Here is a 53,046-nt window from a genome sequence, read left to right as displayed (position 1 = left end):
GGGGTTAAAAATTACAGTTCCTCACAACAGCAACTCCAACCACCAAACACTGAAAAAAAAAAAAAAAAAAAAAAATAACCAATACAAGCATAGTTTGGTTCAATGTTTTATTATTTATTAACCTTAACACAGTTTTATACTTTGCATCTAATGCACTTTAAAGCAGAACACTGGAAAAAAAAAAATGGGGGAAAAAAAATTCAGTCACTCATCCAGATCCTTGAAAGTAGAAGCTTTTTTGAAATATATATATGTACAGGTGTGTTCAACTTAAAAGGTATCCTCCGAGTATTGATGTGCTTTGTCCTGGGCACAATCACTTCCATTTTTTAGTAATTTACCTGGATCTTATTAGTGAGTTTATGAACTGTATTAAAAAGAAAAAAAACTTTAAACCAACCAGTTATTAGTCCAACATGTAATATAGGAAAACCAAAATGGCAGAATCAGCTTTGTTGTCAAACTCAAAAAACGTTTCCAGAAAGATACATACGTCAACCACAGAAAGCAAAGCACTTTATTCTCAAAACCTCTGTATGGTGTGCAGAAACCTCACACTCCAGGTATAGCAAAAATATTTTTATTTATAATTTACAGCCATGTGGAAACTTTTTTTTATACAACAGCTTTTATTGTACAAAGTCATTCTGCTTGGTGCACATCCCTCAAAAATTACACATTAAACTGTGTGTCGGCATATGGAAATACAAATACAAAAATGTATTCAGTAACAAAAGAACCAGAGGCCCCGCCCCCAGTTCACATTTAGTAGAAATTTCTAAACTACAACAGAAAAAAAGTCTTATGGCAGCAGCTTCTTCTCTGGATCGGTGGGTTCCACTTTGATCTCCGTCAACAGAGGTATGATTTCACCCTTACTACAGGGTCTGTCCTCTGTAGGCTCTTCCTTCACTTTAAGTGCAATGTCAGTAGTGTCGGGCTCTTCCTCCTTAACCAAACTTAGCATAGCACTCAGTGGATTTTCCAGGAGTGCTTTACTCGGGGATGGTGTGGAGTCCAAAAAGGAAGAAGTCTGCGAGAAAAAAAACAAAATACAAAACAGAAAATGAATGTCATACAGCTGCAGTATTTAAAGCACATGTAAAAACACACAATACAAGCGCATTGGTTTACTATAATCACATGGAATTTTAACAAACCTCTTGTACCTTTGCTGTTTTGTATGGCAGTCATGTGATTGCAGAGCAGTTTTGTATAGACAGAGTGTGCATTTCATGGAATCATACACAGAGGGGAATATTTCCACATTAGTGTACTGCCTTTGAACAGCTTCAGTATAAAGCTGCCCATAGAGGACACTTCAATCAGCCAGTGGGCTGGTTGAAAAGAAAAGCAAACAGATTCCTCAACCCACACAAGTGAGGCGGATGGAGGAATGCTCCCGGCTGGAACAAAGCCAAAGTCGTATCCAAATCGCACCCATCCAAAGTTGCACTACAAAAAGCGGCACAACTTTGCAGTGGTAAAAGTGTTTGAATTAGGGCTGGGAAATAAATAGATTTAAATCTTGAATCGAGTTGAGAGGTCAAATCGATTCAAAATTTAAGAAAATCGATGTTTTTAGATTTTTTTTTTTCACCGCGCCGGTCCCGAGGCGCTGCGGACATGATTTTTTAGGCGAGGCCACGGCTTCGGCCTAGTCAGCAGCTACGGCCGGACACCGCGGACTAGGCCGAAGCCGCGCACGGCCTCGCCTAAAAACTCATGCCCGCAGTGCCTCCGGACCGGGCCGGGCCTGAAGAGCTGCAGGCAAGGCGTTTTTAGGTGAGGCCGCGGCTTCGGCCTAGTCCGCGAGACCCGGACGCCGCGGACTAGGCCGAAGCCGCAGCCTCGCCCAAAAGCTCATGCCCGCAGCGCCTCAGGACCGGCGTGGTTTCCAAAGAAAGGAAAAAAAAAGGAGGAAAAAAAAAAAAAAAAAAAAACACCTCGATTTGAATCGTGAATCGAAGATTTTTTTTTTTTTTAAGAAAATCTCCCAGCCCTAGTTTTTAATGGAACCTTAAGCCAGTCCATACACTGTTCAAATCTTGGCCTGTTCAGCTGGAACCAGCCAAGATTCGAACCATTAATGGGCAGGCTGAATGTACCAAGTCGATTGATCAACTTGGGTATAACCAGCCTGCCAGATTCGCTTCTGGTCACAGCGGCTGCTATAGCAGACCCCAGAGTGATACAAAACACAATATGCTTCAACACATCTCTAAACAGATGTAAAAATTGTCAATGCCATCACAGATCTGCTTCTGTGCTTGGTGTGGTGACTGAATAAGAAAGAAGAGAGAATGGCAGAATCACCAATATTTCTGGTGGAAGTAGGAAATTGAATGAGAGACTACAAAATTATAAATCGCCCAAATGCACAAACGCACAACTCCATTTTGGGGTAATTACACCTGGGGGGGGTTACTCGCCTAGGTGGATGCCCCGCTTTACACCTGTGCCCTGCCTGCTCTGCATGGAGAACTAAGCAATCAAAGAGCACTGATCAGTCAGTTTTGCCCTCAGATCTGAGCAGGGATAGATGGCTGTCAGTCACTGGCTCTCTACTTTACCCCTCCAGTGCTCACTGGGTTGCTGGGCAGTGCAAGGAGCAGGAGGCTGCCGGTCCATGTACAGTGGAACCTCGGTTTGCGAGTAACGCAGTTAACAAGCGTTTCGCAAACCGAGCACTGTATTTCTAAAATTAGTATCTGTTTGCGAGTGTCTCACAAAACGAGCAGGATTCAGGCCAAAAGCGGTGTGCAGTACCACTTTTGGCCTGAGGTGGGTGGCGCCGGAGCCAAGCCGAAAGTCGCCGATCGGTGCCGTTCGGAAATGCGCGGAAAGGCCCGAGGACAGTTCAGCTGACCTCAGAAAGGCTCGTGAAGGGAGTATTTCCGAGGTTTGAGTGTCCCTTGGGCCTTTTCGGCCGTTGCCGAGGCTCTCCGGCGCCCCCCGCCTCTGGCCGCATGCGGTATTGCATCCAACTGAAGTCAATGCGGAACAAAATTATTTTCATTTCCATTGACTTCAATGGGAAAACTCGCTTTGATATGAGAGTACATTAGATTACGAGCATACTCATGGAACGGATTATGCTCGTAATCCGAGGTTCCACTGTAGGTGGATTCCAACTGTGAAGTCGGGATCTTTCCAGAGCCTGAACTGGCTGAGTGACAACAGCCGACGGCGGGGAGAGGAAAATCAGAACTTTTAGGTGAAGTTCTGCATTAAAGCCTCCGGTTTTATAGCTCACAAAAATTACTTTTCTTACTCTGTTAACGCTAAAACCAACTGTATGCCTATATGTTACAGCACGAATGTAGACTATTTAATATACAGTTCGTATCTTATCTCCTCAGGTGCACACGAACATACACCCTCATCACTGTGACCGTGTTGCCACCAACGGCTCCTGGTCACACAGTGATAGGGAGCGCATCTAAGGGCTCCTATCATGTGATCACTGAACACACAGGGAGCCCATGTATTGCCTTCTGCATTTTTTTTTAGAGGGTCAACAGAAAAGAGTTCTACTCAGCACTAACTGGAATGCAAATATAATAGGACATACAGAGCAACAACAATCTGCGTAGCACTTTAAAATATAAAAAAGGGAGACACTACAGTTAAACAATTGAAGAAAAGTGGGTTAGGTGTGCCTTGCTTCTGATCTTGCTTACAATCTAAGGATTTCAGACATCACTGAATACTTACATTTTTATAATCTTCATAACAGGAAGGGTGATAAATCTGCAAAACAGAAACAGAGTCAGAACCACTACATAATGAAAATATGCTGCTCCTACACAAAAGCTGCACTGTCTGCCTCCTTTCTTCCCCCTTCTACATTGACATAATATAAAACATTCTGATTGGACAGGATGAGAGCCAGCTGCTGTTGCAAATCCCCCATTGAAGAGTTAAGCAAAAGCTATACTCATGGCACTCAATGAGAGTGTAAATAGTAAAAGGCAGCAATCCAGGAGGTGGCATATACCTCCTGAGATTTGGCACCCTATTTTTTCCTGAAAGTAAACTAAAGAATAAACTGAAGATGCACTTTGTAATGGGTACTAGCATTCATCTTAAATGAACTGTCAGGAGAACTCTGTCGACACGCCTTAGCAAAGGGGAGAGCGCTGTATTTAACACAAACACACAAACATTGGCTGATGTGGCAAGTTCTATATTTGCCCTTGCCATATTTACTTGCATATTGTGAAGTTCTTGGTGATTTTTTTATCTTTATTAGCACAAACAACATGCAGCCTATTGCACAAAAAAACCCAGAAATTTCCTCCCTCCTACATGCAAAAGACCGCAAGGTAACTCAAGAGTAAAGTCAATACCACCTGATGTGCAAATTCACGTGTCTCAGCAATCTGTGTTCCAGCAGATTACTAACGCAAGGAGATATGGGTCTCGTGTCGATGGGTGTACTTGTTAAAGCGGTTTCCATTCGAGTGCAGCTCTGGTTTAACCACTTGAAGACCAGGCTTTTTCTGGCACTTTGTTTACAACTTTCAATCAGTATTTTGCTAGAAAATAACTCCTAACCCCCAAACATAATTGCAATTTTTTTTGTGTTATTTGCGCAGCAGTTTTACAAAATAAAAATTTGGGGGAATACATTTTCATGAAAAAAAAAAAAAAATTATATATATATATATATATATATATATATATATATATATATATATATATATATATATATATATATATATATATATATATATATATATATATATATATATAGATCTATATATATATCTATATATAGATCTATCTATATATAGATCTATATATAGATATATATCTATATATAGATATAGATATATATAGATATATATATAGATATAAACATTTATCTTCTTCATTATACACACACACTTATGTATATTATATACTCACCAATTTTTTTGTAAAATGTAAAAGATGTTACACCGAGTAAATAGATACCAAACATGTCACACTTTACAATTGTATGGAATGACGACAAACTACAGTACTTAAAGATCTTCATAGAAGACGCTTTAAAAGCCTTTACAGGTTAATTCTTTCGAGTTAAAGAGGTCTAGCGCTAAAAGTATTGCTCCAACGTTCTCAGTGATACCTCATGTGTGGTGTGAATACAGTTTACATGTGTGTATGACTTACGTATGCGTTTGCTTCTGCACGCATAAACGGAGGGATGGGGTGCTTCAAATATTTTTGCTTTCCTATTTTACTTTTTATTTTTACACTGCTCCTTTTGTGTCAAAAATTAGAGACCCCCAAATCTCTTTACCTTCAAGCTGGGTTCACACTGGAACCGGCTGCGGATCGCACAGGAGCGCTGTCCAGCCCTGTTCCCAGTTTCAGGGAAACATCAGGGCCAAATCTATGCCTGAATTCGGCCCTGAAACGGAGCCAAAGACGCTCAGTGTTTGTGCAGTGCACTCCGCAGCCGCAACGGAGATATGTGAACCGGCTCCATAGGGAGGCAATCACATTCTCCTGCTATGCGAACCCGGCCTTAAAAGCAAAAGATAACATAATTACCTCTATATATAGAGAGATTAAATAAAAAAAAAAAAAAAAATAGAGATCTCTCTCTCTCTCCATCTCCTGGAAGTGGTTAATTCATGCTCCCAAATTGAGAAAGCTACATTTGCCAAAAAGATTTTGGCCTTCTTCAGTTCAAACCCACCTCAGTAGGACATGTTATGTCCTGCAAAAAGGCCAAATGCAGCCTTTGAACACTCAGCCCTGGTTCACACAGGGGCGGCACGACTTGCAGGTCGCCTCACAGAGGCGACCTGCACACGACTTCCAAAATGACTTCTGTATAGAAGTCTATGCAAGTCGCCTCAAGTCGCCCCCAAAGTAGTACAGGAACCTTTTTCTAAGTCGGAGCGACTTGCGTCGCTCCTATTAGAGTGGTTCCATTGTACAGAACGGGAGGAGACTTGTCAGGCGGCTAGGTCGCCTGACAGGTCGCCCCTGTGTGAACCGGCAGTCATATACACTACTTCTTTGAGGCTATTGGGAATTTGCTGATCTGCGTTTCCCCGTCATAACACAATAGTTTACCAGGGGAGATCGCAGTACCAACATCGGATTGTTAGTACAGGATCTCCTCCTGAGCTCTTCAGCTTTTTTTTTGCTCAGCTCGCTGGGTTGAACAAGTAAAAAAAAAAAAATAATAATGATAGCGTGTATCAGGCTTTAAAGGCAGCTTGTATTGTTTAGAATAGCTTGCAGTAAAGGGACAGGAATTTTATTTTAAATCACATTAACATACACGCCAACCAAGCTCTCAACCCTTTAGCCACTGTTTTAAAAGCTATACAATGGATAAGAGCTGCCAACACAGTACAGACATGGTCAATCATGGCAAACAACCCCCAGCCACCTCCTCAGAGGAAAAATTTTTTTTATAGGATTTTATTTTTTTGCAAGTGAAAAAAGGTTAGCAGCATTTTTAAAATCTAATTTAAAAGAGGTATGCAATAAGAATGGGTAACATGTAACAAAGTAGTGTTTTCTTAATTTAGCTGCAAAGTGAAAATGCACTTTAACCACTTCAGCCCCGGAAGGTCCACATCCCCCCACCAGGCCATTTATTTGCGATACGGCACTGCGTTACTTTAGCTGACAATTGCGGTCGTGCGACGCAGTACCCAAATAAAATTGATGTCCCGTAGAAGTGTAGATTAATCTAACCATGGTCTTTAAAGCGTAGGTAAAGCACCAGTGAAAATGCCAAATTTGGGCTCAATATGCACCTGTACATGTATACCCAGCTTTACCTTAACCCTTCATCATTCTGATGTAGTTAGAAAATGCAGCACTAGCCACAATGAGATTCGATTTTGAGTTCATTACAAACCAAAAGTCCAGGACGCCAACGGTGGCTTTTAAGTCTGGCATACCTTGTCATTAACACGCATAGCATTTTTCAGATGCCACTCCTCCTCTTCCTCATCCCAATACTGTTCAAACTGCTCCTGGCATATTTCACAAATCTGAAGGACGAAGAACAAAACAGTTAGGGTTGCGTTAACAGAACTTACATACCCCAATACCTGAACACACTACCGAGACAGCCTCTGTTATCCCTAGTAGCAGAGGGCTGTAAAAAGAATTTGGGGTGGTAGACCCTAAAGAACACATCAGAGAAACAAAATACAGTTCCCCAGTTAGAACATTAAGGCTGCTTTTACACTGGGGCGGTGGGGGCATCAGCGGTAAAACAGCGCTATTTTTAGCGTCGCTTTACCGTCGTTATTGCAGCGGTATTCGGCCGCTAGCGGTGCGGTTTTAACCCCCGCTGGCGGCCGAAAAAGGGTTAAAACCGCTCGTATAGCGCGGCTATAGCCGCGGTATTGCTGCGCTGTCCCATTGATTTCAATGGGCAGGAGCGGTTTAGGTGCGGTGAATGCACCGCTCCAAAGATGCGGCTTGCAGGAGATTTTTTCTTCTCCTGCCAGCGCACCGCTTCAGTGTGAAAGCCCTCGGGCAAAACAGCAGTGGCTGTTTTGGGTCGGTTTGCAGGCGGTATTTTTAGCAAAATAACGCCTGCAAACTGCCCCAGTGTGAAAGGGCTCTATGACCATCTATATAAAACAAAAAAACAAACATCTACTACCACAGCCCAGCAAGCTTACCTCGTCAGCTCCTGCAGGACCAGCCGGCACGCTCTGAAATTCTTTCTCCTTAGCAGCTTCCTGAGTTTTCAATATGACCTCCTCATGGACTTTTTCAAAAAACTGGCTTTTAGCCCTTTCCTCCAAATCTGCAATTTCCTCAAACTCTATCCAATCCTAGAAATGAACATAAAATGAGAAAGTCACACCTTGATCAAGTCCATATTAGCTCAAGTCAATATTAATCCTGTTCTTACTGGCTTAACCACTTTAACCTCCAGGCCAATGTTGGCGCTTCTTACATACATGTAAAAAAATGTGCTTTTTTTTTCTAGAAAATTACTTTGAACCCCCAAACATTTTATATTTTTTGAAAGCAGAGATCCTGAAGAATAAAATGGTGGCTATGGCAATGCTGTACGATATTTGCACAACTATTTTTGAAACGCAAATACTCAATTGAATTTTAGCCCACACAAAATATAAGACAAGTAAATATATACCCAACGCTTTAAACTATGCTCCAGGAACAGCAACAAACTAAGGAACCTAAAAATCTCCATAGGATGACTGACAGATCCCAGATCTCTCCTTTGCCATGAAAGCATTTGATCAAATCGAGATTGATGCTTTACAAATCGGTGAAATGGATTGTAACTATCAAACTGAAAGTGGTGAAATTTACATTGCTTTCAGTTTCTTAAATCACAGAGGAGAGGTGGGTACAGATGTACCTTCTTCTCCTATAAGGGCAGAAAGACACTGAGTGGTGGGGGTACCAGGCTTCCCTAGAAGTGCCGAAGAAAGGCAGCAGTGGCAGGAGGGGGGCCCCTTCCACACACAGTAAAAGTGAACAAGCGTCTGGATAGCTCAAGTTACTTCTACATGAAAGCCCATCACCAGCTGAAATTTTTGATACAGGGATGATGCCTGCATCCCGGTCATAACCACTTCAATCAGAGGATGTACGGGGTACATCTTAAGGGATTGAAGTGGTTATCGCAGAACTAAACCCACAAATTTAACATTTTCCTAAATGAATGCTCCATTTAGAACAAAGGTTCAATAAAAAGGTCATTAAATCGCTAAAAACGTGCCAATATTTTCTGCAGCATTTTATAATTTACATTCAGCCTACTAGTGCATGCTACATTCAAGGCAAGTCTCTGGTAATAGGTTATCAGGGTGCTTATGTCAGCTCTTTCAAGCCCTCCAAACGCTTCATATGTGCAACAGCGGAGCTAAATAGAGGCTAAGATGGCACCATCCTCAGCAAATAGGAGGGTTTAGTTTTGCTTTAAATCACTTTTTTTTCTAAATCCTAGCCAAACTCTAGATAAAATCACTTGAGGCCTAAAAAAAGATTTAAATAAAACAATTCACTACTACAAACGCTACCAAGGTCAGATTATATTCAGAATATGGCTTACCGTTAAGCTGTAGTACCATCTCCTGTGTGTTATTTTCCTGCTCACATCTTTTTCTGTCCTGTTTTGCCGGTAATGCCAATCTAAATGGTCTGCATATACGTCGGTTTGTGACTTTGTAAACCTCATCCCACATGAATAGCACTGGATGCCAGTGTACAGGCGGGTTATAACACAATCAAAGCGTCTGAAAAAAAAATCATCATTAAATACAAAAATGATTCAACACGCACATACATTCACAGAGAGACTATGTTTTAGACACCTGCACAGTCTCCCTTTTCAAAAAACAGATCCCATACTGAAAACCAAACTCCAGGTTATATATCTGACTCTGGAAAGATTTACCTTCATTTCCAGCCCCTGTGATGCCCCTACAAGACCTGGGGAACTGTGCAGCATTAGGACAAAAAGCAGACAAGACAAAAAAAAAAAAAAAAATTCTTAAAAGCGCACTCCCACTGCATAGAAGTAGCCCCATTGATCAGCCAACCACAACGCCTACATATTCGTTTTCTATACACGTCTATATTTTAAGGACTCAGCTGCAAAGTACATTTAAGTAAAACATCAGCCAATTTTTGGGATGTTGGGAAAAATTAAAACCGATTTCAAGTTTTAACTCTGACCTCTTTTGGGAGCTTTTCCTTAACTTCCTGTTATGTCACCAGAACCCTACTGTACAAAACAGATTCTTTACACAGCCAACTGTGGGACTGTCATGCTCGCTTCTCTAATCAACAATTAAGCAGCCAGCAAAGTTTACATTTCCCACCTGCATACCTAAGATCAGGGACTCTCCAAGTGATGAAAGCACCACAGCTTGCACCTTTAAGAATTAAGTCTGCAATTTTAGTTTACCTTTAAATATAATCAATACTTTCACATTCATGATCAATACATCAAATTTAAAGTTAGACGTACTGTTTAGTCTAATTGCAGAGCTATATCTGTTATTCAGTAATTTTTGTTTTGATTTTTTTGGGCTGCCAGTTTCCTACACTGCCTTTTTGATGCAACTTGAATATTCAATAAAAATCAAATTATATAAAGTTAGACGTACTGTTTCATATCTTCCAAGACAAAGCTGGTAAGATCAGGAATCTCGTGTTCTTCAACAGGTTCCTCTTCCTCCTCCTCAGTTGCAGGCTGACTGGGTGTTTCAGTTTCTAATGACAGAAAATCAAGGATAAAGACAAAAAGACATTGACCCTAGCACAATCTAAATATACCTTAAATCTCTAACATTAAAGCAGAACTAAACACAAGAGGGAAATTTATAACTTCTGACTCCTGGTAACGGTTTCCTATGTAAAACTATATAGCGCATGTACAGCCCAACACCATTATTGGCATGTGAAGAATAGAGCTGGGTGTCAGACAACTAATTGCCTGTGACTATGCTGGCCAAAAGCCCAAGCTGATCGCATCGAGACCCAGAAAAGTCAGAAACAAAGATGGCAGGGGATGCAGCAGAGAGAAGGATCCATCGATGAAGGACAGCATATTTGCATATTACTGCAAAATCTCTCCCCTATCGAGTTTACTTCCATTTTGACTATATTAAACACCAGTTAGCACATTTACCCAACCAAGTAAAACAGCTAACAGCAGTAGTAAACTGCTGCAGAATTAAAAAAAAAAAAAAAAAAAAAAAAAAACACTTTAAGACAATGGCATAATGTGCTAGTATGCATTGCATGCTAGCAAATTATGAAATGCTTACCTTAGAACAGTGGTTCTCAACTCCAGTCCTCGGGACCCACCAACAGGCCAGATTTTAAGTATTACCTTGGGGAGATGTAGACTAGAATACCGCAATCACTGAGCAGCAAGTGATATCACCTGTGATGTATTTCAGTTATCTTGCAAACCTGGCCTGTTGGTGGGTCCTGAGGACTGGAGTTGAGAACCACTGCCTTAGAACAAAGCCCTTCCAGTGCCGGGCAGTCCCCATCTTGCAGGCTCCGGCGCTGTGAGTGGCAAGAGCTGAAGTCACCCCCATGCAAGAAGCTCTGAATGTCTGGTACTGTATGATGGACCTGCAGAGCGCATGCGCCGCTGATGTCAACAGGTGCATGTAGGGCGATTATCTCCTAAACGGTGCACGTTTAGGAGATATTCATTTTACCTACAGGTAAGCCTTCTCTCGTTTACGGCAACTTTAATTTACTGGTAAAATTAAAACCATTTTACAAAAACAGCAAACCTATATGAAAAGAATACCATGACTGTTTGGGGCGTCAATAAAATTTTATATATATATATATATATATATATATATATATATATATATATATATATACATACATACACACACACACACATATATATATATATATATACACGATTTTTTTAAATCTTCATGCAAACATTAAAAGGCAAATCACCACCTTTATCTGTAGCCATTGTTTGGCTGAAGATTTGTTAGCCCAACCAGATATTTTGAAAAATGAAATAAAGTTCCACGAAGTGTACTTTTTCCACATGATAGTATATATAGTTACTGTTGTGCCTTAGAAACTCTGCTCATCTGGCACAAAAGAAATCACTACTCAGATGATCAGGCACACAATCCTATACTAGTCTAGCCCCAGTTTTAATTTAAATCAGCCAACTTAGATTTGAAATTTCTTGCATCTATGAAAGTGAGGGAAGGAAAAGCAACTTATCGAGAGTCATGCAACTCGTTTTGTAAACTTACGGGAGGAAGATGGCTCAGACTTTGCCTCTTTAATGATTCCAGTTGAAAGCAGCTTTGAAAATAATTCATTAACATCCAACTGACCCAAGTGATTTTCAGGGTTAGGAAAAGAGGGAGCTAAGAAAAAAAAAGAAAAAAATAATTAAACATACATAACACTATACATCGCGTCATATGCATAACTAGCCAGGCCACAAGGACAGTAATGTCAAACTCAGGTAAACCAATTAAATGCAATACATAACTGCCAAGAAAAAACAAACAAAAAAAAAACAAAAACAGTTTACATATTTTTACAGAAAAACTGTCCGGGCTTTTGGCTCGGTTCACATCGGTGCTATGCAGGAACCCTGCAACTCCACTGCGGGTTCCCTCGTCGCACCTGAAATCGCAGGCAGTTCACACTGCCTTATGTGAACCACTGGGAATGTCAATACAAAGTTAATGATGACGCTATAAAAGTACCTGAAAATAAATAATGACAACCCTAGATTGCTTCACATATTGCAGTGCAAACTGTCAATTCGGACAGGAATCGGTTCGCATGAATGTTAACACCCATGCAATCCAATTCTGGTGCGGACCAAAAAAAAAAAAAAAAAAAAAAAAAAAAAAAAAAAGTCCTTCACAACTTTGGTCAGAATGCGGCGATGCAAATTCAGCCATACAATGGGTGAATTTGCATCGCAGACGTCACATGTGATTTGCACAGCAGTGCAAATCACATGCGATGTCACACCAATGTCAACCCAGCCTTGTTGGGCAGCAATGCCCAAAGCAGTCCCAACAAAGTCAGACTTGCTTTCTAGAAGGCCTTGTTCACATCACCACACTTCATTGTGTGTGTTGCAATCATTCATTTATCACAGCACCACATGTCTGGGCATGTGACACTGCTGTGATAAAGGAATGCCTGCATCAAATTATCGCAACACACCCAACGAAGGCCCGGGGCGGCAATATATATATATATATATAATTTTTTTTTTTTTTTTTTTTTTTTACACACATAGTAAGCCACTTACCTGGTTGGGGTGGTATAAATGATACAGGATTCGGGGCTTGTGCTGTGCCCATCATTGGCTCTGGATTAAAAGGTGTAGGTTGTGTTTGAGCCATAGCACCCATAGCTGGAAACTTAAGAAAAAAAAAAGCGATTAGAAAAACTGTACTGATAAAATATATAAATATGTATAAATAAAAACTTGCTAAAATTTTACAGGCTGTCAAGCAAAACCATATATTGCAACCTAGTTTGTTACAAAAGCAACTTAAAAAGCTGATGTCCATCTTTCATGTCACTTTAAAAATAGTTTGGACCATGATGGTGGAAATGAACCAATTTCCTTCACCAAGTGCTCCAGAGTATCTAAGCTCTGTATGTTCTGCATTTAAACTTCAGCTACATACAGTACTGGCTAATGACACTTCCCCACTTTAAGCAAAACAGCTTCTGGCTTAGCAGTGCTCAGCCATTCATAGGCAATTTTATATTCTGTGAAGGAATACAAAGCTTCCCCCCCCCCCCCCCCCCGATTGGCCAAGTCCAAGAGCGTGACATCAGCCGCTCCCTCACTCAACCAGAGGAAGCTTTATATTCATTCACAGAATACAAAACTGCCTATGAATGAATGCCTGAGCGCCGCTTGGCCAGATTTGGTTTTGTTGCAGGTGTGAGACGAAAGGGTCTCAGAGCCGACACCCAGCACTGTGTACTGTATATAGCTGAAGTTACATGTAGTACATACAGCATTTAAGACACTGCAGCACTTAATAAAGCAAAGAGTATGTTTGGACCAGCTTTAAAGTGATCCTAAACTGGTCCAAAAAAAAAATAAAAATAAAATTATGACTAGGGACTATGGTATTTCTAATATGCATAGAGTAGTGCACAAGTAACGTGCACCACTTGTTCCAAACAAATGGAAGGGGAAGGGGGGGATAGAAAAGTACAGGAGTTCAGACGACGTTACAGGGCAGCACGAAAACAATTTGCGAGAGAACAAAAAAGTTAAAAAAAAAAAAAAAAAAAAAAAAAAAAAAAAAAGAACTGCACCACATGCCAAGAGTGTGAGCAACAATTCTAGCCTCAATTACGGTCAACTCTAAACTGATGGGCTGTAAAAGCAATTACAGAGTTACCCATTTTAGGCATTGCACTGCAGGAGCATGCAGTTTTGAGCCTTGATATATTCTACTTAGCATCCAGTTATGCAACACAAATTTTTGTTTTTTGGGGGGGGGATGCCTGGTCCCCTGCCGTGCTTTGTTCTGTCGGGTCCCAAGTCACTAGGGTTGCTTATGATGTAGGGACAGGAGAACCACAGTGCATTGGGGGAGCACACTCAAACATTCCCAGTTATGATTTTTAATACAGCAAGGATCGGCAGAGCAAGCAATGAAAGGGGTAGGAATAAACTATTTTCTTTGCAAGGTATTTTTTTTAGCGACAGTTACTTTGATTTAGTTAGAGACAAACGTTACACAAAGTACTTACTGGAGGGGTTTGCTGCATACTTGCAACAGGTAGGTTGAAGTTCCCAAAAGGAGGTGCCTGTGGATTTTTGTCATCAAAATAAGGTCCTGATGGTCTGGGGAGCTGGTTAGGAAACATCTGCATTCCAGGGGCCGGGGGCCCAGTAAATCTCGGTCCTTGAGGCAGTTCATATCTTTGATCTGGCCTTTGAAATGGCATACCTTGCGACTGTCCATGAAACACATTTTGGGGATCAACAAAAGGAGCAGTCTGGGCAAAGGGTGGAGGAGGAGTCTGTCCAATGGGTGGTGGATTCTGTCCAATAGGAGGATTTATATTTTCAAATCGTGGTACTTGGGGACCAAGAGGCATATCAAATCTAGGCTGTATATTGGGGCCATCAAATCTTTGTGGCATAGGTGCATCAAACCGAGGCTGCATATGTACTGGGCCATCAAATCTAGGAGGCGTTTGGTGTCCAGGAGGGCCATCAAACCTTGTGCACGGTTGTCCAGGAACACCGTCATACCTTGGCAAATGGGGAGGGTGATTGTCAAATCTGTTTACAGGAACATTGTCAAATCTGGGCCCAGCCTGTCCCATAGGGCCATCAAATCTCATTAAACCTTGTGGGCCAGGACCATGATCAAACCTGGGACCTTGACTTGCAGCAAATCGTGGACCTTGGGGAGGACCTTCAAACATTGTACCTGGTGGCCCTTCAAACCTAGGACCTAGGGGACCATCAAACCTAGGACCATGTGGTCTGTCAAACCTAGGACCTGGAGGACCATCAAACCGTGGACCATGAGGAACTTCAAACCTCACATTGCCCATTGGTTGCCCAGCACTGTCAAACATAACCGGCTGAGGCATTGGTTGCTCAAATCTCATGGGAGGACCCTGTGGACCATCAAACCTCTGCTGGAGTAGTTGCGGCCTGGGTGGTCCTTCAAATCTATGAGGTCCATCAAACCTTTGAGGCCCTGAATTACCATCAAACCTTTGGGGCCCATCAAATCTTTTTGGGCCTACTCCATCGAATCTCTGAGGTCCGTCAAATCTCTGTGCACCATCAAATCTTTGAGGTCCATCAAAATTTTGTGGTACAGGCCCGCCATCAAATCTCTGTGGGTCATCAAACCTTTGTGGTCCTGGTCCTAAACCACCTTCAAACCTCTGCGGTCCCACTGGCTGCACTCCATCAAATCGTGGTGGGCCTATGGGTTGTCCAGGAATTCCATCAAACATCTGAGATCCCAACTGCTGTCCTTGTGATCCATCAAATCTTGTAGGAACAAGAGGGGGACCTGGAGAAGCCTCTATTCTTTGACTACACATCGGTGAATTAATAACCATTTGATTTTGCACACCTTCAAATCTTTGCAATGTCTGGCTTTGTGCGTTATTTGGCTGTCCAGAAATATTGTCAAACCTTGGAGCGTCTACTAAATTGCTTCCCATAGGATCAAAATCCATCGGTTGTACTTTCAAGTTTTCGAAAGGCTGACCTCCAGCTTGATTGACTAAAGGACCATCAAATCTCTTGACTGGTGAGCTCTCTCTACTGTCCATAATGTCCATGTCTTCAAAACCCTGACTGCCAGCATCTTCACCTCTATTAGGCAACAGTGACGGCAGGTCATGCAGTGGTGGCAGGTCATGCAGTGGTGGTCTTCTCTCCTCAAGTAAACCAACATGTTTTGAGTCCTCTTCGCTGACCGGGTCTATACTGTCTACAAAAGCCATCTGCTCTTTTTCATCAAATCTGAGTCGTTCGAGAGTATATTCTTCACTGTATAAAGTCCGCGATTCATCTCTCAAACCTAGAGGGGAAGAAAAGTGGAAATTCTAAAATTTACCAAAACCGAAAAAAAAAAAAAAAAAGAAAATTCAAGATGACATTTTTAAAAGTAAATTCAAGCCAATCCAATACCTTTGGGCAGTTCTCGATCAACAAGTCTATGATCTTCATGAGGGAGATCTTCCTCAGGGAGTAGCGTTCCAGGCATAGGAGAAGGACGACGCACTCTTTCTGGGAACTGCTCATTTCTTTCAGACAAGCTACTGGGTATTCTGTCATTGTGCTCACCTTCTCCATCAATAGAGGCCATTTCATCCATGGGCAAATCCATAAAGTCTTGATCCATAAAATTATGCTGTACCTGAGTTCTCTTTAACTTAGCTTTATGCTGGTAGTACGTCAATTCTGCATTAGAAAGAAGTGGCTTCTTTCGCACTCCACTGCTGCTGGATTCTTCTGTGGGACTGCTATACACACATCTCTGCTTATCCTCTTGGTACTGAAAAAGCTGCCTGATTTGATGCGCAACGACAAGGAATTCATCTTGTGTAATTTCACCAGATGATAAGCGTTCATTAGCCTTAAAAAAAAAAAAAAAAAAAAAGTAAAAAATAAACACCCCCTCAGAAGAACATATGAAATCCAGACAACAAAATAAGGGTCTGACCTTTATTAGATTAGTAGGTAATAAGTTAAAAAAAAAAAAAACAAACACATACAGTACTTGGCATCTGCAAAAGAGCAACCTATATTTTCTCTTGAGAAAAAGAAATGGCTGCACATCCAAAACAAAATGCCCTTTATTGAAAACGACCAGGATACACCAGGTATTAGTCATGTAGACGCGTTTCACACATTTGACCTGTGCCTAATCATTACTGCTGATTAAGCACAGGTCAGATGTGTGAAACGTGTCTACGTGACTAATACCTGGTGTATCCTGGTCGTTTTCAATAAAAGGAATTTTGTTTTGGAACCTTTTGGATGTGCAGCCATTTCTTTCAAGTTTTCACAGAGGCGGGCCGGGGCTAGCACTCCTACTTGGTTCCAATTGAGGTATTGCACACACCTGGAGCAGCAGCGGATCCCCTTTCTCTTGATCCTATATTTTCTTTTAGTATGTTTTAACCTTTCCTGACCAAAAGATTTACATTTTTTATATAGGCTGACAAAAAAGGTTTTATTTTATATTACACTGCAACTGAATATGACAATTACAGTAACAGATGAACACTGTTGACTTCTGGCTGCAGTGGGATCAGCAGACAGAAGGCATACTTTGTCAATGAAACTTCCAGATTCCATGTGATCAATGTTTTAGGTGACATAGTCCAGGGACTTGGCAGGTGACATTCAGGGGAAGGAAATTTAATGTTTTCCAGCACAATGCTCTGTGCTGGGAATTTTATACTGTATACAGAATGTCAGCAAGGAAAGGGGTTGACCATGTTAACTAAAGTGATCAGCAAAGGGATGCATCATGCATCTAATGATTGGGAAACATGCTTGCATTTATAGGCATAGAGGTTGATTTACTAAATCTGGAGTGTGCAAAATCTGAGTATGGTAACCTATCAGCTTCTACCTACACACACACAATTGGAAGTCGATTTGTTTCTATGCAGAGCCGCAACAGATTTTGCACTCTCCAGTAAATCAACCCCTATGCCTATAAATGCAAGCATGTTGTTTTCCCAAACATTAGATGCATGAGACATCCCATTAGATCAGTTTTCCAAGAGGTATCCAAAACAAAAAAGGACCTTTGATAATGGTGTAAAGTATAGTAAAAGATAAACCAAGAACAAGGTTTCATAGCATGACAACTATAACATGTTGATTTGACACTTACCTTCTGAAGCAGTTCTCCTTTGCTGGCACTTGTTAATTCTTTTGGGATTTTTAGGTTAGGATCCACACTTAGCCACGGTTGTTGCTTGGGAGTGCGGGGGGAAATTATTCCTTTACTATTAGGCCAGCTGTCCCGATGTCTTGGATAAGGAGTTCTATTACCATGGTGGTGATCATCATTTTGAGAACTATAATACAAAAAAGACAAACCAGTCAAGAAAAAAAAAAAAAACCCTACATGTGTACTGCCTACAAATTAAGGCAGTTTTACAGCAAACCTCGAGTATATATTGGGGGGGGGCGGTCTCCTAAAAATACAAGTTACATGGCCATCGCTGGCATCAATACTCTGAGGGTCATTTCACACTATACAAGGTGGCAAAATCAGAGCAGCCGGATTACATTGCTGACTGTACTAGAGGGCAGCGTGATGCGCAATTCAGCGCACTGCTTTTTTTGTACAAGCTTTATTTGAAGTGTATGAAGTGTACAAGACGAACACTCAACTTACTGCAAAGTCAGAAAGCACGCTGCCTAACATTGTAGTGCGCTGCAATAAAATGCAAGTCTGCATTTTAGCGCAGCGCTAGGCTGTATTGCAGTGTGAATGGGACACTTAAGAAAACAATTGTTTTCCTGAGTGTCTCTGCGGTGACAGACGTTTTACCATGCGGTAAAACGTCTGTCACCGAACATAGTGTGAATTGGCCCTCAGCCAATTACCTGCAACAAGTGTACAGATTAGAAAGTCAGAATTTCTGCACACTGGCTCAAAAGGCCTAGATCATGACTGCAAGGCAACAAGCGTTTTTAAAAGAAATAGGCAGCAAAATATTCTAAGTACAGGTTCCCATTAAACAAAATAAAACGTATAAAGAGGGAATTCACACTCACGTCTTGTTTTCCTCCCATCCAGGTCGCCATCTTTTCCCGGTCTTAGATCCTTGCCAGTTCTCCACATTTTCTTTTGGGTCTGAACCAGTTTTACTAAACACTGGTGTTGCTGCATCTTGCTGCCTTTCCTCTGAGGGTCTCTTCTGCCTTTCCTCCGAAGGTCTCTTCTGCCTTTCCTCTGAAGGCCTTTTCTGCCTCCTGCTATCTCTAGGATCTAATTTGGGAATCCTTTTCATTCTGTCATCTCTTGCACTTGATGAAAAGTCACTCGTATGAGGTGGTTTACTTCCAGGTTGACGCAGCTTGCTGTTTTTGGGGACAGGAGGGATAATAGGAGAGCGGCTCCTTTGAGGAACTGGAGATTGGCTTCTTTGTCTTCTCTTTAACGGAGAGCGTCTGTCTCTCCTGGACTTAGGAGAACGTGATCGGGACCTTTTTCGGTTACTACTTCTCCCAGGTTTTTGGATTAGTTTGTCTGGGTCATTTACACCCAAATCGTTTTTCGGCAAAATGCCATTTACAGTCTTAGTCCTATTTCCAGATGGTCGATGCTCGGATGATTTGTGGTCCTCTTTTTTCTCTGTGCTTTTTCGTTTTTCCTTAATTTCTTCTGGTTTATCAGACGATTTGTCCCTCGCGTGCTTCCGTAACCTTGGATCCCTTCTATTTACATCAGAGTCTCTTGTACCAGAATCTCTGGTGCCATCGGCAACTGAGGGCTTGCCATCCTTTGCATGGGGTAACTTGGGTATCAACGGTAAAGGTGATTTAGACTTACATTTAAGGTCCAAGGGTATAGGTTCCTTCTTGGGTAACTTTTCTGCTGGCTTATTTTTTTCGGGCTTAGACAAGCTAGGTTTGTCTGATGGAACAGGTTTTAAGGGTTTAGAGTCTGGTAGTGCAGGTGTATTGGTCTTAATTTCCTTTTTATGGGGTTGTTCTTTTGTATGTGATGAATGCTGGTTTCCCCTGTTAAGTCTAGGGTCTCTGGTTGATGCTGGAGCCTTGTCAGATTGAGAGGGTACAGGAATTTTGTTCTTCTCAGAATGTGTAGTAGAGGTCGGGTGCACAGCCTTAGCAGGCATGTGTGGAATTTCTGGGACAACATTAGGTTTTGCGGGTACTGAACTAGCCTACAAGTAAAGATGCACATTAATGAAGAAATAAAATTTCACACAATCGAAATCCCAAACATTCAGACAAACTGCAAAAAAAAAAAAAAGACACAACACCCCAGAACGAGTACAGGAGTATTTGCAAAACTCAAAAGGTCATTTAAAAAGAGCAAACCCACCCACAGAAGGGGAAGTTTTGCTCTCCTCCCCTCAATCTGGGACAATTTTTTTTGAAGGGGAGCCAGGTACCTGGTTTTGACAGGTAAGCGCCCCCCCCCCCCCCCCCCCCACACACACACACACACCTTCAGGGACATGTCACTAATGCCAGAATGCTGCAAGTCTCACAGTGAGCAGTCATAGCTGGCTGACAACGGATAGTATGCTTGCACCAGTACCCGAAGCCTGGTAAAGAAATTGGCTGGGATAGGGCAGCGCTGGATCCTGGGATAGGCTAGTGTGTTTAACCACTTTCCCTCCTAAAGATTTACCCTCTTCATGACCAGGCAATTTTTTGAGATACAGCACTGCATTACTTTGACAATTGCTGGTGCGGTACCCAAATAAAATTGTTTTTTACCCCCAAGTTGCCCATAGCACAATTTCTCAGATCCAACAAATATTTAGTCAACTACCACAATCTCTTTATTCAAACTGATTTTCCAACACTATGAAAAATTATTCTTGGCAGACCCAATATCCAAAGCTAAAACGTGACTTTTAGCCCGGGTTCACACCTATGCGAATTAGATGCGGCTTACACCGCATCTAATTCGCAGGACATTTTAAAATACATTCATATGAATGTATCTGGTTCACATATGTGCGTTGCATTCGCACTGCGCATTGCACAAAAAACGTGTGCGTTTTTTGGGCATTGCGGTGCGAACTACAAGCCTATTATCTCCTATGGGAACGCATCTGATTCGCAGATGCATTGCGTTCTGAACAAGGATTTTCTCTTTCTCCTCACTACACCTCCCCCTCTCCCCCCCCCTCCCTCCCCCTCTCCCTGCTCTCTAATCCTGAGCAAAAACGCAATGAATCCGTTGAACAGGAGATTGTTATCTCCCCAGTGAAACCTGAGCTTCAATTCGCACCGCACATGTGTGAAACCAGGCTTAAAGTGTGCAAAAGCAGAAGGAATGCTGTGGTAGACAAGTGATGAATGACAGATTACCAATGTGGATAATCACACAGAGGGTAGAGAGTAAAGTTCCAACTGTTCAAACAATTTCACTAAAGTGATTGCATATTTGAGCATCAAGATTTTTATTTTTGATGGTCAGATTTTCATTGGATAAGAGAAATTGTTACGCTGTTCCTTCCATAACCAGACTTAAAGTGATACTAAACAACAGTGTTTAATTTACATTGTCTCTTCCATTTCTGTATATGGATAAGGGCACCATATATTTTTTTTTAAAGCCTTTGGGATACAGAGTAAAAACAATATCAATAAACGGTTTAAAATAGAGATGCACTGAAATTTCAGCAGCCAAGACATAAAATGGTGTCAAGTGCCGATAACACGATTTTACTGTGCTTTTGGGGTTTTTCCATAGGTCAGGTGAATCAAAGACCGCAAAACGGGTGCACCATTGATGCGCTTTCAATGCTTTTCAAACAGGGAGATGCTGACCAAAAATGCAGCAAGCACAATTTTAAACACAAATGGAAGCCCAGCGGACCAGTGGGAAGACCTACATAGAATTTAAAAAGGGGATACATTTTACTTGAGCTTTTCTTGCGCAAGATTTAAAATTATGATATTAAAAAGATACCTATATATATTTTAATCTGTAATTTTTGGTTTTCTGCACCAAACTTTCCACTTTTAATTTGAAATCAAATCTTTATTTTGGCAATAACATGGGGTGGGCAGATTTCTGCCAGTCACTGCTCGTGTCACACCCCTCCAGCCCGTTGTCTTAGAATTAAGGTGAAGCCTCCATCAATCTACATGCAATATCCTGCTCCCATTGTGTTTCGCTGGTTAGTGGGCATGGAGGGAGTGGGCTGTCATTTACCACCGTGTATACACCCCCATGTGTGACTAGTCACATGGGCTGCTCAGATGTGATATGGAAGCAATGCTCAACATAGTCAGTTGCTGAAAACTGAGCATGTGCAGAGTTGCCAACACTGCTCTGCAAAACCCCTAGCTGCATTGGGGACATGGACAGAAGGGGGAGACAGTAGCAGGATCAAGCAGGTTTTTTTTTTTTTTGCAGAATACAGAAAAACAAACCTCAGTGACCAAGTATGAACAGCATTTAGTACACCATTTAGCAAGTGGTTTTTATGATGTGGGTTTAGTGACAAAAAAAAAAAAAAAAAAAATATGACATGAATTCAACCATTTTACTCAGGGAGCATCATTTAAATGAACTTGCAAAACATTACTTACCAGTTGCGCTTTAGTCTGCTCTAATTCTAACTCCAACTTCTTTTGCTGAAGTTCTAACAATTGTTTTTGCTTCATAAGTAACTGCTGCCTTATAAGCTGCTCTTGTGAAAGATGAGACTTTGGTACCTCAGGTTTCATAGTGCGAGACGGGACAGGTTTTGGCACCGGTATAACAGGTGTGGTAGGCTCCTCTGGCTATTGAAGAGAGAAAAAAAAAAGGGGGGGGCTTTTAAAATTAAAAAAAAAGTTGCTAAAATGCAACAGCCATCGAAAAAAGAAAATGGTTTCTGTTCAAGATAAACACAAGAGTTATGCAAAGCTTCTTGCAGCAAGTACCAATTCACAGAAAACTTGAAAATTACCAAAAGGGTATCCTCTGAGGAATTAAGACAGATAAACAGAAATATAATCATCTGTGTTAGCTAGGGAGGTGCTGGCAAAATATTACACTTTGTATTTGGGACAAAAAAAATGCACATCTATTAATACTTACTTTGTTCAGGAATTTAGGATTCACATGGATACTAGCTGTGTTCACATTAGGGGGTAAAGGCTTGATGGGCCATGCTGGGTCTACCTGGTTGACCCTCACATCAAGTGCATAGAGTTTCTTTGAAGTAAAAATGTCTTCCCATGTGGAACGTAACTTATACAAACTTTTTCTAGTGTTTTCATCCACCTGGAAAACGACAGAACAAGTTTGCATCTTGACAGTTCACCCAGCTACATCTCGAACAGACATTTAAAAATCTAATTTACATATAAAAAAAATAAGATCGGATGCAGAAGCAGCCAAAGAGTACATTTTAAATGTGACAACAGGTCTGACTTTACTAGAAGAGAATACATTTGGTATGACATGTGGCACAATCGTGGTTTTCTGGAAAAAAAAAAAAAAAAAAAAAAAAAAAAAAAAAAACCACACACAACAGGTGTTCTGAAAAGGATTTTAATGGCAATTTACCTGTTTTTGTCATTCGCTAAAAAAAAGAAAAAAAAAAAAAAAAAAAAAAAAAAAAAAAACAAATGCATGCATTTTATCACACGGCAACACGAATGAACCCCTGAACTGGTTTTATATCATCAAGGTAGATTACATTTTAAAGTTGTTTAGGGAATGCAAAGAAAAAAAAAAAAAAAAAAAAGTAGTGACTACTGGCCAACTAAGCTATGTAATTATCTTAAAGCAGAACTAAACCTATCAATTTAACAGTTGCATAAACCATAAATTCACAGCATGCTGTCACATTTGGTTGTGCTTTCAGACTATCAAATGGCTGGTGTCATAACTGATCACATGTGCAGCCTGTCAGTTGTAGATCAAAAACAGGCCAAGATGGCAACTTCCTAGACTGAGAAGAATAGGAGGGTTTAGCTCAGTTTTAGGCCTCATTCACACCATGGTGCAGAGACGTTGTCAGGTTTTCTGCAAAGGCACAAAAAAAAAAAATAATAATAATAGAAAACAAAAACAAAACAAACAATTGTTCTCTATGTGCCCTGTTCACACCACAACGCTGGCATCACATGCAGGTTTTTTTTCTGCACGGGGAAAAATAAATAAAAAAAATTTGACATGACCTTAACATTGGTTTGAATAGGCTACACAACTGACATGAATGAAAAAGGTGAAACTGATGTCTGTTTTCCCATCACTTTTCGTGCACATATGGTGCGAACGAGCCCGTGGAAGTCCACACAAAATCCCTGCATCTATAGACACCAGGGATCTAACTAACCTCGCTAACCCTGTAAAGAAAAGATTATAAATACCTTTTTGGAAGCCGATCTGGCTCTCTCCGACCCGATCTCCAGCCCTGGAAGCTCTGCAGAACACACAGGCTGTGAAATGACAGGGAAGTGACATCCCCCATAGACTTACTATGGGGCTACCGTTGTCCTCCGTCTCCTCTGCACCCGCCTCAACAGTGAAGCTGCGGTTGACAGCTCAGTGTGTGATCCGATCAGAGCGGGTCAGATCAGTTTCCAAAAATGTATGTATACTCGTTTCTTTACAGGGATAGAGAGGTTGGTGTTAGATCCCCGGTGTCTTCAGATGCACAGATTTTAGATTTTGCATTGACTTCCACTTTAAGGATAACAAAAGCTTTATTGTCAACCACAGGTGTTTGGTTGAGGTGTGCTAAAACCAGAACCTTACATTAACCTGCCAGGAAAAAACAATTTATGCAATGCTTCTGAATTAGAGCCCAATGTCAAGAAACTGCTCATTTATTCTAGTAAAAGCACTTACCCGAACCCTCAGCTTCCCCAGCAGAGGGCACTTCCCTATGTTCCAACGGTGGACTGTTCCTCAGCGTCATTATGCCCAATGCAGTAGTGTTGTAGACCCTGCATTGGTCTTGACAACATCAGGACCTTCGACCGCTAAAGCATGGGGGGAGAAGATGCTGCGGGCAGTACTGAAGACCAAGTAAATCATTTCTATGCACGCTAGACCCCTTTCAGTGTAGGAGCATCCACATTGCAAAAATCGAGAATTTAATGGGATGTTTACCTTTTGTAACAAGTTACACGCTGAAATTTAACATATTACAGATTTGCCCCCCACCTGATGTGAGAGCAATGGTTTAAAAGTAGGGATCTCCAAACTACGGCCCTCCAGCTTTTGTAGAACTACACGTCCCATGGAGGCATTGTTAAGAAAAAAAAAAAACTCTTGACATACAGACATTGGGCATGAGGAGAATTGTAGTTCCGGAATACCTGGAGGGCCATAGTTTGGAGACCCCTGCTTTAAAGCATGGGTGATCAACCTGTGGACCTCCAAATGTTGTAAAACTACAAGTTCCATTACGCCTTTGGGAGTCATGCTTGTACCAGTTAGCCTTGCAATGCCTCATGGGACTTGTAGTTCCGCAACAGCTGGAGGGCCACGCGCTGAGCGCCTATTCTTTAAAAAGGGTCCTAAAAAAAGATAAACAAAAAAACTAAAAATAAACACGCTTTTTTTTACCTGCTAAATTATACAATATATTTTTGGCAAAAAGTTAAATTATCCTTTAAATTAGTTCCCCCAGAGTTGGACTTTAAATTCCCTGCCATAATTCTAAAACCATAATCTGTTCAGAGATTTTAGTTCTTAGACAATATTCAGTACCTGCCAGAACACACAAATGCAAAAACAAGTTATACTCACTTTGGGTACTCCGTTCAAAAATTAAAAAATAAATAAATAAGGGTCAGTTTTTCATGGAAGTTTCATATTAATAAAATCCTTGAAAGGAGATTAAATCCTACCTTTTATATTTTTGTATAGCAGTAAGAACATGAACAGCTCATTGGTTGCTACCAAGATCAAACGAATCCTTCCTTTCACACTGAGGCGCTTGTAAACTGCCAGTAAAACACGGAGCACTTTTGAAGAGCTTTTCAGGTGCTTTTGAAGCGCTTTCCATTCATTTCAATGGAGAGGGGCGTTATGTCACCACCCTGCCAGCGCACTGCCCCAGTGTGAACACATTCATTGATTTTAAATGGAAAATAAAATAGTCGTAAGCTTTTCAGGCGCTTTTTTTTAGCGTGAAAGCGCCTCAGTGTGAAAGGGGTCTCAGGCCTCGTTCACATGAGTCTCCTGCATTTGCAAGAGAAATTAATCTGGATGCATAAGCATTCTACTTCCCAGATCACCTTCTCCTGCGTATTCAATGTGTACACACATCTGGGTATCTGACCTGCCCCTTCTAGAATGCACCAGAATGTAGGTAAACGGAGTATAAATGATACCATTTAAAATCAGTACATGCATTTAGAATTGTCCTACAAATCCATATGACTTTAAAGCCCCATGTGAATGAGGTCTAATAACGTGGCACATAGTTAAGCTGGATTAAAACACACTACATACAATTCAAGCTATTGCAATACAGAAGAAGTTTCAAGAATTTTGAATCTATACCTTGTCAAACACAATAACAAACGTGGAAACTATGTTTTTAGCAAACGCAGCAACGTAGTCTCTTCCAACATTTTTAACAATGGAATCCATAAGATACATGACTGGAAGCTTCTCTGAGCTAGGTGCCTAAATAAAAAAAAACTGATAAGTTTAATACGACAAGACCGTCAGCCCAGTTTACTGATCCCATTTCTATACAAACCAAAAAAAGAGCAGAACATGGCTTTAAGATTAACTGATTCCCACGTGCAATGAAGAGAAAATGTTTTCTTTTTTATAAAAAAAAAATATTCTTGACATCTCCACAAGTAAATAGCAAAATATTAGGGTTCCCATTTTAATTTAGCCACTTGATTTAAGATTTATCCGTTTTGGTTTTAAAACTGAACGCTTTTAAAATTTTTTCAACAATTAGGAGTTGCATTCGCTTAAGGATCTCCAGGCCCGATGACCAGAGGAAACATTTCTCCATGCTCGAAGGTGTTATATACATTCCACTCCATCTGGCAACTGCCGAAGATTTTTTTTGTCCGATTTTTTTATTTTTTTTTTTTGAACAGCCAAGTATGCTGCATCTTCCACATAATTTCCCAGATGTGTTCAGCATGAAGGACTCAGAGGTAAGCAAGCAGTTAACCTGTGAATGTTTCCACCTGTTTAAATATCTGCTCAGGAAAAGTGAGATTAACCCGCAGGTGTCACCTGTTCAGTTTCTGCCACATTAGTCACCTTTTAAAGTAGCATGTTTGTCCAGTCGTTCCCCCCCACAGGGTACAGAACCAATAGTATTCAGATACTGTTCAGACAAGTACATAAATATATACACTTTAGGTTTCGGCCTCCTTCAGACAGGCAATTAGGCTGCTGCAGATGTATGATAAATGCCCCATCTGACTGCAGCAGCACTCTGTCCTATGGCTGCATAGAGACTGGACAATTATTATGTTTCTAGAGAATGTCAGGCCTGCGTCCTGAGGCGGTACATGTGAATAGTGGCAGCGCTAGCCATTTATTTATATAGGGTACAAACTTGGCCACTACAGCTTGTGAATGGGTTCAAAGTTTCTCTGCCAGCAGGAAATGCAGATTCTTACTGGCAGAGAAGCTAATCAGCTGTCTGAATGAGGCCTTAAACTCCTGGTGTGTGTGTGTGTGTGAGAGAGAGAGAGAGAATGTGTGTGTGTATATATGAGGCCTTAAACTCCTGGTGGGTGTGTGTGTGTGTGTGTGTAACCTGAACATTTAAATGCCAAAAGTAAGAATGTTGATGTAAATATTGTATACGGTATGTGAAAAGGGAGCTGTGTGTCTGCAGGCGGCACTAGAAGTTACCTTATGCAACATGTAAAGACTATTGTGCAACTTTCCCCAACAACCCAAAGAACTAGTTGCAACATCCCACAGAGTAGCTTAGTTATCGAATGAAACTATTGCTATGTGACCGACTTTACATGCACCCAGAAACCTACATATAGCCACATCATGACTGCATTTACAAACTATGTTGGCCTTTAAAACGTATGCATGTTTATAGCTTTAAAATGATACCACGCTTTAAAAATGTGTCTATGTGTTACTGCAATTATTAAATACCACTGAAATACATTTCATAACCACCTCCCACCACAATGTGTCAAACCCCTTTTTTAATGCAGTTCAACCTTTCAATAAAACAGATGCAATAAACAGCAGTAAATAAAAAAAGACAAATAACAAATTTCATTACATTTTATTTACATATTATATAGCATACCAATCACACATTTCAAAGCCATTTATTCAAATAGAGAATGTGCACTAAAACTCAAAAGACAATGGTGGAAATAACATGGTTAAAGTACGTCAGAGGGAAACTGGCAAAGGCTGCTTAGCTGATATGGAGGCTCATGGGAGGTGAAAATTACAGCAAGACGACTGTCCACTAATCCCGCTCTAATCTGAATTTTCACATCTACATATTCTGCCAAGGGATACCAAAACATATGCAGGGGATGGAACCTACTCTACAAAGCATAGCACTCCAATTACCTACTAGATTTACATGAACTGAAAAATAAAAAATTTAGGGGGATACATTGTAAAACTCCCTAAAGCTATTTTTTTTTTTTTTGGTAGAGAAAAAAAGTAAAATAAATAGGGACCATCAATATACTGCTAAATGCAAAAGATTTAAATTGCCTGTGTAATTTTCTGCAAAACCCAGCTGGCACTTTAAAACAACATTTTCCCCCCATGGACAGACAGCCTTTTAATTCCTATGTTCTGTCTCTAACAAATGGTCAAATAATCAAAGATGCAGACAGCAAAATAAAAAAAAACCAAGGGTTTTAAAGATTCCCTACTCTGTCCAAAAAACAAAACTGTACTCCAGAAAAATAGTGTGGACATTTGCCATGTAAAAATAAAATACTTTGATGGGTGTCCAATGTGTGGATGGTGCTGCTTTAGGTAAAAATAACTGGGATTCATTCATCCTATACCAGTGATGGCGAACCTTGGCACCCCAGATGTTTTGGAACTACATTTCCCATGATGCTCAACTACACTGCAGAGTGCATGAGCATCATGGGAAATGTAGTTCCAAAACATCTGGGGTGCCAAGGTTGGCCATCACTGTCCTAGATAATACTGTAAGCACCCAAACTCTTACGCGAAGGATCAAATACTGTCCTGTAATTGGATGAGAGGAGAATGGTGGGTAAACACCACAATTTCCCCTTATCAATTCATATAATGGAGTGTATTATGTGAAAATGCTAGAAGAGGTTATATAACTATAGAGGAGAGGAAGGTGGAGGCCGAGCAAACACACAAGTATGAGTTCACACTGCCCAATGCGAACCACTGTGGGTGTCAATACAAAAGGTAATGACACCCCCAGATCGGTTCGCATATCACAGTGCGAACTGTGAATTCAGGAACACCCATGCGATCTGATTCTGGTGCGGAAAAATAAATAAAAAGGTCCTGCACAATTTTGGTCCAAATGTGATGAAAATTCAGCCATACAGAATTTGCATTGCACAGATATCGCATGTGATCTGCACAGCAGTGCAATGGGACTCACATGCGATGTCTGACATCACGCTGGTGTGCAGCGGCACTGAAGAAAAGCAATATCCGTACCTAATGCAGCACAATCCATACATGGCACACATAACTAGAGGTACCTTCACATAGCAAGTGTAAGGCCAGCCATACAGTTCAAATCTCTGTCCAAAATTCGAACCGTGTATGGGCAGGCTGAACGTACTACGTTTAAAAATCGCTCAACTTGGGAACAACCAGCCTGCCGTATTTTACGTGTGATTATTGCCAGCGGCTGCTATAGCTGCTAGCAATAATCACTGTCTTCTGCAGGTTTGGGGGGGGGGTAGGGATTCCCCTGTCAGCACTGTCCGTTTTAAAGGGGAAATCGTGCAAGTTTCTTTCCAGCAACCACTGGTTGCAGGAAAGAAATTCGCACCATCTAAGGCCTGCCTAAGTTTTTACCTCCAGCGTTCACTTTAAAGTATATATCTAATGTCAAAACCTTTGAGTGGAACAAGCACTTCCATTGAATAAAAAAGCTGCAATGTGTGGCCAACTACATGTTTTTTTTCCCCCCCTCACATGCCTAAACAACCATAGCCAATAGCTAAACTAAATAGGGTGTATGTAGACTAAAAATTGGCTCCTCTTATCTGCTCCCTTATGGTCTGTTATATACAACTTTGTAAGCATTTTGTTCTGATAAAGAAAAAAAAAAAAAAAAGTGTTGATCTTGTCAGAAATGTAGAGCCCTCCTGTGTCCTCTGCATACATCCCATTATCTGTTTATTCTTCCTTGCTCTTCTCTTGGAGTACAGATAACTAGACTTTTATGTTGTAGGGACATGAGAGTGGTTAACACCACTCAGTCCTTAATGGTATGGACACAAAGACCACCGATTACCATTATCTGCTTTGGTTTTGAGGGAGTGGACCTGCTCAGCGAAACATCAATCGTGAGCATGTGCCAATTTTGTAAGTCAAAAAAAGGCAGCCTTACTTGCATGCTAAAGGTGGTAAATAAGAAGGATAAAGATGCATTTTTTTTTTAAAGTTCTGTTATCAATATAGGCTATAAGCTGTGTGCCATCTGCCCACAAAAGAACATAGGAGCCGAGCGCATTTCAGGAAGATCAACAGGTATTTATCTGTACTGGCATGGTCTCTAATGGGATACACGTGTATTGCAGAAATGTGCTGCATCTCTTCCCCCACTCCCTCCCCCCATCATAAGCAATGGACTCGTGTTCCCCATCTGTGAACATGTAGTACAGACACATTTCAAGGGTATCATTGGGCAAGAGCAGGGATAGGGGCTTCTTGTATTACATACAAGTCCACTTACTGACAAACACTGCAAGGCAGGAAAGGAAAAAAATCAACACTACTAGCCATCAGTTATATCTTTTCACAGAATAAAAGATGTATCCTGATGGCCAGCTAAAATCAATCACCATGGAGTACAACAGAAGGAAAAAAATGGATTGAGAACAATACAAAAGCATATAATACAATTTACATCACTGATCTTTTCACTTCCCTGCATTACATTTTGCTGTACCATCTAATCTGCCATCTTTGGAAAGCAGAGACGAATGACCTTAGCGTGTAAAGCCAAAACTGTTCTTAGTTTGAATAGAAGAGAGCATGGTAAAACCGCAATGAGATTATTTTGGGTGTCTCTGTCCCGCTGGGGAGATTTCCTGATCACATACTTTCCTGAAGATACAACAGGAAATGAGAAGATGCCCCCAACGTGGCAGTTGTTACCGAGTACTCTCGCCCCTCCCCCCACTGAACATAAAGCTTGCCTTTCCCCTCACTTCATAATGGTCAGCAGAAAAGAGGGTTTTCTAACATGGGTAAAAACAGCAACAGAAAGTTGAAAGGTCTAACCTACCCCACTCAAAAAAAAAAAACGATGACAATGTTTTAGGCTGGCTATACATTATATCATTTTCTTGTTCAATTCCCTTTAAAATTTACCCTCAACTGTGTAGTACAAGGGCCTGACTGATTGCACACAAATTAAAAGTGTTTAGGTTTGACCTCATATGTTTTTACGGTCAGCCTTGTGACCCAATCAAAATTTACAGGACCCGCCCAAGGCTCAGTGCTTAGAGTGCAGACAAGGACAGAGCTCGTCCCAACTCTAGACATCCAAGGCCCCTTTCACACAGGCACCTCCACTAGATCAGCGGGGGAATCGCTCCACTGAGCAGACGGATGACAGATCCTTCTCCGATTACTTTACAGAACAGAGACTGACCCAGTCCCGCTCTCCTCTATAGGGAAATCGGATGAAAACGGACCACCTGCCCGTTTTTATGCGTTCCGCCAGATGGAAGGAAAATAGGACCACATCCGTCTGGATTTTGTGGACAGGATCGGATAGCAGTGGGTGTCAGCAGACATGTCACCGCTCCATAGGAGTGAATGGAGGGTCCGATAAGGTCCACCTGAAAAACTGATAGGAGGACCCGATCGATCGGACAGCCAATGTGAAAGGGCACTAATGGAAATGTCCTGGAAGTCACATCTTTGCAAAACCCCATAAGGTGGTGTATGACAATGTTCCTCAAGTACCCCCAACAGGTCATGTTTTCAAAATTTCCCTCAGATGAAACAGCTGTGGTAATAACTAAGGCAGTAAAACTGATCAAATCACCTGTGCAAAATAATGGAAATCCTGAAAACATGACCTGTTACTTGAGGACTGGAGTAGAAAAACATTGGTGTATATGCCTCAGCCCAGGCTAGGATCGCCACCTCATCCCTCTAAAACTGAACACATTACACAGGTTCTGTGGCTGATTAAACTCACTTAGTGTCTTATCTGCATTAAATTCGCCCCAGAAACTGTGTGATTCATATGTGTTCAGTTTTAAAGGGATGAAGTGGCAACCCTAGCCCAGGCTTCAACTAGGTCACACCCCCAATGCATTTCATGCCGCCCACAGAGCTTAATCATTGGGGTGACCAAGCTCTGTGGGTGGAGTGAAATGCATGGGAGGCGTGGCCTGGCTGGAGTCCAGGCTGAGCCTGTCTTACAGGATTTTGCAGAGATGTGCGACTTCCAGGACTCTCCCCTCTATAATTTTAAAGCTGTTGTAAACCCCGCCTGGCAATTTGTACCTACAGGTAAGACTATAATAACCTGTAGTAGAGCTGCACGATTCTGACCAAAATGAGAATCACAATTTTTTGCTTAGAAGATCACGATTCTCAGAGTAAAATCTTTCACATACAAAAAAAAAAAAATAGGCTAACTTTACCGTTTTTAAATTAAAAATTGCATTTGAAAGACTGCTGCGCTAATACAGTGTGACATAAAATATTGCAACAACCATCATTTTATTCTTTAGGGTCTCTGCTAAAAATATATTTGGGGGTTCCAAGTAATTTTCTAGCAAAAAAAATTATGATTTTTAACTTGAAACCAACAAATGTCAGAAAAAGGTTTAAAGGTTTAGTGGTTAAACTTCCCTCATTTACACAGATGTATTCCTTTGATCTAAAAAACAAATAGTTACAATGTTTATACTTAGTTCCCAGGCTGAAGAATGTTGTAATACTTAACAGACTGCCCCACTGTCAGCTTCAGCAGAGGAAAGAATTCTCAGCATAGAAAGAAAAATCAGGGAATTACTTTGTCAAGATCACGGGGGGGGGCGGGGGGAATAAAAAAATTGCGATAACAATTCTTAACGATTAATCGTGCAGCTCTAACCTGTAGGTACAATTAATATCTCCTAAACCTGCACGGTCAAGGAGATTTTCACCCTGCATGCACCGCTGACGTCAGCAGTGCATGCGCTCTGAAGGTCCGGCATATTGTGGCGGAACGCAGGGCTCCCGCAAGGGAGGGACGTCAACGTGGCTCCAGCTACTCACAGCGCCGGAGCCCGCGAACCTGGGAGAAAGGTCGAGGGAACATGTCAGCCCCCACAGTGCCAATGCGGGGGCTTCATTGTTAAGGTAAGCATTTCATAACGTGCTAGGGGATGCGACGCATTCTAGCACATTCTGCAGCCCCCCCACAGGGGTTTTCTACCGCTTTAAGTTACCACCATAAAACTTCCAATGGGGACGCATTTTACTGTGACACCGGTCTCAAAGGTATTTACTTAACAAAGGAAAGATATCTTCTCCCTTCCAGCTGAGTCAATAAAACTGGAAGTAAAGGGAAAACTCCCCGAGACACAGATTGAAAATGAAAAAAAAAATCTGACAGCAGCTTTCTCTACACAAAATAAAACAAGTTTTGGCTTTAAAGCATTCAATAAAAGAGGGCATTACTATTACAGACATGGACCTAAAATATGTATAAGTGATGCCCTCCAGGTGAAAGAATGGGGACCAAAAAATGCTGAGTTTCAATCTACAGGCTGTGTACCCCTATTCTAGTAAATGACCAAGGCCCTTGCTTTATGGGTGGGGAGCAGAGTGTAGGGGTGAATATAGTTAAAAGAGGGGCAGCAGGGCCTAATACCATCCCATCTGAAGTAGGAATAGGCTCGAGCGTGTTTGGGATCCCACCTGTCTGATCCCACCAGGAAGCCGACACCGCTGATCACAGACAGCGAGACATTTCCCGGGCTGTGCAGCTGCAAACCTCACTGTCTGATTAGCGGTATGCAGTGTCGGCTTCCTGGTGAGATTGGGCAGATGGGATCCCAAATACACCCGAGCCCATCTCTAATCTGAAGTAACAGAGCTAGGAAAGACAGAAGGGCTCTAAACTAAGTGTCCAGAGCTATATAACTGGCACCTTGACCTGGGAACCCAATATCCTTGCCTTAGGGGTGTGAAGAGGGTAAAAGTTAACCTAAGAGAGTGTAAGATAATATGCTATTCCACACACAATGGGAGACTCTTCATAGAAGATGTGAGTAAAAGCAGGAAGGAGCCAAAATGGCTTAAAAAGGGGCAAGTGTGTTTTGGTGCTCAGCCATCAGTAGGAGGTAATAATGGCCTACCAGGACAGGCAGGGCGGCTCTGACCTCATAGGGTCCAGAGATATAATTCTGTCCTAGGTGGAAGATTAATATCTGTGCTTCAGGGACATGAGACGGGCGAGGATAGGGCAGGAGTCCAAAAGGGTGTCATCCTATCTATATAAAGCCCAGCCTTCCCAGTATAGAAGGTATGGGGCACAGCGTGTGCAGTATACAGCCTAGTCTTCCCAGTATAATCTATACTGGGAAGTGAAATCTATATACGCAGCTCTGATGGGTAAAGTGCTATTTGCGAATAGAAATGCTTAACAATAAAGCGTCTCTGTGTATTCATTCTAAGGAAAAGTGCTCAAATCCATAAAGTTCTTATGAATACAATAGGAGTCACACAAAAAGTAAAGTAAAAAAAATAAAATTAAAGTGTGACTCCTATTGTATTCATAAGAACTTTATGGATTTGAGCACTTTTCCTTAGAATGAATACACACGGACACTTTATTGTTAAGCACTTTATGAAAAGTGTCACATTGTTCGGTTTGTGTTCATCCATCAGCGCTGCCGATATACATCTCACTTTTTAATTGTTTGACACCAAAAATGTAGCAGCTTATCATTGGCATCCATATTATATACTGGGAAGGGACAGGCTCTATACCACCTACACTGTGCTGCTTACAATCTATACCGGGAAGGATGGGGCCCATACAATTAAACTGGGAACGCTGGCACTACATGAAAGTTATACTGGGATTTATACAAACTATACAGAAAAGACGTAGGCTGTGTACTGCGTAAGCTGTACCTCAAACAACCTATACTGGGAAAGGATGGGCCCATACAATTAAACTGGGAACGCTGCACTACATGAAAGCTATACGGGGAAGACAGGCTGTACACCATACAATCTATACTGGGAACACTGCACTACATTAAAGCTATACTGGGATTTATACAGTCTACACTGGAAAGGCACTGGCTCTAGTACAATCTATAGTGGGAAAGTTAGGCTCTGCACACTATCTATAATGGCATGGGCTCTATTCTGTGCTGCATACAATGTGGGAAGACTGGGCCTCGTACAATCTATACTGGGACAACTGGGCTTTATACAACCTATACTGGGCTTTATATAATCATTACCAAGCCTCGTACAATCTACACTGGGCTTTATACACACACACACACCCTATACTGGGAAGACACTGGCTCTACAACAATCTCTAATGGGAAGGTGTGTGCTCTATACAAGTATACTGGGCTTTATACCAGTGTACTGGGCCTCGGGACCTGTACATTTAAACTGGGAAAACAAGGACTACATGAAAGCTATACTGGGAAGTCACTGGCTTTAATAAAATATATACCGGGAAAACCGGGCTTTATATAATTATGCTGGGCCTCGTACAATCTATACCGGGAAGACCGGGCTTTATATAATTATACTGGGCCTCGTACAATCTATACCGGGAAGACCGGGCTTTATATAATTATACTGGGCCTCGTACAATCGATACTGGGCTTTATACCAGTATACTGGGCCTCGTACAACCTATACTGGTGTGACTGGCCTTCATACCAGTATACTGGGCCTTGTACAAGCCATACTGGGAACGTCAGGTACTATAAAATCTATACTGGGAAGGATAAGGACCTGTACATTTAAACTGGGAACACTAGGATTACATAAAAGCTATACTGGGAAGTCACTGGCTCTAATAAAATTTATACTGGGATGACTGGGCTTTATACCAGTATACTGGGCCTCGTACAACCTATACTGGGATGACTGGCCTTCATACCAGTATACTGGGCCTCGGGACCTGTACATTTAAACTGGGAAAACTAGGACTACATGAAAGCTATACTGGGCCTCGTACAATCTATACTGGGCTGACTGGACCTCGTACAATCTATACTGGGCTTTATACCAGTATACTGGGCCTCGTACAAGCCATACTGGGAATGTTAGGTACTATAAAAGCTATACTGGGTAGGATGAGGACCTGTACATTTAAACTGGGAAGTCACTGGCTCTAATAAAATCTATACTGGGAAGCCTGTAGTGGAAAGGATGGGCCCCATACAATCTATACTGGGAAGACTGGCCGGGTACACCGCTCTCCTCTATGGGAGGAGGAGAAGATGGCGGCGGTGGAGGGGGGAGGGGAGGACGGGGCGCCATCTTGCCATGTGAGGAGATGATGTGACAGGGATGGGGGAGGGGGGTGTATATTGGGGGGGCTCCTATCTCTGCTCCCGGTGTGTGTGGGGGATGGGGGGTGTAGCCTATATTTGGGGGGACTGGGGGGGGACCCTTAGAGTAAAATAAAAGGCTTTAGTCATAAAAACCTTAGCGATTTGCGCTTCGATAAGAGTGACGATATCCTTGGCGAACTGCAAGTTCTCCTCGGCCAGGATGGTGAGCATGTTGATGTGCGGCTTGCTGTTGAAGGTCAGGTCCTCCAAGGACGACTGGTACTCCCGGCAGGCGTCTTCTCGGGCCTCGTCCCCCGCCATGGTGAAGAAGGAGGAGAAGGGTGAGGAGCGGACGGTGACCGGCTGAGGAGGGAGGACTAACAAGAACCGGCCTCCAGCATCGTGCGAACGACTCCTCGGGCTCTCCCCGGACGGCCTCTCACGGACAAAATGGCGCCTAAGCGTCACTCACACACAGGAGGCGTTTGAATAGCAGCTGCGAACGAAGATTCCCGAGCTCGGCTCTCATTGGTCTGTGGGCGCTGCCTGCGTCAGCGAAAGGAGGCGGGGAGGGAAGAGGGAGGCGGGGCCCGTGCGGTGAAATCATTCCCGGGCGTGCGCCGCGATTGGTTGCTAGGGTAGGCTGATTTGCCTAGCGACTGAGCGTGTGGCCTTGAAGCGGTGGTCACGTGATGTTTACCAGCCTGTTTACCAGTCTGCGGATGACTCGGCTCTGAGCACGTGGTCTGCGTCAGGGCTGAGGCCTGGGCACATGTCTGTTGCCATGGCACACAGGCAGGCCCCATAGTTGTGCACCCAAAATCACACACATCTATATAGATAAATCTATCTATCTATCTAGATCTATCTATATATAGATATAGCTATATAAATATAGATATATATATATAGATAGATGGATAGATAGATCTATATGGATATATATATATATATATATATATATATATATATATATATATATATATATTACACACACTCAGCCCATAGATTGTACAATTTTCTTCCAGCACAAGTGGAAGGAAAGAAAATCGCTCGATTCCCCCATCATTACAGTCAGTTGTTATGGGGGAACCCCTCCCACTGCGCTATTGTGTTCTACCAGATGGAGGTTTCCTCGCCGTCACAATCCAATGATCACTGCTGGCAACTATAGTCACCAACAGTGATCACCCCCCCCAAAAAAAAAAAAACTGACAGGCGGGCTGTACTGTAGTCGATCCATTGACTGAGATCTGTACAACCAGCCAGGGTTGCCAACCGCCAGTAAATTTACCGACAGTTTGTAAAAATCTGTGATTTTTTTTTATTTTTACAACTGCCAGTAAATATCAGGGGCTGATAATTTCATGCTGTGTTGACTTTTTAACTAGTTGCCGCCCGCCCACGATTAAATGACAGAACGGGTGGGACTCTCGCGTGGCAATCGCGGCCGTGCCGTGTTCAGACACTCCAACCTGCAAAAACACATTTCAGGAAGGTGGCGCTTCGCGCCTGCAAACGCAATACCCCAACCCCCCCCCCCCCCGCGGCAAAATATTATTTAAATCACTTTCTCAATATTTTTTCGCAGTGCTTCTGGGGAAGTGGGTGGCAGTGGACGGTGTCAGTAGTTTTTTTACTTTTAATCATTGATTTTTTTACATTTTAATTTGTTTTTAATTTTTTTTCACAATTTTTTTTTTTTAGACTTTTTCATTTTTTAGATTTTTTTTTTTTACAATATTTTATTTTTTGGGGGGGGGGTTTTGGTGAGATTTCTGGGATCTAAACAGACCCCTGACATCTCCCCTTTGAGACAGACAAAGGCACTGAGAACACACATTCTACATTCCCCAGTCCCTTTCTCAGCACTAAAGATGAATGAACAGGAGACAGAGGCTCCTCTCCATTCATAAACACAGTTTACTCTGCTCATTTATTACAGGTGCGATCTCACTCACTGTATCCTATTACTAGTTCCCCCCACAGCCTGCAGGAGAGGAGAGGAGCCGGTTGCAGGGGACGAGGGGGGCGGAGACGGACACGGAGGGGGACAGGGGAGGAGTACACAGAGAAGCAGGGGATGATCGGTGCGCAGCAGGAGGGACAGCCGCCACACCGATCATTCATGGGAGATGGGAAGGCACTTGTGGATGTGCGGGAGCCACCGCATTTCTGCGGGTGTTTCCCGCACCTTCCTGGAGACTTGAGATGTCTGCGTGTTGCTAGGACCCCGATCTCTGTAAAGAGCCTTTGTGGCTCTTTAACCATGTGATCGGCTGTTTCCAATCACAGCTGGTCACATGTAAACACAGAGATGTCGGTAATCAGCGCTCCTCGCCTCACACTGACAGAGTGTGAGGAGAGGAGAGCCAATCAGCAGCATCTCCTCACAGAGGACATCTATACATGTAATCAGAGCACTGATCATCAGTGCCCTGATTACAATAGCGACATCAGTGCCACAAATCAGTGCCAGCGATGAGTGTAGGGTTGCCACCTGTCCGGGATTCACCCAAACAGTCCGGGTTTTAGATCCTTCGGGTTTCAGTCCATATGAAACCCAGACACATCAGTGGCAGCCCTGCAGCACCAGTCCTCCTATCCCCCTCTCCCCTCCTGTCAGCTTCCAGTGCTTTTAATTATATTGGTGGGGGGGGGGTGGAGGAGCTTTAACTGGGATACAGAATGGCCTGGGGGGAGATTATACTGGGGGACAGACTGACCAAGGAGGGATTATATTGGATGACAGACTGACCTGGTGGGGGGGGGTGTACTGGGGGACAGACTGACCAAGGAAGGATTATATTGGATGACAGACTGACCTGGGGGGGTGTACTGGGGGACAGACTTACCAAGGAGGTATTATATTGGATGACAGACTAACCTGGGGGGGTGGGTGTACGGGGGGACAGACTGACCAAGGAGGGATTATATTGGATGACAGACTAACCTGGGGGGGGGTGTACGGGGGGACAGACTGACCAAGGAGGGATTATATTGGATGACAGACTAACCTGGGGGGAGGAGGGGTGTACGGGGGGACAGACTGTCCAAGGAGGGATTATATTGGATGACAGACTGACCTGGGGGGGGGGGGGTACTGGGGGACAGACTGACCAAGGAGGGATTATATTGGATGACAGACTGACCGGGGGGGGGAGATGTACTGGGGGACAGACTGACCAAGGAGGGATTATATTGGATGACAGACTGACCTGGGGAGGGGGGTGTACTGGGGGACAAACTGACCAAGGAGGGATTATACTGGGGTACAGACTGACCGGGGGGGGGGGACTGTACTGGGGGACAGACTGACCTTGTTTGATTTAACTACGCTCCTTAAGCTTCTCCCATTAATAATCCAATTTGGCCACACCCACTGTTCATCACGGACGCTATATGCGCTGCATTACTACTCTTATTGGGGCACTCAAAGGTGTCCCAGGTCTTTTACAATCCTATAGTGTAAACTACAAAAAATAATTGCTGTGCGCCACTAAAGTGTTCGGGTGTGGCTTGGTGGCAAGTGGCACACTATCTGATGGAAGGCTGCTGGTTGTAAGTGACACACTGTATCTGGTGGTAGGCTGTGGTTGGCAAGTGGCACACTGTATCTGGTGGCAGGCTGCTGGTTTCAAGTGGCACACTATCTGGTGGCAAGTGGCACACTGTATCTGGTGGTAGGCTGTGGTTGGCAAGTGGCACACTTTATCTGGTGGCAAGTGGCATACTGTATCTGGTGGCAGGCTGCTGGTGGCAAGTGGCACACTATCTGGTGGAAGGCTGGTGGTGGTAAGTGACACACAGTATCTGGTGGTAGGCTATGGTTGGCAAGTGGCACACTGTATCTGGTGGCAGGCTGCTGGTGGCAAGTGGCACACTATCTGGTGGCAAGTGGCAGACTGTATCTGGGGTCAGGCTGCTGGTGGCAAGTGACACGCTGTATCTGGTGACAGGCTGTCAGTGGCAAGTGGCACACTGTATCTGGTGGCAGGCTGCTAGTGGAAAGTGGCACACTATCTGGTGGAAGGCTGCTGGTGGTAAGTGACACACTGTATCTGGTGGTACGCTGTGGTTGGCAAGTGGTGGCAAGTGGCACACTGTATCTGGTGGCAGGCTGCTGGTGGCAAGTGGCACACTATCTGGTGGCAAGTGGCACACTGTATCTTGTGGCAGGCTGCTGGTGGCAAGTGGCACACTGTATCTGGTGGCAGGCTGCTGGTGGCAAGTGGCACACTATCTGGTGGAAGGCTGCTGGTGGTAAGTGACACACTGTATCTGGTGGTAGGCTGTGGTTGGCAAGTGGCACACTGTATCTGGTGGCAGGCTGCTGGTTTCAAGTGGCACACTATCTGGTGGCAAGTGGCACACTGTATCTGGTGGTAGGCTGTGGTTGGCAAGTGGCACACTTTATCTGGTGGCAGGCTGCTGGTGGCAAGTGGCATACTGTATCTGGTGGCAGGCTGCTGGTGGCAAGTGGCACACTATCTGGTGGAAGGCTGCTGGTGGTAAGTGACACACTGTATCTGGTGGTAGGCTGTGGTTGGCAAGTGGCACACTGTATCTGGTGGCAGGCTGCTGGTGGCAAGTGGCACACTATCTGGTGGCAAGTGGCACACTGTATCTGGGGTCAGGCTGCTGGTGGCAAGTGACACGCTGTATCTGGTGACAGGCTGTCAGTGGCAAGTGGCACACTGTATCTGGTGGCAGGCTGCTAGTGGCAAGTGGCACACTATCTGGTGGAAGGCTGCTGGTGGTAAGTGACACACTGTATCTGGTGGTAGGCTGTGGTTGGCAAGTGGCACACTGTATCTGGTGGCAGGCTGCTGGAGGCAAGTGGCACACTGTATCTGGTGGCAGGCTGTGGTTGGCAAGTGGCACAATGTATCTGGTGGCAGGCTGCTGGTGGCAAGTGGCACACTGTATCTGGTGGCAGGCTGCTGGTGGCAAGTGGCACACTGTATCTGATGGCAGGCTGCTGGTGGCAAGTGGCACACTATCTGGTGGAAGGCTACTGGTGGTAAGTGACACACTGTATCTGGTGGTAAGCTGTGGTTGGTAAGTGGCACAATGTATCTGATGGAAGGCTGCTGGTGGCAAGTGGCACACTGTATCTGGTGGCAGGGAGCTGGTGGCAAGTGGCACACTGTATCTGGTGGCAAGTGGCACAATGTATCTGGTGGCAGGCTGCTGGTGGCAAGTGGCACAATGTATCTGGTGACAGGCTGCTGGTGGCAAGTGACACACTGTATCTGGTGGCAGGCTGCTGGTGGCAAGTGGCACAATGTATCTGGTGGCAAGTGGCACACTGTATCTAGTGGCAGGCTGCTGGTGGCAAGTGGCACACTGTATCTGGTGACAGGCTGTCGGTAGCAAGTGGCACACTGTATCTTGTGACAGGCTGTGGTTGGCAAGTGGCGCACTGTATCTGGTGAAAGGCTGCTGTTGGCAAGTGGCACACTGTATCTGGTGGCATGCTGCTGGTGGCAAGTGGCCCACTGTATCTGGTGGCAGGCTGCTGGTGGCAATTGGCACATTGTATCTGGTGGCAGGCTGCTGGTGGCAAGTGGCACACTGTATCTGTGGCAGGCTGTGGGTAGCAAGTGGCACACTGTATCTGGTTGCAAGTGGCACACTGTATCTGGTGGCAAGTGGCACACTGTATCTGGTGGCAGGCTGCTGGTGGCAAGTGACATGCTGCATCTAGCGGCAGGCAACTGTGGAAAGTGATACGCTACATCTGGTGGCAGGCTATGGGTGGCAAGTGACAAGCTGCATCTGGTGGCAAGTGACAAGCTCAGGTCCCACTGATTCTGCATCATGGTGAGTTGAACTATTTCACTATATATTACAATGTAGTAACTGAAATAATGGAATTTGATCATCCTGACACCATATCAAGCATGGTGTCAGGATGATTGATTTTATGTACTAACACCAGCCATTTGCCTGACACATCACCTCCACCGCCAATTTCCCCGCCAACCCTGAGACTACATCCCCCACCCTCATCTTTTTTTGGGAAGAGGGGGTTGTCTCTGAATGACAGTTTGGAAATGTGGTCTCCCTATGTTGCTGCTGGTGAGAGACCGCATAGCAGGTGGTATTGGTGGTGTTGCTGCTGCTCAGAGGCTGCACAGCTGATATTACTGGTGAGAGTTTATTTAATTTGTTTTAGCGAAAAATTGTTTGCATTTTCATTTTGTTTCCATAAAAAGGCCCACCAAAATCCTCAGCACCAGGCCCATGATGCTCTTAATCTGGCCCTGGGCTTGATGAAAAGGTGGCAAACCTAGATGAGTGCCCACCAGTGCCAGCAATCAGTGCTCACCACTGCCCATAAGTCCTACCAATCAGTGCCCATTAGTGATGCCAATCCATGCTGGCTATCAGTCCCTCCTATCAGTGCTGTCCATCAATGCCCACCACGGCTCTGCGTTTCCATTTACACACAGAGCCGCGGCTCTGCCCCACCCCCCATACTGCGCATGTGCGGTCCCGGAACAAACGCAAGGCCTGGTTTGCGCATGCGCACGAGGATCGCGGGCCTGGCGCGGCCGTGACGTCACGTGGCGCCAATTTTAAAAAAGCCTGGGGAGGCTTGCAGATCTCGGGAATGATCGTGGGCATAGCAGCGACTTCCCTGAGCACCTGCAAAGCCTACCCCAGGTAAGTGCAATTCAGATGGGTCTGAATTTTTTGCATTTTCGTTTTCCTGCTGTGTCTGATGCTGATGCATTCTCTGTTCACCTGCAATGATTCCAAGTATTAGTCATGGACTCTTCACTGCCTCCTGGTGGCCAGTCCTCTTGCAGCAGGTAGGATTGGAAAAGTGTTTTTTCTTTACTTGCCTGCTGGAGGGAAGAGAGTGGAGTGTAGGCATTATTCCTGACTTTGTGCCTTTTTCTCTCTCTGTTTCTGTCTTTCCCTCTTTCTCAGTTCTTCTAGGTCTAACCAAAGACAAAGTAGTTCCCGCAGAAGGAGTGGGTCTTCTAAATCACACCACCGGCATTTCTCCTCTGGCTCTAGACACCATGGTTCATCCTCTAAGTCTAAAGACCACAGTAGAGGCTCTCCTCACCCCCCCTCATCTCATAGTAGGGGACCGGAGAAATCATGTTGGGGATGCAGGGCCCCAGTTCCTGCCAGCGAGTCTCTCTGTGACCACTGTTTCTCTAAAGCAGCTAATGAGAGAGAGGGTGCAAACCAACACCTGGAAATACTAATCAAACGAGTCGTGAAAGAGTTGCTACAGGAGAAGGACGCTGCAAAGCCTTGTGATTCTCCTCCAGATCCACTGATTCCCCTATCAGAAGAGGGTCCAGTCCATGAGACGTGGGAGTCTTCTCAACCTAGTCACAAGTCAGCTCCCCCTTCAGATAGCGGGTCAGAAGCAGATGATCCTGGGATGGGCTTTGAATACGTCCTGGTTCCTTCTCTGGTGAAAGCTGTTAAAGATGCTTTGAATTGGGAAGACCCAGTAATTTCTCCTCCTAAACAGAGGAAGTTTTTCAAACAGCTCAGTAAGGAGCGTCATTATTTTCCTCAAGGGGCATCATTATTTTCCTTTTCTCATTGAAGTAGGAGCCATAATATCTGAAGAATGGGGCAAGATGGATAGTAAAAGTTCTATGCAGTCTAAAATCTCAAAACTCAATGTCAATATCAATGCTCCCCGCTGAGACCACCGCCTGTGGAAGGGAATTCCACATCTTTGCCGCTCGAATGCCCCGTACACACGATAGGATTTTGCGACAACAAAACTGTGCATTTTTTTCCGAAGGATGTTGGCTCAAACTTGTCTTGCATGCACATGGTCACACAAATCTTGTCGGAAATCCTGAACGTCAAGAAGGCGGTGACGTACAAAACGTACGACGAGCAGAGAAAAATGAAGTTCAATAGCCAGTGCAGCTCCATCTGCTTGATTCCGAGCATGCGTGGACTTTTGTGCGTCGGAATTGTGTACACACGATCGGACTTTCCGTCAACAAATCTTGTTGTCGGAAAATTTGAGAAGCTGCTCTCAAACATTTGTTGGCGGAAACTCCGCCAACAAATGTTCTATGGAGCATACACACGGTCGGACTTTCCGACAACAAGCTCACATCCAACATTTGTTGTCGGAAAATCCTATCGTGTGTACAGGGCATTACAGTAAAGAACCCTCTACGTAGTTTAAGGTTAAACCTCTTTTCTTCTAATTCCACGAAAAAGTTTTATCCCTATTGTGGGGTCACCAGTACAGTATTTATGAATTGAGATCATATCCCCTCTCAAGCGTCTCTTCTCCAGAGAGAATAAGTTCAGTGCTCGCAACCTTTCCTCATAACTAATATCCTCCAGACCCTTTATTAGCTTAGTTGCCCTTCTTTGTACACACTCCATTTCCAGTACATCCTTCCTGAGGACTGGTGCCCAGAACTGGACAGCATACTCCAGGTGCGGCTGGACCAGAGTCTTGTAGAGCGGGAGAATTATTGTTTTATCTCTGTAATTATCTCTGTAATTAATCCCCTTTTTAATGCATGCCAATATTCTATTTTCTTTGTTAGCATTCATATTTTTGCCACCCAAATGCATTATTTTACATTTTTCTACATTGAACCTCATTTGCCATGTAGTCGCCCACCCCATTAATTCGTTCAGATCTTTTTGCAAGGTGTCCACATCCTGCGGAGAAGTTATTGCCCTGCTTAGCTTAGTATCCTCCGCAAATACAGAGATTGAACTGTTTATCCCATCCTCCAGGTTGTTTATGAACAAATTAAACAGGATTGGTCCCAGCACAGAACCCTTGGGGACCCCACTACCCACCCCCGACCATTCCGAGTACTCCCCATTTATCACCACCCTCTTAACTTGCCCTTGTATCCAGTTTTCAATCCATGTACTCACCCTATGGTCCATGCCAACGGACCTTATTTTGTACAGTAAAGGTTTATGGGGAACTGTGTCAAATGCTTTTGCAAAATCCAGATACACCACGTCTACGGGGCTTCCTTTATCTAGATGGCAACTCACCTCCTCATAGAAGGTTAATAGATTGGTTTGGCAAGAACGATTCTTCATGAATACATGCTGATTACTGCTAATGATGCCATTCTCATTACTAAATCTTGTATATAGTCCCTTATCATCCCCTCCAAGAGTTTACATACTATTGATGTTAGGCTAACTGGTCTGTAATTCCCAGGGATGTATTTTGGGCCCTTTTTAAATATTGGTGCTACATTGGCTTTCTTCCAATCAGCTGGTACCTTTCCAGTCAGTAGACTGTCAGTAAAAATTAGGAACAATGGTCTGGCAATTACTTGACTGAGTTCCCTAAGTACCCTCGGGTGCAAGCCATCTGGTCCCGGTGAATTATTCTTGTTAAGTTTCCCAAGTCTAATTTTAATTCTGTCTTCATTTAACCATGGAGGTGCTTCTTGTGATTTGTCATGAGGATAAACACTGCAGTTTTGGTTACTGAAGCCCCCCGATTCCCTCATGAGGACTGAGGAGAAGAATAAATTCAATACCTACGCCATCTCCCCATCCTTTGCAACCAGATGTCCTTCCTCATTCTTTATAGTGATGGAGAAGGATCACTGATTTATTTTCTTTTTCAGTAAGTGAACATGTTGTCCCTGAAGTTGATGTGTTGAAAGCAGAATAAATGGGCATTGCAGTTTGTGTATGGGGCTGCGTGGCCACAGACTGGTCAGAGTGCCCATGTTGACCAATATCCACAGCCAAAAGCAGCTACAGTGTACACAGGAGCATCAGAACTGGAGCGCGGAGCAATGGAAGAAGGTGGCCTGTCTGTTGTATACCGTTTTCTTTTACATCCTGTGGATGGCCGGGTGTGTGTGCGTCACTTACCTGGGGGAAAGATGGCACCAAGATGCACTGTGGGAAGAAGGCAAGCCGGCGGCGGTAGTGTGATGCTTTGGGCAATGTTATACTAGGAAACGTTGGGTTCTGCCATTCATGTAGATGTGACATGTAGCACCTACCTAAACATTGTTGCTGACCAAGTACACCCCTTCATGGAAACATTATTCAATGATGGCAGTGGCCTTTTTTCAGAAAAAAAAGGTTCAAGAATGGTTTGAGGAACACAACAAGTTTAAGGTGTTGGCTACCCAATTCTCCAGATCTTAATTTAATTGAGCATCTGTGGGATGTGCTGGAAAAACAAGTCCAATTCATAGATGCCCCACCTCACAACTTGCAGGACTGAATGCAGTGGTCATCAACACTGTCCTCAGGGCCCACTAACAGGCCAGGTTTGCAAGATAACGGAAATGCATCACATGTGATATCATTTACTGCGTAGTGATTGCAGTATTCTAGTCTGCATCTCCCCAAGGTAATACATAAAACCTGGCCTGTTAGTGGGCCCTGAGGACAGGGTTGATGACCACTGATTTAAAGGATCTGCTACTGGCAGCTTGGTGCAAGGTACCACAGCATAACTTCAGAGGTCTAATGGTGTCCGTGCCTCCATGAGTCAGGTCTGTTTTTTGCGGCAAGAGGGGGGCCTACTCTAAGTAGGTGGTCATAAAGTTTTGGCTGATCGGTATATTTGACAGGCGGTGAGGAGGCGTTCTATTACCTCCTTACTGCCTGCTTTAACCCCTTGGACCCTGCAGAAGCACCAGGAGGTATGAAGGATCACAGACCTAGCAATAGCATGCGATACCCAGTCTTAGCTAACAAAGCCAGCAGACTACTGTCATGTAGTTCAAGAGATAAATCAATAATTCTAGTCCTTTGCAAAACACTGGTCACCCTCACCTGGAATATGGAGTTCAGTTTTGGTCACCAGTCCTCAGGAAAGACGCTGCTGGATTAGAAAGAGTTCAGTAAAGGGCAACAGAATTAATAAGGGGGATAGAGGAGCTCAGCTAGTGGGGGCGAAGGAGTTCAGTTATGGGGCAGATGGAGGAGCTCATCTGGGGGGGGGGGGGGGGGTAGAGGAACTCAGCTAGGGTGGACAGAGGAGCCCAGCTGGGGGGGACGGAGGAGCTCAGCTAGGGGGGAAGGAGGAGAAAAGCTAGGGGGGATGGAGGAGCTCAGCTAGGGGGGAAAGAATTGCTCAGCTATGGGGCAAATAGAGGAATTTAACGATAGGTGATGGAGAAGCTCATCTAGGGGGGACAAAGCAGTTCAACTATGGGGTGCATGGAGGAGCTCAGCTAGGGGAACGGAGGAACTTAGCTAAGGGGCAAATGGAGGACCTCACCTGTGGGAGATGGAAGAGCTCAGTTATTCATTCTGGAGAAGAGGCGCAACATACAAATATATCAAAAGTGACTCCAACAACTGTAATAAACAGTTTACTCTAAGGTGCCTGAAGAGAACATGCTGCCACAATTTGAGGTTAGAAAACCTTAAATTGAGGAAAGGGTTGTTTACTGTAAGAGCAGTCAAATGTGGAATGAACTCCCCCAGGAAGTGGTACTCACTGAAAGTGTTGACAACTAATAAACTTTTAGGTGTCTTCCTCAGGAAGCAGAATATACAGGGCTATGAGAATTGTTTGAGTGGAAAAACCACTTACACACACAAGTTGCACCGGATGGACCTGTGTTTTTGTTCTACCTTGAGTAACCTTTCCTAAGTGCGTGTCCGAACCTGGGCCTCCCCAGACTCATCTCCAACGTGATCATACAGAAGAATACAATTAGACCTGTGTAAGTTCAGGTGTCACCCACACCACAAAGAGGGCCCTACCCCAATGCCATGAACATACAGCCTCAAAACTCCATGGCTCATCCAGGAACAGTGTCCAGTGAGCTCTGACTACAGCTCCAGCATAGGTTACAGGGTCAGCAGCAGATAACATTTTACATAAATATTAATATGGCCCAATTATCAGAGATTGATCAGAGAAGACTTTTTTTCTGTATTTTTCATAGAGAGAACTGTGCTGATGGCTCTGAGTACTGTACATGCTGATGTGCCCTTGTTTTGTTTGGATAACATCGCAGACTCTGCACCATAACCGCCAGACCATCTTTAGCCAGTTCGGAGTTGGGAACATGGTGCCGAATGAGGTCAACCATGCAATAAGCCATTATTTCTGAGATAATACAACAGAACCAAGAAATGTCTTTGATTTCTGATTGGTTGTTATGGCTTATTATTGCAGGTTGCACTTGCTTTATTGAAGAAGACTGATAAGGGGTGTTACGGGTTCACGCCAAGTGTAGCGCTTTAAGGACACCACAACTCACTTTTATCCGTTTCAGGGCTGGTTTTGCCCACTTTTATTTAAAAGAAAGTTCAAAATAAACACAGAAGATTCCCTCGCAGGGGTATTCAGTATTTCAGTCCTGCTACCAAAGTAAACGATTTTCAGCCTTCCTGGCTTGTAACCGCAGCTCTCCAGCTCAGGCATTACACTTTAGGGCCTTGGTCTGTCTCCATGCTCAGGAAGTAGCCTCGTGCTACACTGGCTCCTACCTCCCTCTCCTAGGTGAAGCCATACTCACTCCCATGCCCAGACTTCCTGTCTGCAGGGTGAAGTCGTCTCCAACTGGGAGCTTAGAGCCTTGGTCTGGTGATTACTTAAAGCCCAGAACACAGCTGACTGTTTATTAGACCTGGATCCTGGCAAGGTACTGCCCTGCTAGCTAAGGTTTCTCTTCTACATTCAACAGGGACCTGGTGGGCACTGATAGGTGGCACTGGTGGGCACTGATAAGTGGCACTGATTAGCAGCACTGGTGGACACTGATAGGTGCCACTGGTGGGCACAAATTAGGACCGATGTCCCTGTAATAGAAGCCGGTTACCGGTTATCTTCTTTTCTCCTCATGCTGATCATGAGGAGAAAAAAAAGCAGATAACCAGCTTCTGCTTACTTCCATGATCAGCTATCATTGGCTGACAGCTGATCACGTGGTAAAAGGGACGCTGTGATTGGCCCTTTACCCTGTTCTGTGATCAGCTGAGTCCGAAGGACTCAATGATCACAGAGCTAGCCGTCCACGCACTGCAGGGGTCCCGCTAGAGCAGCTAAACCACAGGAGGACGTCTATGGATGCCCTCCTGGCATTTTAAACCTGCTCTGCAGCTGTCTTTCGGCTATAGCATGGACAGGAAGTAGTTAACCTAACCCAGTGATAATCGCACTCAGTCGGCTGGCACTTACAGTGCCTTGAAAAAGTATTCATACCCCTAAAATTTTCCACATTTTGTCATGTTACAACCAAAAACGTAAATATAGTTTATTGGAATTTTAAGTGATAGACCAACACATAATTGTGAAGTGGAAGGGAAATGATCAATGGTTTTAATTTTTTTTTTTTTTTTTTTACAAATAAATATGTGCAAAGTGTGGCATGCATTTGTATTCAGCCCCCCAAGTCAATACCAGAATCAGAACCACCTTTCGCTGCAATTACAGCTGCAAGTCTTTTGGGGGATGTCTCTACCAGCTTTACACATCTAGAGAGTGACATCTTTGCCCATTCTTCTTTGCAAAATATCTCAAGCTCTGTCAGATTGGATGGAGAGCATCTGTGAACAGCAACTTGCCACAGATTCTCAATTGGATTTAGGTCTGGACTTTGACTGGACCATTCTAACACATGAATATGCTTTGATCTAAAGCAGGGGTCTCCAAACTTTCTAAACAAAGGGCCGGTTTACTGTCCTTCAGACTTAAGGGGGACCGGAGTGGCCAGTGGATTAGAAAATGCCCCAGTGCCCCAGTGTCAGTGGGAGTAAAAAGATTACATAGTGCCTGTTGTCAGTAGAACAAGGAATAGTGCTTCTTCATTATTAGGGATTTGTACATAGAGAAAAAAAGTTGGGACTTTTAAAGTGCTGGAAACCTCCCCTTGGAATAATTAGTCGTACACCATATAGAATAAAAATATAATTTTAATGAATGAGTAAAAAGTGTGTCTCAAAACATAAGACACCACACTAAAAACAGCATCATACTACTTATGCCGCGTACACACGAGCGGACTTTTCGACCGGACTGGTCTGACGGTCTATCCGACGGTCTATCCGACGGACTTCTGACGGACTTTCCGAACAAACGGACTTGCCTACACACGATCACACCAAAGTCCGACGATTGGAACGTGATGACGTACGACCGGACTAAAATAAAGAAGTTCATAGCCAGTAGCCAATAGCTGACCTAGCGTCAATTTTCGTCCATCGGACTAGCATACAGACGAGCGGACTTTTCGACCGGACTCGAGTCTGTCGGAAAGATTTGAAACACGTTCCAAATCTAAAGTCCGTCAGATTTTCGACCAAAAAAGTCCGCTGTGGGTCCGATGAAGCCCACACACGGTCAAATTGTCTGTCGGACTCAGTCCGTCAGACCAGTCCGGTCGAAAAGTCCGCTCGTGTGTACGCGGCATAAGGGCTCATGTACACTGCTGCTGGTAAACGGACGTCTAGGAGCAGTTGGGCGTTTTTTTCCAGCTGCCCCTCATATCCTCCCCCTAGTCTCCAAAAGGTATTACCCCCTCTATTAACTGATTAGATATGACATAAATATCAGAAAAATCATCAGTGGAGGGAGATTACACCAAGGAGACGACCACAACTCAACCTTCTCCTTGTCGGCTTCTTCAGGGGTTCTAGTGGAGGGCGGATAGGTAAGTAGTAATGCTGAAAATAGAAATAGATATACATAATATAAATCCAAATCTACATATTACATAAATCAATAATCATTATGCACATATAACATGAAAACTTACATTGTACAGTATACTGATTGAGAGAAGCCCTTATTTTGAGAGTCTCCTGAGATGAAGCACATACAGTATATAATACTGGAAATATCCCCAAAAAAGTTAGGGATGCACTAGACACCCAGCAATAGCACAATGGCAGTGAAGGTATCCCTCCACCACACACTATCTATATATACAGTCCTCACCACTCCCCCCACCATACACTATCTATATATACAGTCCTCACCACTCCCCCACCATACACTATCTATATATACAGTCCTCACCACTCCCCCCCACCATACACTATCTGCATATACAGTCACCACCACCCCCACCATACATTATCTATATATACAGTCCTCACCACTCCTCCCCACCATGAACTATCTATATATACAGTGCTCGCCACTCCCCCCACCATACACTATCTATATATACAGTCCTCACCAATCCCCCCAACATATACACTATCTATATATACAGTCCTCACCACTCTCCCACCATACACTATCTATATATACAGTCCTCACCGCTCCCCCTACACCCACTGCCCCCCCCCAGGTTTCATCTGCTCTCACTCCCCCATGCCCAGCGTACTGGTGCTACCCCCAGGCCCCACCTACATGCACTCATCTACCACCAAGGATGGCAATGCCTCTTAAGCTCTGCTACACCCACTCATATACCACCAAGAGTGGCAATCCCTCTTAAGCGCTGCTAAACCCACTCATATACCACCAAGGGTGGCAATGCCTCTTAGGCTTCGCTACACCCACTCATCTACCACCAAGAGGGGGTGCTACCACCCTGGGTAGGAGGTGAGTGTGGCCAGTGGAATTTGCCCCCCAGGTTTTATCTGCTCTCACTCCCCCATGCCCAGTGTACTGGTGCTACCCCAGGCCTCACCTACATGCACTCATCTACCACCAAGGGTGGCAATTCCTCTTAAAGTGGAGTTCCACCCAAAAATGGAGCTTCCACTTTTTGGATTCCTCCCCCCCCTCCGGTGTCACATTTGGCACCTTTCAGGGGGGAGGAGGGAGCAGATACCTATCTAATACAGGTATTTCCTCCCACTTCCTGGCATAGATCACCGCGGCGCTTGCGATGACCTATGCCACTTTTGGCGCCTACCCCGTCCTCCCCCGCTGGATTCTGGGAGACACACAGGTCCCAAAACACAGCAGGGACCTGAGAGGACGTGCAGCGCGACTCGCGTATTCGCAGTAGGGAACCAGGAAGTGAAGCCGCATTTTACCGAGGATGGCGGCGGCAGCAGCTGAGAGCCAAAGGATGGATCGGCTTTGGCTGCCGACATCGAGGGCTCCCTGGACAGGTAAGTGTCCATATATATTAAATGTCAGCAGCTGCAGTATTTGTAGCTGCTGGCTTTTAATATTGTTTTTTCAGCGGACCTCCGCTTTAAGACCTGCTACACCCACTCATCTACCACTGTATAGTGTTTTCTACATTTGCAATTTAGTCCCTTGTGTGGGATTTTTTATTGGATATTGTAATAAAGTTTGACTACTTAACAATACTTGTCAGTGTGGTACTGTTACATTTCTATATAACTGTGTTTCTTTAGTGTGTTTGTTTTTGTTCCGATCCATCTGCTGGCTGATTGAAAAAAAAAGCACTCTTCTATGGCCAACCTTAGGGCCTTTAGCAGCCCATAGATTATGCAATTATCTTTCTGTCCACAATGCTTCATTTCCCCCATCCACACAGATGGGGGAATCCCTCCCATAGTGCTATTGTGTTTTGCCAGCGGGGAGCTTTCCCTGCCGGTAGAACAGAATGATCACTGCTGGCGGCTATAGCGCCGGCAGTGATCGCATAGAAAAAAAAATCCCTCAGGCTGGTTGTGCTGAAGTTAATTGATTTCAGGACATTTCGATTTCAGCCTGCCCATAGATGGATTGA

At 43.7% G+C, this 53,046-nt stretch overlaps 1 protein-coding gene and 1 long non-coding RNA gene across 2 annotated transcripts; both read right to left on the bottom strand.

Annotated features, from left to right (window-relative positions):
• Nucleotides 1-537: 537 nt before the first annotated feature.
• PCF11 (PCF11 cleavage and polyadenylation factor subunit) lies at nucleotides 538-36,919 on the bottom strand. Its single transcript, XM_073612828.1, has 16 exons — nucleotides 36,569-36,919; nucleotides 26,232-26,357; nucleotides 22,806-22,991; nucleotides 22,313-22,507; nucleotides 18,788-19,920; nucleotides 17,895-18,081; nucleotides 16,175-16,622; nucleotides 14,260-16,064; nucleotides 12,788-12,899; nucleotides 11,763-11,879; nucleotides 10,122-10,227; nucleotides 9,062-9,245; nucleotides 7,653-7,808; nucleotides 6,918-7,010; nucleotides 3,718-3,753; nucleotides 538-1,033 (listed from the first exon to the last, which is right to left on the bottom strand). The coding sequence occupies exons 1-16, from the start codon at nucleotides 36,734-36,736 to the stop codon at nucleotides 803-805; spliced, it is 5,283 nt and encodes a 1,760-aa protein (XP_073468929.1). The 5' UTR covers nucleotides 36,737-36,919; the 3' UTR covers nucleotides 538-802.
• On the bottom strand, nucleotides 35,562-36,507 carry LOC141126835 (uncharacterized). The gene is made up of 2 exons (XR_012241452.1): nucleotides 36,120-36,507; nucleotides 35,562-36,089 (listed from the first exon to the last, which is right to left on the bottom strand). It is a non-coding gene; the product is annotated as an uncharacterized lncRNA (long non-coding RNA).
• Nucleotides 36,920-53,046: the final 16,127 nt, after the last annotated feature.

The sequence above is a fragment of the Aquarana catesbeiana genome, linkage group LG02 (assembly GCF_042186555.1).
Source record: "Aquarana catesbeiana isolate 2022-GZ linkage group LG02, ASM4218655v1, whole genome shotgun sequence".
Taxonomy (NCBI): domain Eukaryota; kingdom Metazoa; phylum Chordata; class Amphibia; order Anura; family Ranidae; genus Aquarana; species Aquarana catesbeiana.
The sequence above is the reverse complement of the archived record's forward strand: the minus strand, read 5'-3'. Positions and strand labels throughout refer to the sequence as shown.

Coding starts and splice junctions, on each gene's coding strand:
- PCF11 (XM_073612828.1), bottom strand. CDS start 36,736: ATGGCGGGGGACGAGGCCCGAGAAGACGCCTGCCGGGAGTACCAGTCG. Junction 22,508..22,805: donor ATCCTAAATTCCTGAACAAA/GTAAGTATTAAT, acceptor TCTCTTCAATAG/CCAGAGGAGCCTACCACACC. Junction 16,065..16,174: donor TGATCGAGAACTGCCCAAAG/GTATTGGATTGG, acceptor CTTCCCCTCTAG/GTTTGAGAGATGAATCGCGG.